Source organism: Lampris incognitus, chromosome 3 (genome assembly GCF_029633865.1).
Source record: "Lampris incognitus isolate fLamInc1 chromosome 3, fLamInc1.hap2, whole genome shotgun sequence".
Lineage (NCBI taxonomy): Eukaryota > Metazoa > Chordata > Actinopteri > Lampriformes > Lampridae > Lampris > Lampris incognitus.
The window spans coordinates 14,014,610-14,069,609 of record NC_079213.1 but is presented as its reverse complement, the minus strand read 5'-3'; the positions used below and the strand labels follow the sequence as shown (position 1 = coordinate 14,069,609).

Genomic DNA, 55,000 nt, shown 5'->3' with positions numbered 1-55,000 from the left:
CTGCGGGCTACGACACACACGCACACGCACATGTACACACACACACACACACACACACATTCCAAATACACACATACAGTTCATGCATGCATATGCATACATGCTTACACACATATGCATTGTATACACACTGTTATCACATGCAACAGTGCACACATATGCTGTATCATCCATGCACACCCCATACAGACATTGCAATCACTAACACTTCAGTCATACTTCTTCTAGCCTTTGCTTTGGTGTGTGTGTGTGTGTATAACTTCACACGCTACATCTTACTTTGCTTTAGGGCAAGTGTAAGCGAAGCGCTTAAGCAGGCTTTTAAAAGGTGAGGCCTCTGGTACAAAGCCCCACATCGGTTGGGAAAATATGGGTGTAGGGAAATATTACTCCTACTTCATTATCTAACAGAGGACGTCTGTAGCGGTGTCTGGTTCCCTTGTCCACTCATTCACTGTTCCCTACATATAAAACACACAGTCAGATGCTATATAGGGAGCAATCAATGGATATTTCAGACACTACTGAATCAACATTTTGAGCTTCTTGTCGTGTGACGCAGTATTTGACAGTGAAGAGAGTGCGCGAGCAGAGCAAAAGATGAGGCGAAGCGCTGCATTGTGGTATTTCTAACATGAAGTAGTGTACATGTGATTGATGCTACATTTCCAGTGGCATTGTGGGAATTGTTGAGGGCGCTAAACAGTGAATAAATTTAGTAGCTAGAATTTGGTCACTCAAACGAAATGGAGGAAGGTGAGCATAGTGCATTATTTAGCAAATAGAGCGTGGTTTCAGACGTAGTATCATATTCTACAATGCAGCTCCCAGGTGGGAATCCAGAGGTTTGAAGGGAAACAGGTTGGTGGTGGTGGTGGTGCCTGTCCCTGGAAAACTATGGAAACCATGTTTGTCTGTGTGTATGAGTGTGTGTGTGTTTAAAAATCTGGACAAATAGACATAAAATCATCCTGTGTGCTGATGTCATTGATGGAGGTGAACAGGACTTACACCATCTATGTATGTATATATATACACTACCGTTCAAAAGTTTGGGATCACCCAAACAATTTTGTGTTTTCCATGAAAAGTCACAATTATTCACCACCATATGTTGTGAAATGAATAGAAAATAGAGTCAAGACATTGACAAGGTTAGAAATAATGATTTGTATTTGAAATAAGATTTTTTTTACATCAAACTTTGCTTTCGTCAAAGAATCCTCCATTTGCAGCAATTACAGCATTGCAGACCTTTGGCATTCTAGCTGTTAATTTGTTGAGGTAATCTGGAGAAATTGCACCCCACGCTTCCAGAAGCAGCTCCCACAAGTTGGATTGGTTGGATGGGCACTTCTTTGAGCAGATTGAGTTTCTGGAGCATCACATTTGTGGGGTCAATTAAACGCTCAAAATGGCCAGAAAAAGAGAACTTTCATCTGAAACTCGACAGTCTATTCTTGTTCTTAGAAATGAAGGCTATTCCATGCGAGAAATTGCTAAGAAATTGAAGATTTCCTACACCGGTGTGTACTACTCCCTTCAGAGGACAGCACAAACGGGCTCTAACCAGAGTAGAAAAAGAAGTGGGAGGCCGCGTTGCACAACTGAGCAAGAAGATAAGTACATTAGAGTCTCTAGTTTGAGAAACAGACGCCTCACAGGTCCCCAACTGGCATCTTCATTAAATAGTACCCGCAAAACACCAGTGTCAACATCTACAGTGAAGAGGCGGCTGTGGGATTCTGGGCTTCAGGGCAGAGTGGCAAAGAAAAAGCCATATCTGAGACTGACCAATAAAAGAAAAAGATTAAGATGGGCAAAAGAACACAGACATTGGACAGAGGAAGACTGGAAAAAAGTGTTGTGGACGGATGAATCCAAGTTTGAGGTGTTTGGATCACAAAGAAGAACGTTTGTGAGACGCAGAACAAATGAAAAGATGCTGGAAGAATGCCTGACGCCATCTGTTAAGCATGGTGGAGGTAATGTGATGGTCTGGGGTTGCTTTGGTGCTGGTAAGGTGGGAGATTTGTACAGGGTAAAAGGGATTCTGAATAAGGAAGGCTATCACTCCATTTTGCAACGCCATGCCATACCCAGTGGACAGCGCTTGATTGGAGCCAATTTCATCCTACAACAGGACAATGACCCTAAACACACCTCCAAATTGTGCAAGAACTATTTAGAGCAGAAGCAGGCAGCTGGTATTCTATCGGTAATGGAGTGGCCAGCGCAGTCACCAGATCTGAACCCCATTGAGCTGTTGTGGGAGCAGCTTGACCGTATGGTACGCAAGAAGTGCCCATCCAACCAATCCAACTTGTGGGAGCTGCTTCTGGAAGCGTGGGGTGCAATTTCTCCAGATTACCTCAACAAATTAACAGCTAGAATGCCAAAGGTCTGCAATGCTGTAATTGCTGCAAATGGAGGATTCTTTGACGAAAGCAAAGTTTGATGTAAAAAAAATCTTATTTCAAATACAAATCATTATTTCTAACCTTGTCAATGTCTTGACTCTATTTTCTATTCATTTCACAACATATGGTGGTGAATAAGTGTGACTTTTCATGGAAAACACAAAATTGTTTGGGTGATCCCAAACTTTTGAACGGTAGTGTATATATTTATATGTGTGTGTGTGTTTACATATTTTATAAAATTAAACGCTGAAACATCCATCGTAGGAAGCAACTGCGTTGGGTGCCGAAGGCAGCGATGATGATGTTTATGATGAAGGTGAGGAAGACTATGCCAGTGGTCAGATTGTTGAGAAAGTTTAACAGCCGCTGGTAAGAGGGGAGGCGTGTCAGCTCAACACGAGCTGTGCACACACACACACACACACACACACACACACACACACACACACACACACATTCGCATGCATGCATGCATGCATAAAAATACACAGAGTACATAAACAGAAGACAAAAACACACAAATGCACTCATGGAAACACACACACACACACACACACACACACACACACACACACAGATCAACACACATACACCAACTGTATCTCCAGCCAACTTGCCCTGAACAGAACTGCATAAAGATGTCAGAATAAAGAAATGATGTAGTAGATTAGTACAGTAAGTAGGGAACCAAGTTACACTTCCCTGTGTGTGTGTGTGTGTGTGTGTGTGTGTGTGTGTGTGTGTGTGTGTGTGTGTGTGTGTGTGTGTGTGTGTGTGTGTGTGTGTGTGCGCGTCTGTTGGTTAATAACTTGCAGCTACATAGCAGAATTATGCCCTGCGCTCGCCTTGTGCCTCATTTTCTTTATTAGAAATGCATCCTGGGAAACAGGCCCGTGCGCTCCATGCCAAAGACGGTGATGAAGATGTTGGTGATGAAGATGAGGAAAATGATGACAGTTGTGGTGTTATTCAGGCTGTCCAAACGCTTCTGGTTGGACTCTTCACTGATGTCCCGCCGGGCTGCAAAACACACACACACACGGATGCATACACATTCATTCACACACACAAACACATGGACATCAACATATCCACATGCACGTGCGCACGCACACACACACACACAAACATCAAAAGTAACAAAAACAACAAAAATAAAAGAAACAAACAAAGGAGGCAAAGATGTGGTCTATATTGCCTTAACTGTAATACCTGGACCATGAATTAATTAATTATTTTCTATTTCTGTTTTCTGTGCTGGGCAGAGAAAACAGACGACTGGCTAGAAATCTGTTTGCATCTGGTTGATCCAACACTATTTTCCATCATGATCAGTGAGAACATGACTAGATTTCAACCCACGGGGCCCATCTTCCTTCCGTTCATCTTTTCACCTCTGTCCATACAGGTAGTGCAACATCAAGGCTGAAGCCATTTCACTTCGCTTTAATTGTATGGAAGACGTAGTTTACACATTTCTAAATCCACTAGTTCAGTCCAAACTCCCTTCCTGCTCCCAGGCTGTCATTAAGGTCATCAACAGGTTAATGATTTAGTGTGTTACTGTCACTGGTTAAACAGATGTGAGGATTTCTTTCAGAGGCCCGATTCAAACAGAATACACTGGCTCACCGATGACGATGATGAGGACTCCAGCCACTATTTGGAGAGCCAGAGAGAAGGAGATGAGGGTGAGGACAGCGATGTAATACCTGAAAAACCAAAGGAAGGGAAGAAAAATAGTAACCATACTTTTGTCTTGGATTGAACTCAAACCAACTGTGTTTTCTTGTTTGTTGTCATTTCGAAGGGGGCTATGTGCAATTTCTATGCATGGGGGTGGGAGCATTTGACAAATCAGGGCAAGTTCAGTTAGAAAGGTTGCAGATGCCAGAAATGTTTGCCATCATCCTCCGTTTTCAAACGCCTAGATATCAGTTTGCTGCAACTGACCTTTCGCAAAGTCCCGCCCTGGAATGGTTCTTGTCCAATCCTACCTTAGCAACGGTTTCTATGTGAGGGAGGTCCATCAAGCTTTCAACAGACAGCAAAATGCCAAAACGGTGTGCCTATGGGACCTGCAAATCTGATACTAGGTATCTGAAAAGTTTGGAGGGGGTGTAATTTTCTTTCCCTCCCTGAAACCCAAAACGCAAGAAGAGCAATGTCTGCAATGGATTAAGCAGTATGGCAGAACCCCATAGCCAGCTTAAACCATCCAAAATCAACAAAAATACCGTCATCTGCTCCAAGTTAAGCTTGCTACTAGCTATTAGCCATAGCTAATGTAGCCAACTTGTTATTACTGTCACTTTTAAAAAAAAATTATTTCTAGTTTTTCCCCTTATCCCACCCGATTAACCCAATGGCATATGGCCGGAACTCTTGGTCCAATAACTCCCCTGGCTCACGTTTCCACAGGAAGGAGATAGTCGTAACACCAGCTTCCTTCAAACTCTTGTCAGCTGCTCTCGCTATTTTACACGCTGAAGCCTCCCATGGATTGCATTACCTTCGGGCCGCGAAGGAGATGTAGGGAGAATGCTTTCGGTTGCTTGGCTGCAGGCGCCCGGATGGGCCAGAGGGGTCGCTGGAGAACGGTGAGTCCTCGAACACTACACCGATCTACACCCGCTATCCCTCGGGTAAGGGTGGCCTTGTGGCGGACACTAGGGGCTATGCCTCTCACCCAGCAGGACTGTGAGCTGGGGGTGTGGTTTATGTTCCCGGCCTCGCCGGGGCAGGGTTGTTCCTGCTGCAGTTGGTTTTTGGAGTTGAGGAATAAACATCAAACTTGCCTTGGTCTCCTGTGTTTTTCCTCATTCCTGCCACATTGGTGACCCCGACGTGATATGTTTGGAGCGGAAGAGGAGTGTGAATCCACTTCGGCCACGCCGCCCCAACTCTCACAGCCGGCCGTTCTCGCCGCAGCTGTGAAACTCCCGGAGTTCTGGCAGAGTGACCCGGCCTCGTGGTTCCAGCATGTCGAGGCGCCTGCGTGGAATCTCCGCGGATGACTCCAGATACTATTTGGTCGTCGCTGCGCTGGACCAGCAGTCCACACGCCGGGCCATGCAGCTGTTGCGCGCCCCTCCGCAACACGATAAATACGTCGCCCTCAAACATCTTCTGCTCCGGAGGTACAGCCTATCTACCGCAGAGAGGGCAGATAGAATCCTTTCCCTATCCGGTTTGGGCGACGGGAAGGCTGTGGATCTCATGGACAATATGCTGTCGCTGCTAGGCTCAGACGAGGGCGGGTTCCTTTTCCCGCACGTTTTCCTGCGCCAGCTCCCGTCTCCTGTGCGCGCAGCTTTGGCTAACTCCCCGTGTCTGGCCGCTGGTGACTGCCAAGGTTTGGCTGAGGAGGCCGATCGGGTCCTGCTGGCTACCAGACGGTTCTCTGTGCAGAGTGTGGCATCGGAGCCTCTGCAGCCGACATCGGAGGACGCAGACCTGGCAGAGGCCGGCAGAGGCCTCTGTTCCTTCCACCAGCGGTTCGGCGGCAAGGCGAGGCGCTGCGTCCCTCCGTGCACGTTTGAGGCGGCGGGAAACTCCAGGGCCAGCGCTCAGTAGCAACTGTGGGCGCTGGCGGACATAGTGAGCTGCTCTTCATTAAGGACACGATGTCAGGAAGACGGTTTCTGGTGGACTCAGGCTCGCAAAAGAGCCTACTCCCTGCTGCTAAGACAGACAGGTCGGCCGAAGGCGGCGGCCCACAGTTAAGTGCAGCTAACGGTTTGTCCATTGCGACATTTGGCACAAGGTTGGTGACTGTTTGCTTCCACGGGCGCCATTTTGAGTGGGACTTTGTAGTGGCCGCCATTACTGTTCCTATTATTGGCGCGGATTTTCTGTGTGCTAATGGTCTGCTGGTTGATGTTGCAAACCGCCGTTTAATTGATGCTGTGTCTTTCGCCACTGTTCCGTGCAAGACAGGGGGAGCCGGGCTGTTAAACACATGCTAACTTTTTAGCATTAGGGGATGTTTTTCAGCTTTTGTGGCGGATTTTCCATCGGTGACTACGCCTGCCTTTTCCACCGCGGTTACTAAACACGGGGTACAACATTTCATTCCCACGGTGGGACCGCCAGTTTTTGTGCGCGCGCGGTGCCTCGACGCGGTAAAATTGGCTATAGCTAAGAAGGAGTTCGCCATCATGGAGCGTCTGGGTATAGTGAGGCATTCCAACAGCCCGTGGGCCTCGCCGCTTCACATGGTGCCCAAGGCGGATGGGTCGTGGCGGCCTTGCGGCGATTTTCGCCGCCTGAACAACGTCACCGCCAATGACCGCTATCCCATCCCACACATACAGGACTTTTCCATACGCCTGGCAGGTACCACTATTTTCTCTAAGGTGGGCCTGGTGCGCGGCTATCATCAGGTTCCCTGCGCGCAGAGGACGCGCCCAAGACCGCAGTGATCACCCCGTTTGGGCTTTTTGAGTTCATGCGCATGCCTGTTGGCTTGAAGGGGGCAGCGCAAACCTTTCAGAGGCTGATGGACTCGGTGTTGCGTGACCTTGCTTTCGTGTTCGTTTATCTCAACGACATATTAGTGGCCAGTCCGTCAGCTGAAGAGCACCTGGCGCACATGAAACAGGTTTTCCGTCGTCTGGATGAACACGGCCTGATAGTCAACCTGGCCAAGTGTCAGTTTGGACTGCCGGTGATTGACTTCTTGGGTCACCGCATTTCGCCGCAAGGCGCAGTCCATTTGCCTTCTAAGGTGCAAGCGGTGGCGGAATTTCCCCGCCCAGTTTCTGTTAAGGCATTGCAGGAATTCTTGGGCATGGTGAATTTCTATAACCGTTTCCTCCCTCGCGCTGCCCACCTCCTTCAGCCACTTTACGAAGCCCTGCGGCTTAAGAAGGCTAACGACCCTGTCGACTGGACTCCCGAACAGGTCCAGGCCTTTGACGGAGCTAAGTGCGCCCTGGCTAACTCTGCCCTCCTCGCCCATCCCACACCCACGGCGTCCATAGCTTTAACTACCGATGCGTCTGACATAGCCGTGGGGGCTGTGGTTGAACAGCGTGTGGCGAATGCGTGGCAGCCACTCGCATTTTTTAGCCGCAAACTGCGGGATAGCAAGCGCAAGTACAACGTTTTTGACCGGGAGTTGCTGGCACTGCACCTTGCAACCCGACATTTCCGCTTCCTACTGGAGGGTCGCCCATTCACGACTTATGTGGATCATAAGCCGCTGACTTTTGCCATGTCCAAGGTGACTGAGCCGTGGTCTGCTCGTCAACAGCGCCACCTAGCGGCGATCTCCGAGTTCACAACGGACATTCAGCATGTGGCCGGGAAGTCCAACCCTGTTGCTGATTGTCTGTCGCGTGTGCTTGTGTGACCTGTGCACCTCGGTGTGGATTTCTCCGCTATGGCTGCCGACCAGCCCAGCGACCTGGACGTCCTTGCCCTTAGGTCAACGCGTACCGGTCTCAAGCTAGAGGACGCTGTGATGCAGGAAGGCAGTCCTGCCCTCCTCTGCGATGTCTCCACCGGCCGTCCCCGCCCCGTTGTTCCAGTGGCCTGGCGCCGTCGAGTTTTCGATTCGATTCACTCCCTCTCACACCCTGGAGTTTGGGCGTCGGTGAAGTTGGTCGGTTCCAAGTTCGTCTGGCCTGGCCTCCGCAAGGACGTCAAGGGGTGGGCAGCTGCATGTGTAGCGTGCCAGCGCGCTAAGGTCCACCAGCACACTAAATCGCCCCTTGAACCGTTTCCGATCCCGGCCAGACGTTTCGACCACGTGCATGTGGACCTGGTGGGCCCTCTACCTTCTTCACAGGGTTTTATGCACCTGCTCACAATGGTAGATCAGACCACCAGGTGGCCAGAGGCTGTCCCTCTATCCTCCACAACATCCTCGCACTTTTCTTTCCTCCTGGGTCGCCCGTTTCGGCACTCCGTCAGATATCACCTCAGACAGGGGCCCCCAGTTCGTGTCAGAGCTCTGGTCGGCACTTGCGCAATCCTTGGGTGTGCAGGTACACCGCACTACCGCGTATCACCCTCAGGCTAACGGGTTGTGTGAACGTTTTCACCGGTCGCTCAAGGCAGCGCTGCGCTCTCGGATGGTAACTGGGTGGATCGTTTACCTTGGGTTATGCTCGGGTTGCGTTCGGCTCCTAAGGAGGACCTCGACGCGTCACCCCCTGAGCTGGTGCTCGGTCAGCCGCTCCGCGTCCCTGGGGAATTTTTGCCTGGGAGTTCTGCTCCTCGACCCCGTCCAGCCGTTTATCCTTTTTTGTCCGACAGCACTCGGGTTCCAGGCCCCGTTCACCACTGTTTTCCGCGGTCGTTCGTGCCTGCGGAGCTCATGTCGGCTTATTTTGTTTTTGTACGGCATGATGCTCACCGCTCGCCCCTCCAACCCCCATACGATGGCCCATTTCGGGTTCTTGAGACGGGCCCTAAGGGTTTTGTGCTAGATATGGGTGGGCATAGGGAGCGTGTCACGCTTGATAGGCTTAAACCGGCGCACAGGGTAGCAGGCGAAGTTGTGTTTCCGGCCCAGGTTCCCCGTCGGGGTCGTCCTCCTTCCAGGATCCCGGCAGTGTCTTCACGGGTTCAGCGTTCTGCTTCTCAGCCGGCTTTGGACTGTGTTTCACCTACTGTTTCGGCTGAGGGACGGCGCAGCCGTTATGGCAGGCTGCTTAAGCCTCCAGTGAGACACTAATTTTCTTTCCAGGAGTCCCTTCTGGGTGTTCGGGGGGGGGGGGGGGCTGTGTGGCGGACACTAGGGGCTATGCCTCTCACCCAGCAGGACTGTGAGCTGGGGGCGTGGTTTATGTTCCCGGGCTCGCCGGTGCAGGGTTGTTCCTGCTGCAGTTGGTTTTTGGAGTTGAGGAATAAACATCAAACTCGCCTTGGTCTCCTGTGTTTTTCCTCATTCCTGCCACAGCCTAATGAATGGCTTACCCCGTGGACGCTCTGGCCGTGACCGGTTACGGTGAGTCTGGGATACGAACCTCCCAGCCACATGACGAGCGGACTGCAAGAATGGCGGTTTATTCCGCTCGGCCATCAGAGCGGCATGTTATTACTGTTACTTTAACCCACACAATGATAATTACCATTATCAACAAATCAACATATTACTGACTAACAAAATAACATTATCAAGGTACCCGATGAACATAACCAGCTTAGTCTGTGGCCAGAGATACCGGACTTAGTGATAGCTAGCCCACTAGCATAACTTTATTATCAAAGGTTAGCCAGGTTCCATCTCTCATCTCAGAACAACCTGCGGGGAGGGTCGGCTGGGCCCTCGGACAGTCTCTGGCCAGTCTGCCCTCGCCATATCCAGCCTATTTTAAACTTTGCTCCCCCTCCATGAGCTCCAGGTGGGGACCGGCTGTTCGGTAAAGTCAGCCCGCCCGTGAAGGCCTCTTGTGAGCCTTATCTCATTAAAAATCCCAGACCCCCGGGAGCCCATACAGAATACCCAGAATAGCCTGGATACAAGAACACCGCAGTGTAACCTGGCCAAAGGCAACACTATAATATGATGATGCTGACAATGGATTATGAAATAGATGCCAATAATAGCTGAAATACTTAACTTACCCTGAAGTGCAATAACACAATTGGTCCACAATGTGATTTCGGGTGTGTGATGGGGTTTCTCTTTCTTTGATTGCAACCGGTAAGCTTTACCCTCCATTACAGTTGTTGCACCCAGAGTCCACGCAAGTCAGTGTTAATTTTAATATTCAGAATGTATCCCTCCACTGCATACTGTAACTCCTTCTGCCTAACACGGGATGATATTAAGGGTAAATTACTCCAAAATACATCACTTATTTCCTCTGGGAATGCGCTGATTTCTTCCTTCCTCTTTTGGTGTTTTTCCGGCTACTTCCTAGATGGGTCTGAAAAGCTTGACGGACATAGCAAGAGTAACTAAGGGGGGCGGGACTTTGCAAAGGTCAACTGCTGGGAAGTTTGCGGAGTCTTTTGGCGTTGCGAAGTGTCACGGGCCTTCAAACAACAACAAAAGAATAATAATAACAACAAAGGTTGGTAGGGATTAGAAAACACTTTAAATAAATTAACAGTATTATGTACAGTAAAAGTAAACAGAAGGTGCTAACCAAAGTGTATACACACGGTACTGCACTGAGATAATTTCATGTATTCATTCATAATGTATTCATAAATATGTTTTTCATGTTTTCCATCTCTTTGCTGTTATTTCAGTGACCATCAGGTCCTGGACTCCTGTTAAAACTAGAAACACACACTGTCAGTCAGCATGTACCTGAATCCAGCTCCTTGCTCGATGACAGTCTTCATGTGTGTGACGTTAGCCAGGAACAATGCTATGTCCAACATGCCCTCCGCCGCTGACTTCTTGGTAGCATAGATGTTCATATTCAGATTGGAGGTAGAACCTCCCTGAGAGAGAGAGAGAGAGAGAGAGAGAGAGAGCAACCAAGAGACAGAGAGGAAAAGAAGAGAGAAGGATGAAGAGAAAAGAAAAGACATGAAATTCACTCATCGGGCAATGCTCAGAAAGCTCATTTGTCCAAACATATCTTTATGGTCAACAGTAGTCAAGAGGGTAAAGTTTATTTCTTGTGATCAAGACTTTCGTGATCACGTGGCTGTGCAATACCTGAGATTCTCATTTCAACGTGTAAATGCATTCATTTTATTTACATTGCATAAAATGCACTTAATGCATGTAAATGCATGAACGTAGTGTAAAAGACTTTCAGCAGTGCAACTGCAGGAAAACTGCAGACTATGAGCAGCACTGTAATATGAGCTGCAATGCATAAAAGAATGCCTCCTCAGTACCACCAGGAGTTAGCAAATAGACTTTTTATTTTTCCTTGTAAAGCATGTCTCGTTACCCTGTTGGGATTTATGAGCGTGGATTGAACAGGACACTAACCAGAGGCTATTTGCCGTGTTTTAGTGTGTGTGTGTGTGTGTGTGTGTGTGTGTGTGTGTGTGTGTGTGTGTGTGTGTGTGTGTGTGTGTGTGTGTGTGTGTGTGTGTGTGTGTATGTGTGTGTGTGCATTCGTATGAGTCTTGAATCCTAAATTTTACCAGTCAATTGGTCTTTTTTTTTTTTTTGGCCAACTGCATCTAACATTTTAAGATTTGGCTGACTGCAGTTGCATCTGCACTGCAAAGGATCAGTCCTCATTAAAAACTATTTTTTTGGAAATAAAAAAAAATCACTCCACTTATTTAAAAGGATCTTTTGATCCACAAAACATGCCTGGAACCCTTTTGGATCACAGGGTGTAGTATGGCATGTATAAGCTTGTGTCCGCCCAGTACATACTTTGAAATGCATACTTAAGTACTTACATAAAATGTCAATTTGAGGGGTGGAGCGCGAGATGAGAGATGGGTATGCTGTCTCTAAAATGTAGGACATGTTCACAGATGACACTTCTGACAGCTTGCTGTCTGACAGTGACAGGGGATTGATATGTGTGTTATTACACCACCGGTCAGGGAGGGGCCTGCAGCGCTGCAGGGGGAGAACTTAAGAGGAGGGCGGCACAACTACGTCCTGTTCTCTCGTTGTTTCTGCATTTACCTTGGCCAGTGTTGAAACTCCACCCAAGACTTGCAGGTGTGTAGTCACGTCTCCTTACCGCTCAAAAAACGGGGTTCGGGTTTTTCATTGCACTTTACTGTCCGGCCTGTTCTGATCATGGTGCAGGGCACTGAAGGAACAGTAGAGGGCAGCACTAACCAATGATTTTTTTTTTTTTGCACAAGCCAGCCCTGCACCCCTTATGCTGGAGTTGCTTATAGTGTTATGCCTGTAGCTGAATGCAAAAGGCAGGTAAGCCACAAAGTGTTACAGAACATAAATGTCACTCTGCCCTGCTTTAACCTATTACGTTTTGGACTCGGGCTGAGAGTTAATATTTTTGGCTCGTTTGTCACTGTTACTCAAAATGCAGGACATTTTCCAGTAGTTTACTGAGACTGTTTTCACAACGATGAGACGATAAGGGTCTCACTTGCAATCCCTCCCTCCATCCATCCATCCATCCATCCATCCACTTAAGTGATTTAAAAGATTGTGTGTGAAAGATTCTCTCATGAGTAGAAGAGTGGAGAGCAGCCTGGTTGGGAAGTGTTTCCTGTATGTACAACACTAGTGAGAGCCAAAGCGGGGGTTGGTTTTACATTTTACAAGGCAGCGAGTAATATAGATGGTTTTATACCGCAGCGGCGCTGCAATGAAATCATTTGCTCTGTAGTAAAGTATGGTTTGGGCGTTTGGCATCGTTTTAGGATGGGAACATGTTCTCCTTGTTTTGCTTTGTTTTGTTTGCATTAAAGTTTTATGTGGACTAAATAAAGTGTTTTTAACGTCCACATTCTCTCTCTCTCTCTCTCTCTCTCTCTCTCTCTCTCTCTCTCTCTCTCTCTCTCTCTCTCTCTCTCTCTCTCTCTCTCAATCGGTTTTTGAGTGTTAATAGACTAAACGTGTGATATAGAGGGATAAGATAGGGGTCTTTGCTAAAGGTTTTTGTAATCATCAAATAAAGGCAAGGGGTGGGGGTCAGGTGTGTGCATACCACATCTGACAGTCATACCATATTTCCAACAACAACAACAAAAAAATAAGGTATTTTCTACCATAAATGATCGCCCTCCTGCGCTGCATGTTCCGCTGATGCAAAGGGCTGGATTTACGGTGAGCTGTGGCTCAGCGCATTAACACTAGAACGACCACGGGCGGTCAACATGACCGCCGGTTTTTAAACTCTATATTCTGTCAAGATAAATACCCGATTGAGATATTAATGCATTACATATGTTAGTATGTCTGTTAGGAAACGACTGACACCAAAATTAACATTTTAACAATCTTAATAGTGTAACGTGCATGGATAAGTAGACACGTTGGCCCTTGGCGCCAAGGGCTATCGAGCTAATTCATCCGTTATCGTTACAATACCATTTTTTTTCAAACAATTTCAAATCACTGCCCGGTGGTAGTCATGGTGCGTCTGAAACAGCGTCTGTAACCAGACATGTTGAAAATAATAAAAAATCAAATTTAGACTATTTCTCTGCACTGGAGAACGCTAGTAGTGTGTTTCTAGGGCAGAGCAATGAACTTGGTGAAGGAAATGACGTGACCAACACACGTCATAAATAGTGACGTGATATGTACGATGACGCGCAAATTACGCACCATCATTTTGACTGCTCATGGCCGTTTTAGGTAGATGTTCTCATAACTTTTTTTGTGTAATTGATCTAAAACTCATTTTAATGAAAATATATGCAATTTTAGGAGCATCCAGGGAGCGGCAGGTCTGTATCTTTTTTTTCCCAAAAAGTTTTTAAACTTTGAAAATCCAAAACCGTCAAAATGACGGCCTTGGTTGTGATGCTGTCAATGCATGGCTTATTTTACTATCAAGTGTATTTGGTATGATCATGTTTGGTTTGCATGGGCAGCACACATGCACCCATTGATAGTAGAAATTAAACATTGGCTTTTCTTTTTCTTTTTCTGCAGATGTTAGTAGTACTGGTACGCTTCCAGACAATGGGCTCGATGGTGTGCAGTGAGAACATCCCCTTCCCGCTGAGCCCACCTGTGCTAAAGGCTGCATGACCTTGGGGTCTTTAAGGTGCTTTGGATAAGCGCCTTTACACACTGCTTATACTTTGACATGTATGCCTGTTGTTTACTGTCTCTATAATATGAAAAAATACATAGTATGAATAGACTGTCTGTCCCAGACAGACTGTCCCGGTATGCTGGCAGCAGCCATACCAACATGTACCCATGTTCTTCCAAATAACAGAAGATAAGCAGGTATGGACTTGGCTAGTTCTTGGATGGGAGACCTTCTGGGAAACTGAGTTGCTGTCGGAAGTGGTGTTGGTGGGTCAGTAGGGGCAGTCTTCCCTCTGGTCCTAATAATAACAACAAATATCAAAATCTCAGTGCGGTGACGGGGATACTGTGCTGTATGAGATGTTGTCCACAGGATGAGATGTTAAACCGAGGACCTGACTCACTGTGGTCATTAAAGATCCCACGGCACTTATCACAAAGAGTAGAGGGTTCCCCCAGTGTCCTGGCAAAATTCCCAGCCTGGGTCTCTCCATCTGGCCACCCAATCACCCCCCCCCAATGTAATTGGTTCAATGATTCCTCCCTCTCCACCTCAAGATGATGAGTGGTGAGCGTTCTGGCGCAAAATGGCTGCCATGCATCACCCAGGTGGGCGCTACACATTGGTGTTGGTTGAAGTACCCCCTTCAATGTGAAGCGCTTTGGGTGTCTAGAAAAGCGCTATATACATGTAATGATGACGATTATTATTGTTGTTATATTCAATCACTTGCTGCAACACTCCCTCACTTTTGCACCACCCCAACACACCCAAGAGGACTTGTCTGGGTGTGGTTCAACATGATAGAATAAATTTGTTTTGAACATTCACATCTGGTACATTTAAATGGATACACACAACAGGCTTCTCTGTTTGATACGGCACCGACTCCTTTCTTCTTCTCCCAGAAAATAAGAAAAACAAACCACCACTGCAGTAGCGCCATCGCCAAAGTCAGATGGGCTAGAACAGAGCAAAGGTCAAACGAGTGTTTTGTGCCTACGCTGGTGCCAGATGTTGGGTTTTTCAACATGGCGCTGCCCAGCAAACAAAAAACGTCCCCAGCACGTCCCCTAAAGGTCCTCGCCGAACGTCCGGTAAATGTCATTGTGTAGGGTTATCATTACGTCTATGTAATGTCCTGAAGACGTTACAGGGACATTAGGGGGAAAGTCCTCCTGACGTCCCCGTGACATCCCGGGGACGTTATTGTGGGATGTCCCTGTAACGTTCTTTGGACGTTACATGGACGTCCCATTACTGCGGGACGTCCGTGTATTGTCCTGAGGACATTACAGGGACGTTAGGGGAAAGTCCTCTAGACGTCCCAGGCACGTTATTACGGAACGTTCTGAAGACATTACAGGGACGTTAGAGGAAAAGTCTTCTAGACGTCACGGGGCTGTTGTGGGACTCGCAATAATGTCCCTGTGACGTAATGGAAAACCTACACATTTACCGGATGTTCGGAGAGGACCTTTAGGGGACGTGCTGGGGACGTTTTTTTTGTTTGTTTTTTTTTGCTGGGTGTACAGAGAGCGCAAACACGTGGAGACAGTCGGGAAAATATTTGGTTGTTGGGCATTTAGCATCCCTCTTCGCGAAGTGACGCAGCTCACATGAACCATCGTGACACGGTGAACCCCAGCCATCTGGTTTATGGAGCAGGTCAAACACTGATACCACTTAACACCTTTGGCCGGAAGGCCATTTATCCAAGGAACATTCCTCGTGTTAAGAACTTTTATTTTATGCCATGTGCAGCTGATATTACAGCACAGTTTGATCCAAACTGGATTATTCTCCAAGAAACCGTGAACCAGTTCCCAGAGCTGGAAGACTGTCAAAACACAAGGTATGCATGCACTAAGCCTGTGTGCGTGCATGTATACATGAGAGAGAGAGCGAGAGAGAGCGAGAGAGAGAGAGAGAGAGAGAGAGAGAGAGAGAGAGAGAGAGAGAGAGAGAGAGAGAGAGAGAGAGAGAGAGATGTTGTCGTTGTCAAAGACACGGAAAACAAAATGTAGGAAGTAGAAATGCAGAGAGCAAAATTGTGAGAGGGAATTTGGAAGAGAAGGGACGGAAAAGTGAGAGGTGGAAATATGAGGAAAAACACAGGAAAGAAGGGTGGGCGAGTCAGAGAGTAAAACGAGAGCGCGAGAGAGTGTTAGAGAGAGCGAGAGAGAGGGGGCGGTTAGACAGAGAGAGATGGTTAGAGAGAGAGAGAGAGATTTAGAGAGAGAGGGTTAGAAGAGGGAGTGTTAGAGAGAGAGAGGGAGAGCGAGCAAGAGAGAGAATGTATCTATAGTGTCTTTTTCTCTTTTTGGGGACTCATGGTCACGCTTTATCAACATTACCTATCGGCAGACTGCCAAAACACACACACACACACACACACACACACACACACACACACACACACACACACACACACACACACACAAAATCACAACCAAAATATTGGCATGGCCCAGACCCAGTTTTACAGGCCATGTGCATTCACTCAGTATAATGTCTCACTCGGCGTACTAAATGTACTATTATAGAAGTTAATCTGCAGTCATACCTTGTTTTCTTTAAGTGTGCTCATAAATGATTATTTCACACTTCATTTACACAGTGAAGCTGAGGAGGAACACGTTCCTGTTTACAGAACCCGCAGAGGGGTGTAGGGGCAGAAGAGAGGCAGACAGAAACACAATCGTACCCTTCCCAATGCCGCCCCAACACGACTGTGGGCCACTAGGCAGCTCCAATGGGGCCGGGGCGAAATAACTTGAGTTATTAACTGAAATAACTGAAAAACTTCTGCACTGCTGGATCTGTCCCGGTCAACTGTCAGTCTGTTATTGTGAAGTGAAAATGTTTCAGAGCAACAACAGGTCAGTTGTGAAGCGGGAGGCCACACAAGCTCACAGGACGGGACCGCCGAGTGCGGAACCGTGTAAAAAAATCGTCTGTCCTCGGTTGCAACACTCACCACCGAGTCACAAACTGCCTCTGGATGCAACGTCAGCACGAGAACTGTTTGTCGGGAGCTTCATGAAATGGGTTTCCATGGCCCATCAGCCACACACAAGCCGAAGATCACCATGTGCAATGCCAGGCGTCAGCTGGAGTGGTATAAAGCAGACCGCCATTGGACTCTGGAGTGGTGGAAACATATTCTCTGGAGTGATGAATCACATTTCACTATCTGGCAGTCTGATAGACCAATCTGGGTTTGGATGATGTGGAGAACACTACCTGTTTGAATGCATAATGCCAACGGTTTGGTGGCTAAGTTTGGTGGAGGAGGAATAATGGTCTGGGGCTGTTTTTCTTGGTCTGGGCTCGGCCCCTTGGTTCCAGTGGAAGAAGAGGACATTCAGAAAGTTGTGCGCGTCCAACTTCATGGAAAGGAAAAGGTCATTTCCTGTTTCAGCGTGGCAATGCCCCTGTGCACAAAGCGAGGTCCATAAAGACATGGTTTGCTGAATTTGGTGTGGGAGAACTTGACCAGCCTGCACGGAGCCCTGACCTCAACTCCATCCGACACCTTTGGGACGAACTGGACCTCGGACTGAGCCAGGTCTTCTCCCCAACATCAAGGAGCAACCTCACCGATGCTCTTGTGGCTGAATGGGGGTGAATCCCTGCAGCCATGTTCCAAAATCTAGTGGACAGACTTCCCAGAAGACTGGAGGCTGTTATGGTCCCCCTTTGCCTTGAGTCTTCTGGAGGCAAAGGGGGACCAACTCCATATTAAGTAATGTCCATGGATTTGGAATGAGATGTTCATCAAGCACACGTGGGTGTGACGTTCTGGTGTCCACATACTTTGGGCCATGTAGCGTACTAAAAATAATTTGTTATCGTCTGTCTGAATCCAAAAGGACAACTGTCGGAAAGTCAGAAAAATCATCATCCTTCCTCAAAAACTGATCATGACATTTTAGATTGCATTATTAAATGTTTATCTAAGTACGAGGGCCAAGAAATAACAACTACATTACTTTAACAATTACACAGCGAAGGGAAAGATGTTCAGAATGTGCAGTTTCTATACAGAATTGGTATGTGGTATTTATTGGCATGTGTATGTGTGGATATGTGTACACACACTTCAGATAATTTTGCAATCACCTTGAGGACCGCACAGTTGCACACACGCACACACACACACACACACACACACACACACACACGCCACAAATAAGGGCCCCCTTGATCCACCCACAGGAAGTGCTCCTCCCCTGGATTCCCATTGGTTGATGTGATAGCCAATAGGAAGCGAGAACCCACTAGGAGTAATACCCCATGAGCTGCTGCTGTTTGATTCCTCTTCTGTTTCCACTGCTATTCTTTGCTATTTTCTTCCTAATTTACCTTTTATTGCTGCGTGTTGCCTGCCTGACTGTCTGCCTGACTGTCCGTCCATCCACCCGTGTTTGTCTGTCTGTCCCCCTCATCTGTCTATTTTACTCAACTTTATCTCACACAAAGCCTCTCCACCTGTCTCTGCTTGCGGGAAGACTTGTCTGTCTCTACGCCCCCTATTTCATTAACTGCCAATGGGGGAGAGTGGGAGAAAAAGAGATGAAAGCACAGAGGGAGAGAGAGAGATACAGACAGAGAGAACCTGCCACAGCAGACAGTCTGCAGCTAAGGCGGCTGGTTGGCACTAAGCGATGAGTGCTTCCAGAAGTAACCTCTTAAAATGTTCTGTTTGTTTCAGGTGGTGGATGCAGATCTATTCATAAGCCGTATTTGTCCGTGTGTGTGTGTGTGTGTGTGTGTGCGTGCGTGCGTGTGTGTTTGCCTCGGAGTCATGCATGGTAAAGAAACAAACATAATAACGATCACCATCACCAAGGGAACCCCACTCAAAATACACTCCTGCACATAAACATACACACTCTCTCTATCTCTCACTTCCTCTCTCTCTCTCTCTCTCTCTCTCTCTCTCTCTCTCTCTCTCTCTCTCTCTCTCTCTCTCTCTCTCTCTCTCTCTCTCTCTCTCTCTCTCTCTCTCTCTCTCTCTCTCTCTCTCTCTCTCACACACACACACACACACACACACATATGCAGGCATTGCATGCGTACACATCAAGTTTTCCTCTCTCTCCCTTTCTCTCTCATACAAACTTTGATAGTTAAGAGTTAAGGATGACTGCCCTTTGACCTTTGCGCCACAGCAAGCTGGCATCCTGCGGACTGCCTGGCCTGTAGTTAGCAAAAACTGACATGAGTGAGCAACCTGACCTCTCAACTCTGTGTGTGTGTGTGTGTGTGTGTGTGTGTGTGTGTGTGTGTGTGTGTGTGTGTGTGTGTGTGTGTGTGTGTTATATCTCTATCTTTGACTGGACTCAAGAGTAGGAGTTAGAGAGATCAAGACAGAGTACACAGGTACAGGTACACAGGTGATGATAATGTGTGCATACATTTAGAGGATGTACTTTTTCTGCCAGCTCAGGAATTTCAACCTCCCTCAGGAGCTGCTGATTCAGTTCTACACTGCAATAATCCAGTCTGTCCTCTGCACGTCCATCACTGTCTGGTTTGGATCTGCCACCAAACAGGACAGGGACAGGCTACAATGGACAGTTGAGTCTGCAGCGAAAATCACTGGTGCCAACCTGTCCCGCATTCAGGACTTATACATCTCCAGACTCAGGAAACAGGCAGACAACATCACTGCAGACTTTTCACAACCTGTTCCAACTCCTCCCCTTTGGTAGGCGCTACAGAGCACTGTACCAAAAACAACCAGACACAAGAACAGTTTCTTTATGCAGGCCGTCACTCTGCTGAACACTTAAAACAGTCATACAGTGTCAGACACAATCCCCGTGCAATACACCTGTAACACTGAGCATCCACTGTACCTACAAATACTAAATTAGATATATTGCTAGATACTATATGTATAGAAAAAATTCTCCCTCTCCCCCCCTTTTTTTTTTGGTGGTTTGTGTTTTCGTCAAGCTCGGGTCCTCTACCAGAGGCCTGGGAGTTTGAGGGTTCTGCACAGTATCTTAGCTGTTACTAGTACAGCACTCTTCTGGACAGAGGCCTCAGATGTTGTTCCTGGAATCTGCTGGAGCCACTCTCCCAGTCTGGGGGTCACAGCTCCTAGTGCTCCTATTACCACTGGGAGAACTATGGATTTGACCTTCCACATCCCATCTAGTTCTTCCCTCAGCCCTTGGTATTTCTCTAGCTTCTCATGCTCTTTCTTCCTGGTGTTGCCGTCACTCGGGATCGCTGCATCGATCACTGCTGCTGTCTTCTGTTCCTTGTCGACCACCACAATGTCTGGCTGGTTAGCCAGCACCTGCTTGCCAGTCTGGAACTTGAAGTCCCACAGCATATTAGCTCTGCCATTCTCAACCACCTTTGGCGGTGTTTCCCATTTGGACTTGGGGACTTCCCGTCTGTATTCAGTACAGATGTTCCTGTACACTGTCCCAGCCATTTGGTTAAGCCTTTCAGTGTATGCTTTCCCAGCTAGCATTTTACTCCCTGCTACTAAGTGCTGGACTGTCTCAGGGACGTCTTTGCACAGCCTGCATCTTAGGACTTGTCTGGTGTGGCAGACCGCTGCTTCAACCGATCTGGTGCTGAGTGCCTGTTCTGTGCTGTCCTTCAGTCCAGCCTTATCTAGCCACTGGTAGGATTTCCTCTCTCTCTCTCTCTCTCTCTCTCTCTCTCTCTCTCTCTCTCTAATTTTGGAAACCATCAATGGTGTTGGTGAGAGTGCTCAACAAATGAGGAGCAGAATATTTATCTATCTATCTATCTATCTATCTATCTATCTATCTATCTATCTATCTATCTATCTATGTATATCAATCTAGATGTAGGAAAAAAAAACTTTTAATACATAGCAGAAAAGTTTTTCTCCTACATCTATATTGATATTCCGCTCCTCACTCCTCATTAGTTGAGCACTTCTATCAACACCATTGACGGTTTAAAAAAAAAAAAACACCAAAAACCGCTAAATATATATATGTATATATATATATATATATATATATATATATAAAACATTACATTACATTATTACATTACAGTAATTTAGCCGATGCTTTTATCCAAAACGACTTACAATAAGTGCAAATATACACACACACACACACACACACACACACACACACACACACACACACACACACACACACACATATGTATCTACATATATGTTTTTGTATATATGTATATATATACACACATACATACACACAGACACAGACACACACACATATATATATATACATACACACACACATATATATACATAAATATATATACATATATGTATACATATATAAAACAGAAGACAGCAGTAATGCAATCCCGAGTGACGGCAACATCAGGAAGAAAGAGCATGAGAAGCTAGAGAAATACCAAGGGCTGAGGGAAGAACTAGATCGAATGTGGAAGGTCAAATCCACAGTAGTCCCAATGGTAATAGGAGTACTAGGGGCTGTGACCCCCCAGACTGGGAGAGTGGCTCCAGCAGATTCCAGGAACAACATCTGAGGCCTCTGTCCAGAAGAGTGCAGTCTTAGAAACAGCTAAGATACTGCGCAGAACCCTCAAACTCCCAGACCTCTGGTAGAGGACCCAGAGGGATATTTGCGTGTGTGTGTGTGTGTGTGTGTGTGTAATATATCCTGTAGTTTAAACACATTTTTAACATATCATCATTATCAAAAATAAACCTAAGCAGGCTCTATATACTGTACATTGTATACATGCATATTCTGTCATGGCCACGTACCTTGTGTATACAAGTAACCCGCTAACACAGGGGTCGGGAACCTTTTTGACTGGGAGAGCCATAAAAGCCAAATATTTCTAAATATATTTCATTGAGAGCCATATAGTATTTTTAACGTATAATAAATTAAATATGTCTTACTTTTAATGCGACTTCTGGTGCTGCATGGTTTTGCTGATGGCCTTGTAGTCTGGTTCATACGTGGTGAGGTTGAGCTTCATGCAGGCGTTGAGGCTTCCATCAGTTAAACGTGAGCGTAGGTTGGTCTTAATGTTCCTCATATGCGAGAAAGACTGTTCACATGCATATGTAGAGCCAAACATGGTCAATACGGCAATACTCACACGCTGCATTGTGTGGTATGTCACAGGAAGCTCGTTCCAAGTTTTAAGAATCAGCTGGTCTTCAGGTTGAAGATTTTTAATTTCTGTCCACTTGTGTTCCCTCGCCAGCTCTGCTCGCTGTCGCGCAAGACTTTCCAACTCTCCATTAAGTGACTTGAACTTACTCATCCACATGTCTGATGCCTTCAGGTCAGCAACTTCCAGCTCAAAGTCTCCGATAGAGACCCCGGGGATGCATGTCAGGTCGATTTTGTCCACTGCACACTCATGTGGATGAGTGATGAACTTGAAAAGACCAGTGCGCGCACGAAATTCTCCAAAACGTGCTTTGAATGACTGCAGGAGATTGAACGTAAAGCCATCTAGCTGCTGGAGATCCAGATGTTGAGTGGAGTCACTTGCTAAGCATGCATCTCTAAATTGTTGCAGTCTTTCAAAGTGCAGAAGACGACCTGTTTCAATGTCCCTGAGAAAGACTTCCAGCTTGCTTTCAAATGCAAACACTGCTTGTTGAAGGGATGAGATTGTATTTCCAATACCTTGCATTTTCACATTGAGCTGGTTCAGATGGCCAGTTATGTCCACGAGATAGTGAAACTGCAGGAGCCAGTCAGTGTTGTCTAGCTCAGGATGCTTGACGCCTTTCATTTCAAGAAGAGTCCGGATTTCACTCAGGCAAGCTGCAAAACGGCTGAGCACCTTCCCCCTTGACAGCCAACGCACGTTGCTGTGTAAAAGCAGACCGGGATAATGATTCCCAACTTCTTCTAACAGAGCTTTAAACTGGCGATCATTTAAAGCTCGGGCAACAATAAAGTTGACCACTCGAATGACCAGAGACATCACCTCGCCAAGCTCCTGGCCACACGTCTGAGCGCAAAGCGCCTCCTGGTGCAGGATGCAATGAAAACTTAGGATGGCTCTCTTTTCATGTTCACGGAGAAGCGCTGCAAATCCTTTGTTCTTCCCCAACATACAGGGTGCACCATCAGTACAGACAGAAATAAGTTTATCCATCGGTAGTTTTTTTTCTTTAGCAAACTCCATGAAAGACATGAATAAATCCTCTCCTCTTGTTGTCCCTTTCATTGGCAAAACAGCCAAGCTTTCCTCACGCAGTGTGTCACCTGCAGCATACCTGGCAATGATACTGCACTGAGATAGATGGCTAACGTCTGTTGACTCATCTAACGCGAGAGAAAAGTATGTCCCGGCGTTTATGTCCTTAATTTGTGTTTCCTCGACTTGATTTGCCATCATGATGCTACGATCGTGCACAGTTCTTGCTGACAGGGGCATGTCTTTTATTCGTTTGATTATCTTGTCTTTATTTGGGGAGTCATCAAACAGTTCATTGGCCACATCAAGCATGAATGTTTTGGCATACTCGCCATCTGTGAATGACTTTCCATTCCTTACTATTGCCAAAGCCCCCGCAAAGCTAGCGGAATTCCCGTCACCTTGCTTGGTCCACACACGTAGTTGCTGCTGACTCGTCTGCACTCTCCGCTGTAGCTCCTCGCATGCCCTTTTCCTGCTGTCCCCCGCTGGATATTTCGATGCAAATGAAGCATGGTGCGTATCGAAGTGCCGCTTTTATTTGACCGTTTCATCGATGCAATTTTATCATTGCATATTAGACATACCGCAGATCCTGCTCTCTCCACAAATGCAAATTCCTCTGTCCACGCAGCCTGGAATGCACGGTAATCATCGTCCTTTTTTCTTTTCGCCATCTTTTCCGTTACAAGGGTTGAAGCGGATAAACTAGTTGGCTATCTGATAAAATTGATTTCTTCACCTTTACAATGACCCGGACATGCTCGCGAGCCATTGGTTCCCGACCCGACCCCCGGGTGACCCGTGAAATTTATCTTCAAAACTAATTTCTGTTTACTTTAAAATGACACAGTATTATTAAGAAATATCACAAGTATTTTAAAATCAGTTCCAAACTGATTTTTTTGAAAAAAAAATAATTTTCAACTCAAAATTGTCTGGGAGCCATATGCCGTCACCGGAAGAGCCATATATGGCTCGCGAGCCATAGGTTCCCGACCGCTGCGCTAACATATTGATTCCAGCATCTTTGCACTCTGCACGATTGCCCAGTTGTCTCCCTGTTAGAACATCATTGTTGTTGTTTTGTTCTTTTTTATGAAATACTTTTTATATACATCTCTATATCCGTACATAGTAGTTAAATGTTCATGTTTACTCGTCGTCTTTGTTTTAGCTGTATGTCTGTTCAGTGTAAGTACATGGAGAGCAATGGAGGAACCGGAGTCAGATTCCTTTTATGTACGGCCTGCACATACTTGTCCAAATAAAACTGATTCTCTGATTCTGATTCAAGTGCACGCACGCACACACACACACACACACACACACACACACACACACACACACACACACACACACACACACACACACACACACGGGGTGTACTCACCTTCCCTGAGACTCTTCCTCCAATCCTATATTAATTTCTACTACTTCTCTCATTCTACCATCCAGTGACTGCTGGGACAGGCTCCAGCATCCCCGCGACCCTGAGAGCAGGATTAGCGGTCTTCCTCTAATCCTATATTAATTTCTACGACTTCTTTCTCTCATCTCTTTGTGTGTCCCCCCTCTCTTTCCTCCACTGTTCTTTCATTCCCCCTCTTCCAATGATCAACATGTAATTCCCCATTTATCCTGCAGGAGGCAAGATGTCACACAGTGGGACCGACATACCCCACTGGTTAATTAGGGCTGTGGGCTGTTAGCGGATGCTGTGTGCGCATGCGCGCGCGTGCGCGTGCGTTACCTAAGGCCCCGTTTCTGTCAAAAAATGTCCGGTGTAGCGAACCGTGGCGCCACTGAAGGACACCTGCTTCTGTTTTAAAGTGAGAGCCAAAAACTTGGAGTCGCATAGTTTGAAAGTTGCTTTGCTGAAAAGAACAGCGGCGGGACTGCGTGCACTCACTCACCCACCGCTGTAACGGGTTTCAGATCAGATCTTTAGGTCTACGAGACAACTTGCAGTAAGACCTTAAGAGCCCACTGCTCAAACAGCAGCAGCCAGTGGCGGATCTAGAGATTTACACAACAGGAAGTTTGATTTGATTGATTTGAAACTGGTTTCAAATATTGCGCCATTTCTTCTTGCAAACGCCTTGAATGATGTGTAAAGGTGAGCTCGATGTAGCTGCTGCACCTCAGTGTGTTCACTGTACGCATTGCGTCAAAAATACTGCAATAACAATGACTGAGTACACAAACAAACAAACAAACGAATGAATAGACGGGTGCATCCTAAGACTGGTCAGTTACCCCTTCTTCCTCTCGCCGCTCAATTTGTCTACGCGTACGTGTGTGCGATGTTGGAAAGAGATGGCAAGAGGTCATGTGCCAACAGTCACAGCCCATTTGACATTTGATCTTTGATTTCTGTGGCGGATGCCGGCAAGGACGCATGCACACGCGCGCACACGCACTAAAATAATGTTGGGACTTCGAAATCACTTGCTGACACGCACACACACATACACATATAAAGGCCGAGGAAGAAAAGGCGTACACAACAAGGCTCTTGCCCAACTCTTATTGTGTTGCTTCCATTCCTGTATCACTGTGTGCCACTTGCATATGGGTGTGTGGACCTACTGGAAATCAAACCACCAACTCATTAATCTGCCATGGCATCGCAAAGGAGCACGCGAGTATGTATGTGTGTGTTTGTGCGTGCGTGCGTGTGTGTGTGTGTGCGCTCACGTGCTCGCCTGTGGGCACTTGGAGGTCCATTTGCCATCTGGGAGTGAGAGAGAGCCGCAGTGATCTAATATCAGTTGCCTCTCTGCATTCCTGACCTGCACCACATGGTTTACCAGCGATTCCCGTACCAGTGAGTCAGCCGGCTGGTTTGTCCCGCCACCAGCAGCATGCTATGAACAATCCTATAATTAAAGAACCTGTACTCAGCTGCCGAGGAATTAAAATGATATGAAAAACCTTTGCTTTGTTTTGATAATGCCTGACATATTACTCATATAGGAGAGAGAAAAAATAGCTACCAAAGCTACATCAGCTTTTTTTTTTTAATGAAAATTGAAAGCTTATTTTCTCCTCGGCGCACATGTGGTTTTCATATTAAATAATGGGGTTATGATAGGCTTCAAGGATACCTAAACACATACTGTAAATGAGCCTATAGATTTACATTCACAAAAGAAAAGGAAGACCACTAAAATTGCTGCTATTTGTGGTTTTCTGCCTTGGAAGAAGTATGGTACACCGACTGAGCCATAGAGATTGAATTGATACTGTGTTATATCCGTCTCTGCACCCCCATCCCCAATTCACTCGATTTATACCATTCACCCTAATTGACTCCCTTATCTGTTGCCACTCCCCCTGCCCTAGCAAAGTATACCGAGGAAGAGGTTGGCAGAGAAGAAGTGGGATAATCAGAGAGATGAAGAAAGTAGACAGGCATACAAGGAGATGTAGCGTAAAGTGGGAGAGAGGTGGTGAAGGCAAAGGAAAAGGTGTATGGTGAGTTGTATGAGAGGTTGGACACTAAGTCAGGAGAAAAGGACTTGTACCGATTGGCTGGACAGAGGGACCGTGCTGGGAAGGATGTGCTGCAGGTTATGGCGATCAAGGGTAGAGCTGGAAATGTCTTTTTTTTAATTTAAGGTTCTGGAGAGAGTAATTTCATCTCAATTGATTTCTTTTATGAACACTAATAGTTTTTTTTAACAGTTTCCATTCCGGTTTTAGAGCACTTCGTAGTTCCAAGACAGCTCTAGTTAAGGTCACAAATGACCTGCTGCTGATTGCAGGCAGAGGTGACAGCTCGATTTTAGTTCCTCTAATGCTGCCTTTGACACAGTGATGACAGCATCTTCTTACATCACTTGGAGACTTGTTGCCATCAAGGTCTCGGCTCTTAGTTTATTACGCTCTTACCTCTCTAACAGAACTTTTTCTGTTTTTCTGAGTAACTCTACTTCCCCAATGGTTCAGCTGAGTTGTGGTGTCCCTAAAGGCTCAGTTCTTGGCCTCATTCTGTTTTCTATAGACATGCCCCTTGGCCAGGTCATTCAAAATCATGATGTGCTCTACCATGTTTATACTGACGACACTCAGTTATACATGCCACTAAAACCCACAGATCCTAGTGCTCTAGCAAATCTCACAACTTGCCTCTCTGACATTAAATCCTGGTTGTCCAAAAAAATTCCTTGAATTTAATTATCATAAGTCTTAAGCATTCTGTTCGGTCCCCCAAATACTAATCTTGGTGGACTGTCAGGTAGTCTTACGCAGGCTGCTATCTTGGGGTAATATTCAACGCTAACCTCAATTTTACTAATCAAATCAAACATGTTGTCCAGTCATGCTTTCTCCAGTTCAAGGTAATCTCCAAAATTAGGTAATTTTTATCAACTTATTTTTATCAGTTGAATTGCCAATTTGCAAAAAGTTGTTCGTGCATTTATTTATTCTCAGCTTGACTATTGCAATGCACTTGGATATCAACAAGGGTTCCCTCCACTGTCTGCAGTGGTACAAAATGCCACTGCTCGGCTCATTACTGGGACAAAGAGGCATGACCATATCACTCCTGTGCTTGCCTCTTTATTCTCAGGACAGCTCCCTGTTATATTTCGAATTGATTTTTTTAAATTTATTGCTGAATTTTTTATTTCTATCTATTTATTCATTTATTTTTGCTAATTTTTTCTCCCCAATTGTATCCAGCCAATTACCCCACTCTTCTGAGCTGTCCTGGTCACTGCTCCACCCCCTCTGCCGATCCAGGGAGGGCTGCAGACTACCACATGTCTCCTTGGAACATGTCTCCTCCGACACATGTGGAATTGCCTGCCGCTTCTTTTCACATGATAGTGAGGCGTTTCACCAGGAGGACATAGCGCATGGGAGGATCATGCTATGAAGATATGGAAAAGAGTAATAGAAGCTAGGTTAAGAGGAGAGGCGACGATCAGTGAGCAGCAGTATAGTTTCAAGCCAGAAAAGAGCACTACAGATGTGTTGTTTGCTTTGAAAATGTTGATTTAAGAAGTATAGAGATGGTCAGAAGGAGTTACATTGTGTCTTTGTGGATCTAGAGAAAGCATATGACAGGGTGCCAAGAGAGGAGGTGTGGTATTGTATGAGGAAGTCTGGAGTGGCAGAGAAGTATGTAAGAGCGGTGCAGGATATGTATGAGGGCAGTGTGACAGTAGTGAGGTGTGCGGTAGGAATGACGGATGGGTTCAAGGTGGAGGTGGGATTACATCAAGGATTGGCTCTGAGCCCTTTCTTGTTTGCAATGGTGACAGACAGGTTGACAGACGAGAACAGGCAGGAGACTCTGTGGTCTATGATATTCGCAGATGATATTGTAATCTATAGCAAGAGTAAGGAGCAGATTGAGGAGAGCCTGAAGAGGTGGAGGTATGCACTGGAGAGAAGAGAAATTAAAGTCAGTATGAGCAAGACGGACTACATATGTGTGAATGAGTACAGTAGATGAAGGTGGATGAGTTTTAATACTTGGGGATCAACTGTTCAAAGTAACAAGGAATGCAGAAGAGGGATGAAGAAGACAGTGCAGGCAGGGTGGAGAAGAGTGTCAAGAGTGATTTGCTACAGGAGGGTACCAACTAGGGCAGGTTTACAAGATGGTAGTGAGACCAACTATGTTGTATGGTTTGGAGACGGTAAAGAGAAGCCCGTGCGTCTTATTTGTCATGAGATAATCTCCGTTTTCAAAGAATATAATTTGCTTCATCATTATGAAAGTACGGATAGAACAGACACAGCTCAGCTGGCGATTTTCGTCCGTTGAGTGGATTCCCAGTTGCCTGTTACTGAGGACCTCTTGGATGTAAAACTGATGCAGGGAACAACCACAGGCCAGGACATTTTCACACAGGTGGATGGGTGCACAAGTGAAACAGGGTCACCATGGAGTGAATTTGTGGTGCTGACAACTGATGGTGCACCTGCAATGTGCGGGGAAAGATTTGTAGAAATATGGGCAAGGACAAAATTAAGGATTCAGTATTTTCCCTTTAAATCAAGAGGTATTTTGTTTTATTGTAAATGCCCCACAAAACTATTGAGTTGTCAATATTCAGGCCTGTGAAACAGGTTGTTGTGAGTTGGCTGTATGGTAGCCTACTTGTAAAAATGTAATCAGAATGCATTATTTTGCTTGACTAAATGCTATGATGGCCAAGCAACTTTTTTGTTGACTATTTTAGGGCTCTATATGGACCAAATTGTACATGAGAAGGCTGTATGGGACAGCATAGTGGATGTTACTTGGCAAGCGCTATCACCACTAAGGATTACTACATTGCAGCTTGGTGCGCAGCGGTCGATTGATGCTAGCTTGCTCAATATTGAATCTTCTTCTTCTTTCGGCGTATTCCCTGTCAATACTGAATGATGTTGGAGAATATCACTGTTTCAATTTCACCTCGACTTTAAAATATTCTGTTACTCATGGCTCAGTTTGACACCTAACAAAAAGAAAACAGGGTTTAGGTTAAAAAATGCCAGAGTTTTTCTTTAAGATGAGCTAAACTAGGTTTAGGCGAGAGAAGACCAACCTTATTATTGATGATTATAATTTGGTTCTACTGTTATGTTGAAGAAGGAATATTATGAGGCATGTATTTGTAGGATAGACTCTTGCAGGAACTACGGCTGCAGGTCAGTTTGTAGACCACCTGACCCCCTGCTGACGTCAGCCATGGCTGCTGCAAGAGCCTGCTGCATAACATCAAGATGTCTGCAGCTTGCTATTATAGTAACGTCGTGAATGCCAAATACCTCTACAAGAAACATGTGCCCTTGTGTGTGTGTGTGTGTTTTGTGTGTAAAATATGCAAGTAAGCATACAGTATGGAGTGTGTGTTTCTTAGTTTCAGCATACCTCACACCACCTCAGTTAAACCACCAACTGCAATTGCTACATGCCAAGTTTTATAGTTGTGTGTGTGTGTGTGTGTGTGTGTGTGTGTGTGTGTGTGTGTGTGTGTGTGTGTGTGTGTGTGTGTGTGTGTGTGTGTGTGTACCAGGTTTTTCTATCCTAATGGGGACATTTGGAAACCACCTACCTGGTGGGGACATTTTATGGGTGCCCATGAGGAAAAGGGTCTGTTTTAGGGTTAGGACTTGGGTTTAGGGTTAAGGTTAGAGGTTAAGGTTAGGGTAAGGGTTAAGGTTAGTAGTTATGATGGGTAAGTCATCTTGATGCATGCACAATAATCCAGTTAAGAAAATCAAAGAAGGTTGAATCAGCTCATCTGGATACAACATTTATTGACAGTAAACATTGTATCCAGATGAACTGATTCCACCTTCTTTGATTATGATGATTAAGGTTAGTGTTGAGGGCTAGGGAATGAATGTAGTCAATGAGGGGTCCTCATAAGTACAGGGTGACATGGTAAGTGTGTGTGTGTGTGTTTCTATCCCAGTGGGGACCTAATGTCCCTATTAGGACAGGAAAACCAGAGACCACCTACCTGTGGGGGCATTTTATGGGACCCCATGAGGAAAAGGATCTATTTTAGGGTGATGACTTGTGTTTAGGGTTAAGGTTAGAACCAGGATTAGGTTAAGGTTAGGATAAGGGTTAAGGTTAGGCATGTAGTTATGATGGTTAGGGTTAGAGTTAAGGGGTAGGGCATGATATTAGTCAATGAGGGGTCCCCACAAGTAGTGTGTGTGTGTGTGTGTGTGTGTGTGTGTGTGTGTGCACGCGCGCGTGCGCATGTGTGTGTTGAATATGCGAGTAAGCCTACAGTATGGAGTGTGTGCCTCTTAGTTTCAGCATGCCTCACTCACACCACTTCAGTTAAACCATCGGCTGTAATTGCTACATGCCAAGTTTTATAGCTGTGTGCGTGCCAGATAGATATGGTTGTGTATAAAAACACACTAATCTGCCCCAGTATCATGGGAACTATGCAAAAACACTCGTAAACAGCGTTTTCTTGCTGTCAGTTACTTGTTCTTTTTCAGTGTATCAGCTTTTACATGCAGGTGTCCGGTCTAAATCTGTTTTAATCGGATCTCTGGTGCGTTGCAGCTCCAGATGGAAGAGGACGCCTGCCTACACTCACTGTGTCTTACTTGAACCTGCACGTGCTGCTGTAACCAGGGCACCTGTACCGTGTCGATAGCCGACTGTACAAGGCTAGAAGTACAGCTCAATACATTGGCAATTAAAATTATTAAGGGCCCAGTAAGACACGCTTACACACACACACACTTGCATACACACATGCACACACACATGCATACACATGCACACACATGCACACACATGCACAAACACTCACACACATGCACACACACATGTACACACATATATATATACACACACACACACACACACACACACATAAACACACACACAGCCTTTTTTTCCTGCATGTAAATCCCACTGCCTCTTTTGTATGTGCGCAAAAGTGACAGGATACGCAATCTCTCTTTCCAATTGCATGCAGGTTGTACGTTTGATGAGCAGCCTTCTGTGTATGGACATGATAGTAGCTGATGTGTTTATCAAGTGAAATAGCAACACAGAATCTGAGACAAATTTGACCATGGGGACAATGAAGAATATTGCATCTCATCTCATCTCATATGCTTACATCCTTCTGCCCTTTACACAACAGTGGGAGCTCTGATCACCCACTTTCATGCAAGCACACACACACACACACCAGTGTTGTAGTACTCGAGTCCAGGACTCGGACTCGAGTCCGACTCGAGTCCTGATTTTCATGACTCGTGACTCGACTTGGACTTGAGCACTGATGACTTGGACTCGGACTCGCGAATTTACTGCATTCGGACTCGGAAGTTGGAGACCCGGACTCTGACTTTTTAATTGATAAAGACTGTTTTTGTTAGATTTTTTTTAAATAATAGGCCCTATTAAAATATATTGATAGCTATATTAATACTGTAACATTATTCAATTTCGTGTAAGGGCAGGCACGTGTGTTCCACCTACATGCGGATTCACGTGGCGTGCATACCGTCATGTTCAGTAGCGCGAAGATGCCTAAAGAGACGCCCCGAATTGTACTCTTTGCTTACACAGATTTTACAACAAATTCCAGCAAGATCACTGCTAGATGTTCGATATGTAAACGAACTATTGAGGAGAAGACCGGGACAACCTCAAACTTCAACAGACATCTGTCAAGGATGCACCCAGAAAAGTAAGTGACATGCAGTCAGTTGATGATATGGTTGGTGATCAGTTAACGTTAGCTAGCTAGCTATCTAGCTACGGTAACAATAGCCTCTGAAGTAACTCAACCACTGGTCCAAGATGTTGGGTCAGGTCGTGTGGTGGGTATATCATATCACTAGAACCAAGTGAAATTGTGTAGGTAAGTTAAGTAACGTTACTGTTAGAATGCTAATGCAGCATTGCACAGAAAAGTCACAGTACGGTTCGCTTTCGGTACGAGCGTGCCATCCATCTCACTAATGATGAGTTGGTAAGTAACACGCAGCGTCTTCGTGTTATAGGGAGATTAAAACTGATTTTTCTTATTTATCATTTAGCTAATTACCAAGTAGCATACACTTAACGGAAAAAACACACCACTCTGAACTACCGTGTTAGCATTAATCTTAACTAGCAATAACAAATCCGCACATTGCAGATCTCCGCCATGAATATTCTCCAAGTGCGGAGAAGGAAGAAGTCTAGCCTATATGCATCCACAAATAATGTTGATAAAATGTGCACAACTTTACAATGCAAATAAAAATAATTGTAGGCTATCACTCGCTAAATGGACTAATTGAAGAAAGCTAATTCGGATGCCGCCACTGGTTTTCTTGAGAGCTGGAGACGGTACGAGATTTGACGGATGTGGCATTTCCTCCCCGATGTACCGAAAACTACCGAACCGTATGGTGATTGGTGACACCGCATAGGCTACTGTAAATATGGGGATATTTTTCTTTGCATATATGCAGCATTGGGTGTGCCAAATTCTAAAAATAGACACGCGCGACGTAGCTTTTGAACAGTACTATGAACTGGCTCTATCTTCAAACAAAATCACACCCTCCCTGACCCATACAGAATAAACATACAGACTCACGGAGGATAGAGAGTTAAAGCTCAGCTAGGTAGCATGTAACATACTTAAGTCAATAATTAAATGACTGGGTTTTGCTAATTAATCCCTGTCCTGTTAGTCTCATAAATTATGTATCTTTTCTCATACTTTTCATTTATCCAGCTAGTTTACATTAGTTAATCTACTAATATGGTAATGTTAGTTATATAGATAACTAAATATGTAACTTAACTGGTTATGGTTCAAACCACTATGTGTATAATGTGTAACATTTGTGTTGTTATTGCATATTGTTATAGCTATAACGTTACACATTTTTTGCTGTGAGAAAGATTACTTGAAACAGTTTGGCATCAGCAAGCTAAAGTGTGTATCCTATCTTCCCCTAGGTTCCAAGAATACCGTGCCTCCACTGCTTCAGATGTGATGCCAGCTGCTCCAGGTCAGAAGACTATCACATCATTTTTAAATGATGGACAGCAAAGGATGTACGACCTCAAACATCCACGTCAGAAGGCTATAAGTGATGCCCTTGTAAAAGATCTAATCATTAAGTGCTGCTTTCCACTCTCTATCGTTGACAACGAGGACTTCAAGCACTTCCTGCATGTCCTGGACCCTCAGTACCAGCCCATAGCAAGATCCACAATTTCCTCTGTGACCATTCCAGGAAAGGTGGAAGTCAAGAAAGAACAGATAAAGAACCAGCTGGCAGAAGCATCGAGTGTTGCTGTTACCACAGACATTTGGAGTGATCGAAAGATGCAGTCATTCCTTGGAGTGACAGCACACACAGTGGCAATGGATAAAAAAAACAGGAACTCAGCCTTCAGTCATATCTTCTTTCCTGCAAAAGAGTGCATGGGAAACACTCAGGAGAGAAGATTGCAATGATGTTTGAATGCTGTGCTGAAGAATACCTGATTAAGGACAAGATCAACTTTGTCATAACTGACAATGCATCCAACATGAGAAAAGCTTTCCAGGCCAGCTTTCCCCTAGAGGATCCTTGTGATGCTGAAGCTCATGATCCCAGCACATTTGAGGAGGATGATGAAATATGGCAAGACCTGATGCCAGAAGATCAACAGACAGTCAATGACACTTTGGCTGAGAACTGTAAGATGCAGAGACTATCATGCTTCACACATTCACTGCAGTTGGTCATAAAAGATGGTCTGAAAGACACCAGTGGGCTGTCAAGCACCCTAGCAAAGCTATCCCGTGCAGCCAACCTCCTCCACAGTGGCACCTCGTTTAAAGACTGCTTTGAAGCGTGTTCTGGTGATGCAACAATTCCAACAGCGAATGCCACACGATGGAATTCCACTCTGAAGCAGGTGAAGGCTTATGTGCATTTAGACATGCAAAAGCTGTCCAGTGTGTTGGAATCAGTGGGGCACAAAAGCCTTATCTTATCCCCGCGAGAGTATGCTCAGCTTAAAGAACTGATCGAAGTTCTTGATCCGTTCTTAGAGGCAACCAACCTAACTTAGGGTGAGACTACTGTCACCGTCAGTGTGATTGTGCCCTGTGTCCTCACTCTGCGCTGTTACCTGCAGGAAATAAGAGGAAAAGCCAGATACTGTGGGCCTCTGGTGAGAGCTCTGGAGAGCTCCTTGAAAACAAGGTTTGCAGAGGTTTTCAGTGCAGTCAAGATACCAGGATGTGAGCCGGCTGAAGGAAGAGCCCCCACCAAATTTCCTTTCACCAATGCCTACTTCATAGCATCTGTGTTGGACCCAGCATTTGGCTTCCAGTGGCTAGAACATGATGTGCAGCTGGACAGTGACATCAAAGATGTGCTGAAGACTGAGATCAAAGGTGAGAAATGTTTTGATTAATGTTAGTTAAGTGATTAACTATTTGATTGTTGTGATGTTTATATCATTGAAGGTGTTACAATAAAGCACATAGACATGTCATTTGTCATGTAGGCCTAGTCAATAACATATTTGTAATGAGTCCCCCATGCCCCCCTCTCATTTCAGAGTATATAAAGGCAGAGGGTGACAAGCAAGCGGTATCAACAGCAGATGCAGCGGAAGCAACAGGACCAGGGGAAGGTGAACTTTCAGAGTCTCCTCCTGAGAAGCAGTTGAGAATGTTCTCCCACTATAGGAGGACTCCCTCCTCCGCCGAGAAGAAGCCGTCTGGCCAGGCTCAGTTGACTGCATACCTCAACTTGATCGCTGAGCAGGACTCTGACTCAGTCCCGTGCCTCAGGTTTTGGCAGCAAAACAAATCCAAATTCCCTACCCTCTATCAGATTGCCACACAGGTATTCTCTATCCCTACCTCCAGTGCGCCCATTGAAAGGGTATTTAGTCATGGAGGCATTTTGATGAGGCCTCACCGTGCAAGGTTGAGTAGTTCCATGCTGTCAGATCTTATGTTTTTGAAATGCAACGTGTATGCTTAAAACTAGTGCCACCAGCCTTTTGTTCCTAACTATTCCTGAGAGACAATGTCTTTTGACTAGTTTTTATGAATGTATTGTATGCTGTGGAACTTACTTCTGTATACTGTTTCCACCATTTGCTAATATCATGCTATTCACAGCTATCAAATGTGTTTTGAAGCACATCCAATGTTCAGAATGCCAAAGAAATTCAGACTGTTCTAAAAATGTGTGTGCGCGCGCATGCTTGCGCGTGCATGTGTGCGAGTGTGTGGGTGTGCATTTGTTTGGCTATCGTGTCACAAAGTAAATAAACTCCCTTTGAAATGGTGACAGCTGTGTCATTTTTGTTTAATGTAGACCTTTTTTATTTGTATGTCAGATCTTTGACTTTGCCCGAGTGGATCATTGGAGCCATCTTGGAACTCGACTCAGACTCAACCTTGATGACTCGGACTCGGACTAGGGTAATAGGGACTTGACTCGGACTCAGGTAATGGGGACTCGACTCGGACTCGACTCGACTCGACTTTTCTTTGGTGACTCGGACTTGGACTCGAACACTGGGGACTCGAGACTCGACTCGGACTCGAGGTTTAGTGACTCGACTACAACACTGACACACACACACACACACATGCATGTGCAAGCATGCACACACACATCCATTCACATGCAAACTCTGACATTCATGTTATTATTCTTACTATTATTATAGTAACCTGACACTTATCTAATGAAGACACAGATACACACTCACACATACTGAAATACTCTCAGTAACTCACCCTAAAACCACACAAAGACACACATAAACACACACATGCACACACATCTACACACACACACACACACAAAATGCATGCACGCACACACAGACACACATGCACGCACACACACTTGCACACACACAGGACACAACCTTTACCTTCTTTTTTATATACTAGATAGGTTCATTGACTGACTGATTCATTAAGTGACTGAAAGACTTGACTCATTTTTTACTCCCACACTACACTGAAATTTTAGTTTTTTCTTAAAATGCAGTGAATATGGTATGACCGCGGCGCCCATCCACATTCCAAAGGCCTCTGTGAGGAATGAAGGGTATGATTCATCCGTCTGGATTGCCACCTTGCCGTGGTGGAGAAGCTTGCGTGTACTGATGATCCCAAGAGCTATGCCGTCCAGAGCTTGGCGCCTGGTAGGGTCACCCAAGGCGGACAGGTCAAGGAGGAGGTTCCAGACGAAGTGTGACCCCACAAAGATCCAACAAAGATCTCAACGGCGAAATTGGTGGAAGATGTCTCCAGGTCATAACAGCAGTGAAGGCGGATGAGGGCTGCAACAGAGGGTGGTTCCCAATCGTCTTGGTTCTCCATGCCACTGGACTCTGACCGTGTGGTGGCTGCAGGACCATCAGCCATCCCACGTAAAAAGCTGTCACGCACAGGTGTCCTCCCATTATGCTGCTCCAGGATCAGCCTCTACACTCACCTGAGAACGCAGAGGGACCCCAGAGGGAGGAGGTTCATACTTGAACCCGAGTGACCACCGATGACTCATTCTTGATTAGGCCCTTACTACAACACTTATGCGTCCTTCTAACTTTGCAAAAAAAAAAAAAAATCCTAAACTGTCATCACACTTCATTCACTTCAAGTTTCCAAATGCTCAAACCATGCTTGAGGCAACATACCTAGTTTTCCATCGTGTTGTGTGTGTGTGTTTGTGTGTGTTGAAATAGAATCAAGCTGTATACTTTTACCCAAGGCAGACTGATTGATCGATCTGCCTATGTATCCATCAATCGACCTAAGCAACAGGTAATTAGGAGGTTGTCATTTCGAAGACAGATTCAACTGTGTGTGTGTGTGTGTGTGTGTGTGTGTGTGTGTGTGTGTGTGTGTGTGTGTGTGTGTGTGTGTGTTTGTCCAAATAACTATAATACAACTGCCTAGAAGGTAAAGGCTCTAAATTATCCGGTGCCATTTAGGCCATGTGTACGTGCGAGCAAAAGCAGTGTATGTGCAAGCTTTTTATGTGTACATGCGAGGAAAAAGCAGTGTATATGCAAGCTTTTTTGTGTATGTGCGAGGAAAAAGCAGTGTATATGCAAGCTTTTTTGTGTATGTGCGAGGAAAAAGCAGTGTATGTGCAAGCTTTTTATGTGTATGTGCGAGGAAAAAGCAGTGTATGTGCAAGCTTGTTTGTGTTTGTGCGAGGAAAAAGCAGTGTACGTGCAAGCTTTTTTGTGTATGTGTGAGGAAAAAGCAGTGTATATGCAAGCTTTTTTGTGTTTGTGCGAGGAAAAAGCAGTGTACGTGCAAGCTTTTTTGTGTATGTGCGAGGAAAAAGCAGTGTATGTGCAAGCTTTTTTGTGTATTTGCGAGGAAAAAGCAGTGTATGTGCAAGCTTTTTTGTGTATGTGCGAGGAAAAAGCAGTGTATGTGCAATCTTTTTATGTGTATGTGCGAGGAAAAAGCAGTGTATGTGCAAGCTTTTTGTGTATGTGCGAGGAAAAAGCAGTGTATGTGCAATCTTTTTATGTGTATGTGCAAGGAAAAAGCAGTATTGCAAGCTTTTTTGTGTATGTGCGAGGAAAAAGCAGTATATCTGCAAGCTTCTTATGTGTATGTGCGAGGAAAAAGCAGTGTATATGCAAGCTTTTTTGTGTATGTGCGATGAAAAAGCAGTGCTTTTTATGTATGTGCAAGTAAAAAGCAGTGTATGTGCAAGCTTTTTATGTGTATCTGCGAGGAAAAAGCAGTGTATTTGCAAGCATTTTTGTGTACGTGTGAGGAAAAAGCAGTGTGTCTGCAAGCTTTTTATGTCTATGTGCGAGGAAAAAGCAGTGTATGTGCAAGCTTTCTTGATATATGGCCTAAGTGGCCCCTGATAATTTATCATTTTGAAACTGGGCTATGTGCAGTTTATTGTATATCATGTGTGTTGGGTGAGTGTGTGTATGCATGCGTGTGTGTGTGTGTGTGTGTGTGCGTGCGTCCTTTCTTGACTTTATGTTTGGTGAAGCAGTGAAGTCAACCGAGCAGGGTACTGTTGGCGTAGTTGCATCATGGAGATGTGACATGGCTATGTTGGAAATAACCGTGCACGCGTTTCTTCATTCATGTGTACATGTGGTACGTATGTGTGCATAGCAGGGCGATGAGGTTCACAGAGGAAGGTCGGTCAGATATTTGTAATGCGTGTCAATGTGCACTCTACACACACACACACACACACACACACACACACACACACACACACACACACACACACACACACACACACACACACACACACACATTCTTTCCCCGTTGTTTTCTTCCAGCTTGCCTTTTTTTCCGCTGTGGCCCCTTGCAGAACCACCCTCTTGTAGAAGCACACTGTGTACTCAAACATCTCCATGTCATGTCATACATGACTTGCCTGTGCCAAACAAACCCTCGCTATTGCTGCATCTGACATGTGTGAAGTAAAAGCTCATGTGTACCTGCCTTCTCAGCCATCCATCATTGTCATGTGCTCATGCTTTAGTCAGGCAAGCTACTGCTTCCATTGCTTTGCACGTTCCACTTGGTTTTATGAGGGGAGACTCATCGGTTCACCAGACTTTTTTTTTTTTTTTTTGAGACGACACAATATTATTTACTTCCACAGCACCAGCAAAATGGCTCTCTGGTCATCTAAGAGTAATTCTGATGCAGCCAACCAAGTGAAACACTCCCCTGTTTCTGTCCAGTCAACATAGAACACAATGTACTGCACCTCAGGAAGCCGTTTCCTACACATCCCTGCACACCGTGTCTTTTCTGTACTGAGCATGTATCTGAGCGATGACCTCCGAGTTAAACACCTTATCGTGCATATTACTCGATATTGCTGAATTGTTGGTTACTGAATATACTCGATTCTTGGCAGCATAAACTGATTCACTGCATCGATAACATACACGTGTGCAACTTTAATTAATTACTCTCTCAGTAGTTCTAAGCCAAGGGCTTGGAATTGATCCTGTCGTGGAAAATGATCAGATTCCCGCAAACAAAAAACGTCCCCAGCACGCCCCCTAGAGGTCCTCTCTGAATGTCTGGTAACTGTCACTGTGTAGGATTATCATTACGTCACGGCGATGTTATTGCGGGATGTCCCTGTAACGTCCCAAGGACATTACAGGGACGTTAGGGGAAAGTCCTCTGGAACGTCCCGACGACATTACTGGGACGTTAGGGGAAAGTCTTCTAGATGTCCACCGCACGTCACGGGGGCGTTGAGGACATTACAGGGGCATTAGGGGAAAGTCTTCTAGACGTCCCGGGGTGTCACGGGGACGTTGAGGACATTACAGGGACATGAGGGGAAAAGTCTTTTAGTCGTCCCTGGGGCGTCATGTTGAGAACATTACAGGGATATTAGGGGAAAAGTCTTCTAGTCGTCCTGGGACATCACGGGGATGTTGAGGACATTACAGGGACATTAGGAGAAAGTCTTCTAGTCGTCCCTGGGTCATCACGGGGATGTTGCGGGACGTTCTTACATATGAAAACCCTACACAGTGACATTTACCGGAAGTTCAGACAGGACCTTTAGGGGACGTACTGGGGACGTTTTTTTTGTTTGCTGGGCTGTTTTTCGTCAAGACACCTGCCTCTAACTGTACAGCTAAAGCTAGCTGAAGTGAGCTAACTGATTTTGCTAAGCTAACCCAGTAGCCTGGCAGAGTAGGAATGGTACTGTATGGTGTGGAGGGTGGCATGTTCTCCCTGTGTCTGCGTGGGTTTCCTCCGGGGGCTCCGGTTTCTCCCCACAGTCCAAAGACATGCAGGTCAGGTGAATCGGCCGTACTAAATTGTCCCTTGGTGTGAATGTGTGTGTGTGGGCCCTGTGATGGTCTGGCGGCCTGTCCAGGGTGTCTCCCCGCCTGCCACCCAATGACTGCTGGGATAGGCTCCAGCATCCCCGCGGCCCTGAGAGCAGGAGAACTGGTTTGGATAATGGACGGATGGATGACCCGTGAATATTTAACTCCAGCTATGGATCTTAACACCAAGCAGCAGCACTCTTTTTTTTTTAATCTTGCAACACCACAAAGTCCTGGTTTCATGCTCAGCGAGAACCTGTCACCGCTGCAAAGGTGTTGTGAGACTTAAACGAATCTAGATTCAATTAGCGCCAACTTAATTAGCATTAAAACAATATTCTTTTAAACAATTTTACTTGATTTTTTTTTTACTCTGCTACATCCACCCACATACATTCGCGCGCACACACACACACACACACAATGTGTTGCTTGACCCAGGATTCAGCCTCAATGCAGAAAGTGGAAATGCAGAGAACACAACATTTGAATTTTGGGAAAAAAATTGGAAAATATTTGGAACGCACAACCCCCACCTTACACACACACACCCACACCCCCACACACACACACCATATACAAAAGCATGCACTAGTATGACTCCCCCCGTATACAACCCCCCACCACACACACACACACACACACGAAGGAAGGAAGTGTGTACTATGTGTAGTGAGGAAGGCTGAACCGTAAAAGAGAGGAAACTGTAGGAATGTTCTGTGAGACATCTGGGGTAAAAAAAACAAAGGCAGGCAGAGACTGAGAGAGGATGACACACAGAGTGACAAGGACAGACAGTTTGTCTTCTGTGGTGTTACTCATTTCATTCCAGCAGCTCTCCGTGGTATTCACTGCACCGCACCTCACATCCCAGGGCCCTGCCCCAACACACACATACACACACACACACACACACACACACACACACACACACACACACACACACACACACACAACACACGCAAGCCGGTAGTCTGCCCCTCCTTAGTATATGAACCGATTTCTTGAATCTTACCTAGCTTTGGGTGCAGACATTCCAACATGTATGTGATTCAAGTTTAAAATGTGGTGAGCTGACTTGCCACAGCTGGCAAATAGGATGCAATTACACCAGACCACAAGCACTTGTTTACTGTAACGGTTTGATGACTCATCACATCATCATGTCTGTTTTCGTTAATGATTTTTATGCTCCCATGACAGACAGATGCGCGTGCACACGCAAATACACACACACATATGCACGCAAGCACACAAACACACATGCATGCACTCTTGCACTTCTATCTTTGTGAGGACCCATCACTGACAATATTCATTCACTAACCCCTAATCCTAACCTTAACCCTGAACCCAAAAATTAACCTAATTAACCTCCCACTCGCAGACACGGCCAATTGTGTCTGTAGAGACGCCCGACCAAGCTGGAGGTAACATGGGGATTCGAGCCGGAGAGCCACATGTTGGTAGGCAATGGAATAGACCGCCACTCCACCCGGGCGCCCCATTGAACCCAAGGTTTGACCCTAAATCAGGTGTAGTTTGCACTCTAAAAAATGCTGGGTTGTTTTCTCAACCCAAACACTGCGTTGAGGCTGCTTCACCATATTTGGGGTGATTTTAACTCATTCTGGGTTAGTGGCTGAAGACAGTGTCCCTCCGCTCCTCCACCGAATGTGACGTAATCTAACCAGCGACTGGGTCACTTTAACTCCGTTGTTTCATTGAACAACCCAAACTGGGTTGTTTTTAACCCAGATGCTGGTTAACTATTGGACAGAACACACGTTGGGTTAAAAGAACCCAACAAGTTGGGTAGTTAATTTAACCCAGAAGCTGGGGTTCTCAACCAAACCAAATATTGGTTCATTCTCACAAAGATGCTGGGTTAAAATGACCTGGAAATTTGGTCTGACCTATCAACCCATTACTGGTTTATATTGACCTCTTTGTTGGTGTCACGTATCAGGAAAGAATCCGAAAGCAGACGAGACAACCAGGTAAGGGAAGAATCAAGTCTTTATTGAAGTAACCGATCTCAGGAGTAGAGCAGGAGTCGGCTCAGTGGCAGGTAGGCAGGCAGGCAGGCAGGCAGGCAGAAGTCCATGAAAGGTGACGTTCCAGCGAAGACTGGACCACAGTGGAGGCTTTTTAAGGGTGATGATTGCATTGATGTCAAGGGAGAGCGGCTGACTTCTTTGATGGCCAGCTGATGTCAGGGGCGAACGCTTTGATGTCAAGGGCGAGAGGCTGTGACAGGGAGGGTCAGCAGGTGTCAGGGGCGAACGCTTTGATGTCAAGGGCGAGAGGCTGTGACAGCGAATGCTTTGATGTCAAGGCAAGTCAAGGGAGAGAGGCTGTGACAGGGGGGGTCAGCAGGTGTCAGGGGCGAACGCTTTGATGTCAAGGGCGAGAGGCTGTGACCGCGAACACTTTGATGTCACAGTACCCCCCCTCCGAGGGGCGCCACCGGGCGACCTACCAGACCCGTCAGGGTGCGTCCTGTGGAAGTCCCGGATGAGGTTCGCGTCCAGGACCAGGCGACGAGGGACCCAACACCTCTCCTCCGGGCCATATCCCTCCCAGTCCACGAGATACTGCAGACCGCGACCGCGGCGACGAGAGTCCAGGAGATGACGAACGGTGTAAGCTGGATGATCGTTGATCATACGAGGAGGTGGGGGCGGGGGGACCGGAGGAACTAGAGGGCTGGTAGAGACAGGTTTGAGGCAGGACACATGGAAGGAAGGGTGAACCCGGAGAGTGTGGGGCAGCTTCAGACGGACCACAGAGGGGTTAATGACTTTGACAATGGGAAAGGGACCAATATACCTGGGGGACAGTTTCTTAGCGTCCGATTTCAAGGGTAGAGCCTTGGTAGGGAGCCATACCTGGTCACCGGGGGAGTAGTCCGGAGCAGGGGTGCGATGACGATCCGCCAAGCACTGGTAACGGCCGGAGGTCCTGAGCAGTGCAGCACGGGCTCACCGCCAGGTCCGACGGCACCGACGGACATGGGGCTGGACAGACGGAACCGGAATGTCTACCTCTTGAGAAGGAAAAAGGGGAGGCTGATAGCCGTAAAGGCATTGAAAAGGGGGCAACCCAGTAGCAGACGATGGCAGGGTGTTATGGGCATATTCTACCCAGGGGCGTTGTGAGGACCAAGAGGATGGGTTGGCAGACACCAGACAGCGGAGAACCGTCTCCAATGCCTGGTTGGCCCTCTCGGCCTGGCCGTTGGTCTGAGGATGGAAACCCGATGACAGGCTGACGGTGGCACCGATGGCAGAGCAGAAAGCCTTCCAGACAGCAGAAGTGAACTGGGGGCCACGGTCAGACACTATATCACGGGGAAGACCATGGACCCGGAAAACCTCTCTGACCAGCAGATCCGCAGTCTCTTGGGCCGAAGGCAGTTTAGACAAGGGCAAAAAGTGAACAAATTTACTGAAGCGATCAACAACAGTCAGTACAACGGTGTTACCGTCGGAGGCGGGCAGACCAGAGACGAAATCCAAGGACAGATGCGACCAGGGACGGTGTGAAACAGGCAGGGGGCGCAGCAGACCGGCACTGACCCGAGTGGAGGGCTTATTCTGGGCACAAACAGGACAGGCAGAAACAAAAGACCCAGTATCCTCCGTCATGGAAGGCCACCAGACCCGCCTGCGGAGGAAGGCTAGGGTACGGGTTACTCCAGTATGGCAGGTAAGTTTGGAAGAGTGAGCCCACTGCAACACACTAGATTTAACAGCATCTGGAACAAACAGGCGCCCAGGGGGACCCTTACCTGGGTCAGGCTGAGTCTGTTGTGCTGCCATGACCTCCCTTTCAATGTTCCAGGTGACAGCCGCAGCCGCAACCACACAGGTAGAGGGAACGATGGTGTCAGGTTGGAGCTTGGGCTCAGACTCCTTCCCATGCACACGAGACAGAGCATCGGGCTTGGCATTCCTGGAGCCAGGGCTTGACAACCGACAGGGGACAGACTGAGGCAGAGAAGACTGGAGGCATATGGCATGACAGATGGGACTCCAACTTGAAATTCTGGCCGATGACCAATCAATATGGGGACTATGCTTAACCAACCAAGGATGACCAAGTATAATGGGAGCAAATGGAGAATTGATAACAAAAAAACTTAACTCCTCTTGATGGTTTCCCGACAACAGGAGGCGCACAGGCTCGGTCTTAGAGGTTATCCGGGCCAGGAGATGTCCATCTAGGGCATTAGCTTCAAGAGGCTGGTCCAGACTCACAGTGGCAAGACCTAACTGCTTCACAACACTTGCATTCAAAAAGCTTTCATCAGCTCCAGAGTCAATTAAAGCCAAAAGTTTAGTGGACTGACCTTTAAAACTGATGGTAGCTTGCAACTGGGTACGTGGACGAGGAGACAGAGGGCAGACAGTTGGGCTCACGAGGATCCTCCTCCTCCCTCGTGAGCCTGCTAGTTTGACGGACGGTGAGGGCAGGAGGCGAGAGAGTGACCAGGCTGACCACAATACAAGCAGCTGTTCTCGGTGATGCGGCGTTGACGCTCCTCCGGGTTGAGCCGGAAGCGGCCGAGTTGCATCGGCTCCGAAGCTGGGGAAGAGTCACGCCTCGGGCTTTCTTGGAGGACGTCAGCCTCAGGCGAGCGAGCTCAGCCACCAGAGTTTGGAGGTGTGGCCTGTGGTAAGTGGTTGTGACCAGGAAAGCGGCGCGTCCTCTCTCGCCTCTGCTCCCGGAGACGGTTGTCCACACGAATGGCCAGGGTAACCAATTCCTCCAACCCTCCAGGCTCGGGGTAGGAAACCAATTCATCCTTTATGGATTCGCTGAGACCGTTGGAAAAGCTGGCCTGGAGGGACTCGTTGTTCCATCCGCTCTCCGCTGATAGCGTACGGAACTCAACTGAGTAGTCAGCGACGCTGCGGGAACCCTGGCGGAGAGAGATCAGTCTTTTTGATGCATCCTTTCCCCGCACGGGATGATCAAAAACCTGGCGAAAAGCAGAGGTGAACTCAGCGTAGGATGAGGAAGTGGAGGCCCGCATCTCCCACACCGCTGTAGCCCAATCCAGGGCACTTCCCCGGAGAAGACCCATGATGTAAGCGACTTTGGCTCCATCCGTGGAATATGACTGGGGCTGCTGGTTAAACACAATCTCACACTGCATCAAAAAAGGGCAAAAAGGCCAAAATCTCCATCATACTTATCGGGCGGGGCGACCCATGGTTCCTTGGCCGAAGTTGATGGCGCTGAGGGTGGCGGAGCTGGAGGGGCGGGTCCTGGGCTAGCAGAGACACCAAGTTGGGTCTGGATTCCGGAGATCTTTGAGCCGAGCTCACGGAGGGCGTCAGCCATCTCCTGTAGCACCTGGCTGTGCTGGCCGAGGACCGATTCCTGGTTGGCTACAGCCTGGCAGACCGTGGCCAGGTCTGTGGTGGAATGGTCTGCTGGGTCCATAGGGGCTGGAACGTACTGTCATGTATCAGGAAAGAACCCAAAAGCAGACGGGACAACCAGGTAAGGGAAGAATCAAGTCTTTATTGAAGTAACCGATCTCAGAGGTAGAGCAGGAGTCAGCTCAGTGGCAGGCAGGCAGGCAGGCAGAAGTCCATGAAAGGCGACGTTCCAGCGAAGACTGGACCACAGTGGAGGCTTTTTAAGGGTGATGATCGCGTTGATGTCAAGGGAGAGCGGCTGACTTCTTTGATGGCCAGCTGGTGTCAGGGGCGAACACTTTGATGTCAAGGGCGAGAGGCTGTGACAGGGGGGGTCAGCAGGTGTCAAGGGCGAACGCTTTGATGTCAAGGGCGAAAGGCTGTGACCGCGAACGCTTTGATGTCAAGGGCGAGAGGCTGTGACAGTTGGGTTTATTTCTTACTTATTTTCCTTGTTAAATTGTTTAACTGTAAATTGGCTGATACCATCTGACCCTATTTCACTATTACGTGCTCATAACGTGTAAATAGTGTAATTTTTTACCTGTGCAAAAACCAGGAAATAATAACTTAATTGAAAAGTCAAATAAACCCAACAAAGAGGTCAATATAAACCAGTAATGGGTTGATAGGTCAGACCAAATTTCCGGGTCATTTTAACCCTGCATCCTTGTCAGAATGAACCAATATCTGGTTTGGTCGAGAAACCCAGCTTCAGGGTTAAATTAACGACCCATCTTGTTGGGTTCTTTTGACCCAACGTGTGTTCTGTCCAAAAGTTAACCAGCATTTTTTAGAGTGTATTAGTACACTACTTATTTTAAGCTAAAAATCAGTGAGTATACGTTTAGTTTACTTTATAAGTACTTATCAGAGATATACTAAACAAAATTATACTTAAATATACTTTCAAGTATACTACTAGTACATATACTTGAACTTTACTTGAACTTGAACTTTGCTTGAACTTGAACTTTACTTGACGTTTACTTAATAAAATAAACTTCAAGTATACTATGTTTTGTAAGGGAGGACAAGCCAAAATGTCCCCACTTTGCAAAAATGTCCTCACCCTAATGGTTAAAAACGCACAGTGGTCCTCACAAAGATAGAAGTAAGAGAACACACACACGCACACACACACACACACACACACACACACACACACACACACACACACACACACACACACACACACACACACATATACTGTGAGATGACTTTCACAATCGTTGCGTAACTCACAGAACTGTGATTGTCAGGTGTAATATGTATTTGTGATTGTCAAGTGTAATGTTTATCTGTGATTGTCAGGTGTAATGTGTATCTGTGATTGTCAGGTGTAATGTGTATTTGTGATTGTCAGGTGTAATGTGTATCTGTGATTGTCAGGTGTAATGTGTATCTGTGATTGTCAGGTGTAATGTGTATTTGTGATTGTCAGGTGTAATGTGTATCTGTGATTGTCAGGTGTGGTGTGTATTTGTTTTCTCTATTGATGAATTTTGGTGGTTTTCTTTTGTCCTCGTGCGGTTTGACGAGTCGTGTTAACCCCTCGTTAAGTCATAGTCCATCACAGGAATCTGAATTCTCAGCTTCTGTTTGTTTTTCTACTGCTGTCAGACTAAAGCCAGGCAAAAACAACAGAATACGCAACACAACGGAAAGTACAGCCAACAGAAAGGGGGCTCTCTTTACTTTCTCAGCTGAGCAGGAAAGAGAGGGAACGTGAGAAAGAAGAAAGATGGAGAAAAAAATGTTTGGTTAAAGTGGACATCACATTCGTCATTTAATCATTTCTTCAAGTGAGGAAGATAATAATAAAAATAATAATGAATAATAATAATAATGATAATAATAGACTTTATGTATATAGCATAAATAGATATTCACAAGGATTGGAAAACAAAATTGTTGTTTGATTTTAAAGAGAAGAGATCAGATTGAACAAATGTGGGAAAATAAAACACTATTGATTTCTACCAACAAACGTATCGCTTAAGTTATTATACATTACTAAAAACACACGGACATTTACCTAAAGTGCACACACACACACACACACACACACACACACACACACACACACACACACACACACACACACACACACACACACAGACGTGACAGGACAATCATATCGAGGACATGTACAGTACCTGCCCATCTTTTAATAAGGATTATAGTATACCTGATTATTGTATATACATGTACAAATGATCACAGACGCACAACATATGGTATGTTATACGCACAGCCAGAGTCCCTGATGCAATGATCTTTGGCTCTTCGACTGGCAACACTGAATGTGTGTGTGTGTGTGTGCGTGTGTGTGTACCAGGTTTTTCTATCCTAATGGCGATATTTGGTCCCCATTAGGACAGAAAAACCTGAAACCACCTACCTTGTGGGGACATAGTATCATGGGTGCCCATGAGGAAAGGGTCTATAGGGTTCAGACTTGGGTTTAGGGTTAAGGTTAGGATTAAGGACTAGGGAATTAATGTCGTCAATCAGGGGTCCCCACAAGTATAGGACGGCATAGTGTGTGTGTGTGTGAAAGGGGAAGGCGGAGAAGTTAATGATAGTGTTTTTGAGAGGAGAGCTACAGTTGTTTATTTTCAGTGAAGGGGGTCAAAGGGTGAATGGATATTCCTGAATAGCACCTGCACACACACGCACACACACACACGCACGCACACACACACACACACACACACACACACACACGCACACACACACACACACACACGCTCTCTCCCACATGAGGGCCCTAACATCAAAACAATGCATTTTGTCGGTCTAAACCTCAGTGGGGTTGTTCACTTTGGTCTTTTGGGACTTTTAATTCTGTTTAATGTGTTGACATGTAATAAGCTAATGCACAAATTGAAACTGAGAAACAAACAAATTACATAACCAACTCCTGCTTATCTGACTGACCCGGGGGGTGGGGGGTATAACAAAATTGGACTAACTTGTATGTTATTTGGACGACTTTGTCATGAAATGGCTAATATTTACCAGCGCTACTATCATCGTCCTCACCTTACACTGACACAGGGATGCTAACACAATGATGCTATAAAGGATTATCAAACTTATATCGTTGCTATTACTTCTACAGGCAGGTAACAAATTACACAAAAATTGGGTGTTTGTCCATCGTCTGGTGAGGTCCTACAAGATGTGAGACAGCGAGAGGGAAGAAAGAGCGCGCGCGCGAGAGAGAGAGAAAGCAAACCTAAATGTTGGCAAGTGTTAAGAGTGCAACTAGTCACTATTTGTATTGCTCTTGCATGCATTCTCCTTGTTTACTGTCAACTTTAGGAGCAATACGTGCACCATCTCAACGTTTCGTAGATACAGAGTTGCAGGGTACATGCATCCTGTCACATGTAGTTGGGGTCAGGGGTCACATTATCCTCAAGGGCCAACCGTACTGCTAGGTTTCTGTGTCATCTGTCATGTCCAAGTACTGTCCCAAAACACAAGTTTGCATTTAGCCATGTACGCTTCAGATCCCCGGAGGTGCTTTTGATCATCCGCCTGCCAAATCAAGGATGGATCGGTTGGTGAATTGGCAGACTTGCAATACGCAAAGATCTTCGTTCGTTATCCATTCTTGCGACTCAAAGTTAACACTTTTTGTACTTACAGCTGTTTTCTTAGCACCAAATTCACTTCTGAGAAAATTTGTGGTGAGAAATCAACGATGTGGATTTCGAATTTTTGCCATTTTGGCAAAAGTTAATCCCAATTCAAAAAAACTTTGGAGGCAGGAAACCCTAGCTTGGTGTATTGCACAATACCCCAAAAATTGGGTGGCATGGTGGTCCAGTGGTTAGCGCTGTTGCCTCACAGTAAGAAGGGTTCGAACCCTGGGGTTGCCCAACCTTGGGGGTCATCTTCTGTGTGGAGTTTGCATGTTCTCCCCGTGTCTGCGGTGGGTTATCTCCGGGTGCTCCAGTTTCCCCCACCATCAAAAAGACATGCATGCTAGGGTTAATACTCCTGTCTTAGCCCCTGGCCGAGGCATGGCAAGACGAACTGGAGTTGGTCCCCGGGCGCTGCACGGCGGCTGCCCACTGCTCCTAGCAACACAGCTAGCATGGGCTCAATGCAGATCATAATTTTCCCATGGGGATCAATAAAGTATATCAAAATAAAAAAAAATACCAGCAAGTACCTCGAGTCTCAAACTACACCGAATTTACTACGTGATGTGATCTGCCGAGTTTGTACTCACATGTTCAAACCTCAGCAAGTATCCACTTCCTGAAAAAGTGAGTTCGTTGGACTCAGTATTGAGCAATGCCCACTGACTAGATGGGCTGAACACCTGATGCAACAAGTGAACGTACTATACCACCACCAGAATAGAAAACCGGGGGTCCCGGTTGGAGGGCCGGACTGAAAACCACTGTCAAAAAGCATTTTTTTGAGACAAGCTCCCACCAAGCTCCACAATCCTTGTATCCCTGAGTCTTTATTACTTTCCCTGTGGTCATCCTCAGCTGTGGAAACTCAAACGTCCCATAGTTTCCTCCGACCTTTCGGCTTAAAGACAAAAAAAAAGCCAGCTCAGTCTGGCTGTGTCATGAGCTCAGCGACACGTGTGTTGCATATCTCCATGATCTGCATAACTCAACAAGGACTTTTTTCAGTAATGGCGGTGCAGCAAACACAAATCAACACAGCAAATACTTAAACGTGTTGTTACGAGGAGAACAGGACCTCATGCACAGCGCAAAAAGAAACCAACAACACAATGCTAACATAGCAGTCCATGCACAAAAAGGTCTATACATTGAACAGTCAACCCTTTTATCAGAATCAAATCACTCTTGCGGTGACTCCTGGTGAGTCACCGGGGTCATTCTCTTTGTTAACTGCAACACCAAACATATATATATGTGTGTGTGTGTGTGTGTGTGTGTGTGTGTGTGTATATATGTGCATTTTTGCACATCAATTTAATCTTTGTTGCTTATCATTTTTATAAGATGCTCTGCCAATTTTTATTCCCTTTTAGTGTGAATGCAACTATCAACAGGAGATTATAGATTGGCTCGTCGTGCAGTGTTTCAGTGAGGCGCCATATTTTTGCTGTCATCAATGTCATATTAACGTATAGACAGTGCTACAGCGACTATTTTCATCAATAATGAGTGATGCTGCTGAAAAAGATGTACATAACTCAGTCATTCTCAGAGTGGCAGATTATTTGAGTGCTTCTCTTCGACACATCGGACTATCGATATATAAAGGGGCTCTTTGTTGCGATGCGTCAGCACCGTGTCATTGTACTGCATTGGAACAATAGGTCCCATGACCCGCCACTGGCACCGAGGGGCCTACAGCTACGGAGGCCGGATGAGGTAAGACAGAGCCACCCTGCCATCTCTCTCTGTCTCTCCCTCTCTCTCTCACTCTCTCTCCTTCTGTCTCTCTCTCTTTCTCTCTCTCTGTCTCTCTCTCTCCCTCATCTCTCGCTTTTCTCTTTTCGGGCCTGAACGCTCACACCCGCACACAAAGAAAACACACAGTGATCTCATATCCCATGACTAAGATGCAGTTGTTCTTCTTTTCAAATTGAATTGCTATTTTATTTCTCTTTCAAAAGCACACGGAATAGCACTTGCATTACATAAAAAGGGCCCTGATGTAAATGAATTTCACCCCATTTGATTTGATGTGATTCGATTTGTTTGATTCAATTCGATTCGATTTGATTTGATTTGATTTGATTTTGGCAGCGTCCCATTGACACTGTTGGCCGAACACTGTCCCTTAAACTGGGCAACGCAACACTGACATGAGCTCAGAAGTACAAACACACGCGTTGGTAGGGAATGTACACACACACACACACACACACACACACACACACACACACACACACACACACACACACACACACACACACAGTCTCCTATGACCTAATACTCACCCTTAAGAGAAGGAAAACAGAACTGAGTGAGCATGCATGCCAGAAGGAGAAAACGAGAGAGCGAGAGAAGGAAAAGGACAGATTTCAGGGAGGGGGAGCAAGAGAAGGGGAGAGATAAACAGAGAGAGAGAGCGAGAGAGAGAGAGAGCTCTGTACCAAGAATAATCCCCCATAGTGGAACACTGAAAGTGGCTGTACGCACATGCAGGCACAGCCCCCCACCATACAGGCCAGCAACCCACAGCATAGCAACACATCTTATCAACAAACATATGAAGTCAGCTCTGTCACCCCTTCAACTGCTGGTCTCCGTATATATGTGTGTGTGTGTGTGTGTGTGTGCGCGCACGTGTGTGTTTGAGAGAAAGAGAGAGAGTGAGAGTTTGTGTGTGTGCATACCTCTCTCTCTATACGTGTGTTTGCATGATAGTGTGTATGTGTGTGAGTTAAGTGTTCACGTTAAGTGTGTCAGTATTGACTCTCCTGCAGATGGCCTCAATGTGCACTCCTGTTGTATGAACATGTCTGTCCCTCACTTATACCATATGTGTACATCAGGAAATCTGTGTGTGTGTATGTGTGTGTGTGTGTGTGTGTGTGTGTGTGTGTGTGTGTGTGTGTGTGTGTGTGTGTGTGTGTGTGTGTGTGTCCCACTTTCCGTCCCCTGGATAACCGCCGGGCTTGTTTTATCCATCCCTTGTCAATATCTCCCTTTTTGTCTAGGGTCTCTCTTCACCTCTTCCCCCTTATTCTTCTTCTGTTCTCGTTTCTTGCTCTCCCATTTGTGTCTTTCCTTCTCTCCTCCTCTTCTGCTTTTTTATCGTGATTGCTATAATATGTAAATCTAGAACTGGTTTTGCGTCTCTCATGTAATTCGTGACATGTTTGTTACGTGTGTGCGTGCGCGGGCACGTGTGTTGGCGCGTGTCTGACTAGCTTTGGAAGTTGTGCGATTGGCTGTGATCCAGTGGCAGCATGGAGAGCAGTTGAACGCCACGAGTTACATTTGCAAAGAGAGTCTCTGACGGCTCCAACCGTCCATCAACAAGCAACCACATTTAAAGGGGAGGCCATTTGTGTGTGTGTGTGTGTATGTGTGTGTGTGTGTGTGTGTGTGTGTTTGGAGTTTTTATATCATCCTGTGGTTTCCCAGTAGTATTCCATATGTACTCAAATCGAAAATTGTTTTAGCATCAACATTTTCCCAAGACCTTCTAAAAACTTCTTCCCATGTGAGCTGATGTAGGGTTCTGCACCTTCTTTTAACCCTTGCGTCACACTCCCTACTACACTGCTAGCGAACCGCATCAGTGTGTGTGTGTGTGTGGGGGGGGGGTGAGGGAGGGGGAGGGGATCGCCGCCAATCTGCCTCACTGCTTTTTGCAAACAGCTGGGGGGGCATTTCCATTTGAACAACCCGAAAAAGAACGCAGATGGCGGCGCCCCTTAACCCTGCTACAGCTACACACGCACTCGCGCACACACACATAGCTAGGTCAGGATAACGCATGCATGTACACACATATATGCTACATTTCCACACATGTAGGTTTGTGCACACCTAGCACAAGTGAATGCACATATGATAAAATGGACAGGCAAGTTGTACACCAGCACTCAAAACACACACACACACACACACACACACACACACACACACACACACACACACACACAAATACACTTACACAGTAGCTAAACAAAGGGCTTCAGTCTTCGCAGAAGAAGCCATTGATGAGCATCTTTATGAATTCTCAGAAAGACTTGTATATTGTTTTACAAGGTGGGCGTGGCTTCACGGGCACAGGAAACTGCTATAAAAGATTTAAAAGACTGTCAAATAGCATTTACATGCGTTCTGTGTGGTTGTGTTCATGTATGTGTGTTGTGTGTCTTTTGTGTCTGAGTGTTGTGTTCCTTGTTTGTAACAGTATAGAGTTTCTTTCTGTCCCTATAGTGGGGATGTAGATCCATCCATATGTTGTGTGTGTGTGTGCGCGTGCGTGCATGCGTGTGTTTTGTTTGTGTGTGTACGTGCATATGTGCATGTGTGGGAGGCCTCAGCGCAATAAAGGGGGTTTCCTGTGCTTTAGAGAAATAACAAGAGTGAAACAAGCTTTTCCAAGATGCCAAAATGGAAATTGTCCCTTGGACGCGTTTCACATGGGTCAGTTGTATGTTGGTTGCACAAGAGTAAGAACCCCAAACTCACTCTTTACTTTGGCTTTAGGGGGTAAAACTGCAACCACGCTGCAAACACTGCACATGCAGAGCACTTCGATGAGTTCAACAACTTTACGACTCCACTCTTCCACCCCCTCTGTTGCTCCGGGGAGGGCTGCAGACTACCACATGCCTCCTCTGATACATGTGGAGTCGCCAGCTGCTTCTTTTCACCTGACGGTGAGCAGTTTCGCCTGGGGGTCGTAGTGCGTGGGAGGATCACACTACCCCCCCCCCTCCCGAACAGGCGCCCCGACCAGCGGAAGCACTAGTGCGGCGACCAGGGCACCAGTAGCGGACCGTGCATTTCAGACCTAGGCCTTCAGTGAGACGTCACCTCCTCATAATTACCCAAAGACAGCCGTCATATCGCCATGCTACAAGGTTTCAGTCGCAAAGGTGTTTATCATCACAATCATCACCGTCATCGTTATTTAACACGTTTCACTTTCACAACAGCGACATCGTGTGGCGACACGGTGTAACGTACAGCCTTACTCGAAGTAATCCCGCTTGGCATATAAATATGCAATCAAGAAATGCAACAAACACGTCCCAGCCGGGCCGCTGGGTATAAAAACAATCAATCATTAAGCAAAGCAAATCGCTGTACAAAAAAAACACATTTGACTCACCAGTGCTGTCTATTTGAAGACAAAATCCATTCTCCTTTCTTTCTGGATGAAACGGTCCATCACACGGTCATAGAGCACTCCTTTGGCTTTTAAACAAGACAAGCCAGGTTTTGGAAGCCTGTGTGGCTCCATGAGCCCTTCTCTGACGAGAAAAGCAAGCCCGCCCAGCAGTAAAGTGTCCCGCTTTGCTCGGATCCAGTGAGCCAC

At 46.2% G+C, this 55,000-nt stretch overlaps 1 protein-coding gene across 1 annotated transcript; it reads right to left on the bottom strand.

Annotated features, from left to right (window-relative positions):
• Positions 1–3,288: 3,288 nt before the first annotated feature.
• LOC130109175 (ninjurin-2-like) lies at positions 3,289–25,958 on the bottom strand. Its single transcript, XM_056275932.1, has 5 exons — positions 25,922–25,958; positions 18,530–18,597; positions 10,696–10,832; positions 4,056–4,135; positions 3,289–3,443 (listed from the first exon to the last, which is right to left on the bottom strand). The coding sequence occupies exons 1-5, from the start codon at positions 25,956–25,958 to the stop codon at positions 3,289–3,291; spliced, it is 477 nt and encodes a 158-aa protein (XP_056131907.1).
• Positions 25,959–55,000: the final 29,042 nt, after the last annotated feature.

Excerpts from the sequence above, each read along its gene's own strand:
- LOC130109175 (XM_056275932.1), bottom strand. The coding sequence starts at position 25,958 with ATGGCAAATGGACCTCCAAGTGCCCACAGGCGAGCAC. Across the intron at positions 18,598-25,921 it reads AAGTGCCCACAGGCGAGCAC|TTAATGAAATAGGGGGCGTA; the intron begins GTGAGCGCACAC and ends CCCCATTGGCAG. Across the intron at positions 4,136-10,695 it reads GAGCAAGGAGCTGGATTCAG|GTATTACATCGCTGTCCTCA; the intron begins GTACATGCTGAC and ends TTGGTTTTTCAG.